This window comes from Mustela erminea, chromosome X (genome assembly GCF_009829155.1).
Source record: "Mustela erminea isolate mMusErm1 chromosome X, mMusErm1.Pri, whole genome shotgun sequence".
Classification (NCBI taxonomy): domain Eukaryota; kingdom Metazoa; phylum Chordata; class Mammalia; order Carnivora; family Mustelidae; genus Mustela; species Mustela erminea.
In genome coordinates, this window is record NC_045635.1 from 100,531,671 (window position 1) to 100,603,759 (window position 72,089).

General features: G+C 42.4%; 1 long non-coding RNA gene across 1 annotated transcript; it reads left to right on the forward strand.

Moving 5' to 3' along the window:
* The first annotated feature begins 780 nt into the window (after positions 1-780).
* Positions 781-14,580, forward strand: LOC116582557. The gene is made up of 4 exons (XR_004282459.1): positions 781-1,640; positions 1,919-2,012; positions 7,610-7,747; positions 14,152-14,580. It is a non-coding gene; the product is annotated as an uncharacterized LOC116582557 (long non-coding RNA).
* Positions 14,581-72,089: the final 57,509 nt, after the last annotated feature.

Below are 72,089 nucleotides of genomic sequence, written 5' to 3' on the forward strand. Positions count from 1 at the left end.
TACCTGGAAATAAAGATTTCCAGGAATTGAAGCAGACGACAGCTGAAGGAGACAGCTTTCCCAAGATGATTGGACCAGACCTGTATACCTTTTTCTCGATGTTGCTTCTTACCTTATTTCCTCCCTTTCTTTCTAATCTATTGCAAAAAGGGAGCCTTTCTGGCTGTTGGATCTGACACCAGAAACTTCGATTTGTTCTTCCCTATTTATTATTTGTTTCCCTGCATCCGAGGGAAATACAAATAAGATAACTCCTCTTTGCAAGGCTTTTTTAAAAAAAATTTTTGTTTATTTGAGTGAGAGAGCGCAAAAGTGAGTGAGCAGGGAGAGGCAAAGGGGGAAGCAAAAAGAATCTAAAGCAGAATCTGCACTGAATATGGAGCCCTACTCGGGGCTGGATCCCATAACTGCAAGATCATGACCTGAGCCAAAACCAAGAGTCTGATGCTCAACCAACTGAGCCATGTAGGTGCCCCTGCAAGGCTTTTGGAAAAGACCCCTTTAGCCTTGCAGAAGTTCTGCTCATCTTGTTCTGTATAATCTTTTTTTTTAAGATTTTATTTATTTATTTGACAGAGATCACAAGTAGGCAGAGAGGCAGGTAGAGAAAGAGGAGGAAGCAGGCTCCCTGCTGAGCAGAGAGCCCGATGATGCGAGGCTTGATCCCAGGACTCTGGGATCATGACCTGAGCTGAAGGCAGAGGCTTTAACCCACTGAGCCACCCAGGTGCCCCTGTATAATCGTTTTTTAAAAGATTTTATTTTTAAATAATCTCTACACCCAGTGTGGCGTTCAAACTTACAACCCTGAGATCAAGAGTCAGACTCTCAACTGACAAAGCCACCCAGGCACACCTTTATAATCAGTTTTAAGCCTTATAGCTATTGCCTCTCAAACCTTCGTAGAAATAACGTGCCCAGTAGGGTGATGCTAGCTCAGCACTTTGAGATGATCTTCAACATTTATCTCAGACGGGAAATGCCTGACAGTTCTCCCTCCTCCTCTTCCCTGTTACTCAAATGTGACTTCACCGGTTTTCGTTCTACACACTTTCCCTCTCATGGGGGACATGACCACCAGGAAAGATCCTTTCTGACACCAAGGGGATGAAAACACTAAATATGAAAAAAAAAAAACCAAAAAACAAAACCACCACAACACAACCCTGACTTTTGATTAGCAGTGCTTTTGAGAAAGACCTTGATCAAAAGGGGGAGATGTGAAAATAAAGGAAACTTTATTTAAAATGGAGTCAGGAAGCCCTGAAGGGGGAGCTCTCATGCATTACCTCTTGGTGGAAGAAGCATTATCCCACAATTCCCAGCAGGAAGCAGCTTGCTTTTGGTATCCCAGCCTGAGGAAGGATGACTTTCTCCTTGCCCAGCAACAGCCCAGTCAGTGAGAGGTCAATGAAACAGTCCCTCCTCTTTTCCCCTGGGAAAGCAAGCCCCTCTCCTCTGTTCTCTGGGTTTGCCTATGGATTGCCACAGTTTGCTTGTTCTGAATTACAATTCCTCTGCTCTTCCTCAATAAACTCATTTTGCTGGTAAAATAACGGCTCTTTTGTTTTTTAAGGTCAATGGAAGCTGAAAGCACCTGAGGTTTCTGGGAACAGACTGACGGGGTCTGAAAAACTGAGGTTTGCCGGGAAGGGAGGTGGTGTCTGGAGCATTAAGTGTAGTTATTGTGGGGGTTGGGAGAGAGCAAAACTCTCGCCAGTGACCCTCTTCCCACTACCCCACCCCTTTAAGCACTCAGGATGTTAATTGGCCTGGTGGCCTTTACGTAAAAATTAGTTTGCAAACTTCTGCCAGCAGAAATCTGGGCATAATTATACTGAGTTGTCCTTTTATTTTTTATTGTGGGGGGGGAGGTACGAATTTCATCTAAGTTTCCTCTTTTCTGTCCTCCATGCAGTATTACTCATCAGGTGGGACCAGGGGCCAGAGGTCTGCGTTTCCGCTTCCCCTCATTGCTGCTCCATCCATCCTGTGCCTGAAATACAAGTAGGGTGGGTAACCACATAGGCCCCAGTCCTCTCTAGGAGGAGCCCATTATGGTTTTAGAAAAGAACAGGCCATGGCTGCTTCGATTTAATTACCAGATATGATTAAATAATAAAAATACGTGAGCACTCAAATTCTACCAGACTTTTCTTGGATGACTTTGTGTCATCTCATTTAATCTTTCTAACAACCTGCTAAGATAGATCCTTATTATCCCCATTTTACAGTTGAGGACATAAACTTAATTAACTTACCTGGATCACCCAGCTTGTATGTTGCAGATCTAGGATTTGAAATCTCATCCATCTAATTCCAGACAGCTGCTCCTAACCGCTGCCTGATATGAAGTACACACAGCCATGTGCTCTTCCTGAGTCCATTTCCTGCATTGCACATCTTATTTTCTTAGATTCTACCATTTGAGATTCAGTCCTTTGACCATGAAGACTTTTCCTACCCCAAGATCCCTTTTTTCAAGGTATCTATCCAAAGGAGCAGCAATGGCTTAATAAGCACATTAGATAACATTTGAGTGGAGGAAAATTGGTTATTAGCTAAGTTCCCCAAACGAAGGACATGGACAGTTGTTTCCTTGAGGTAATCAGTTTTGGCAAATCAGGGACATGATGGTACAAAGAACAGACAAGGTCAAATATGAATGTTAGATCAGTATCCTCAGACTTTTGCTACTACTTAGGAAGCCAACCCTTTGGGGCCTAACCCATTGTTTTTTGCATTCCAGATGATTTACCAGCACATAAGGTAAATAGTACATTTGAATTCTCAGAGACCTCCAACTTTACCTTCTGTAGCCTTCCTTGCCTCTTTCAAAGTTCCCTTTATTTCTCAAGATTACAGGAAGATTCCATCAGGTTCATATATCCTGAGGGAGATTTCCCCCCAGCAGGCGGAGATAGCATGCTGTCATAGATCCTTTGGTATTCTGTTTTTACTGTACATTTTATTTTTTATTTATTTTTTAAGATTTTATTTATTTATTTGACACAGAGAGATCACAAGTAGGCAGAGAGGCAACAGAGAGAGGGGGAAGCAGGCTCCCTCAATCCCAGGACCCTGAGATCATGACCTGAGCTGAAGCCAGAGGCTTAACCCACTGAGCCACCCAGGTGCCCCTTGCTGTACATTTTAATAGGTACTTGTTCAGATTAATCAACAATCTTTATGAGGTAACAGTATGTTATTGAGGCATGTTATATTCCAGACTCTGTACTAAGCACTTTCCATGCATGATCTCATGAAAGCCTCATGAGTCTGAAAACAAACTCTATCCCAGAAAGGCCAACTTGTTCGAAGTCACAAAGATAGTAGCAGAATGGGGGTTTAGGCCAAGTCTGACTTCAGAGCCTCATAACCATGCTGGGTTGTAGCTATAGTTAGAATATAATAATTGAGCTAAATATAGAAATAGGGGCTCTGATAAAAGGTGGCAGGGTATTCACTGACCAGCAACATGGTCTGTGCTAATATTTTGCTGGTTCCTATGGATAACAATGAAATGGCACATTTATAACAATAAAATAATAAATAGCAATCTGTTTTGTTTTGTTGAGATAAAGAACACAAGCAGGGGGAGTGGGAGAGGGAGAAGCAGGCTTCCCTCCGAGCAGAGAGCCTGATGTGGGACTTGATCCCAGAACCCTGTGATCAGGACCTGAGCCAAAAGCAGACGCCGAACAACTGAGCCACCCAGGTGCCCCTAAATAACAATTATTGTTAGTATTTTATTATTTGTAGCAGTAGCTAACACCTCCCTCATTCAATGAACAAGTGTTCATGGAGTCCTTCCTATATTGTCAAAGATTGGGCAAGGTTCTGGGGATCCAAAAGTAAGCAAAAAATGTGTGTTTCTTACTTTCTCAGGCTTATAGTTTAGTGGCAGAAACAGACATTAAACAATCGCTCTGAGGACTGTGTAATTACAGAGATAAGAGATCAGAAGAGAAATAACATGTTCCCAGTGGGCAAATAAGAAAAGAATGTGAAATAGGTGGCGGCTTGGGATCAGGAAAGGCTTGCCTGAAGAAGAGAAGTAAAAATGTAAGGGCGAGTTGGAATGAAGTAGGTGAGGAGTGAGGTGAGAGTTGAGCTAAAATGCGCATCTCAGGGAGGGGAACTGCATTAGCATATGACTTAAGGATTTGGTCTCTATGCTAAGAGCACTGCGAAGTCCCTGGAAGGTTTTAAGCGAAGGCCTACTGTGAGCCAGTTTCAATTTTAGTAAGATCACTGGAGTTGCTGCAGGAATAATGGGTAGGAGGGGAGCAAAGGTTTAAGTCCGGACTAGTTCGCAATTGTCCAGGCTAGAGATGACGACTTAGGCCAGGGTCATGGTTGTGGAGATGGAAACGTATTTGGGAGGTGACGGATTTCTTGGAGGTGGTGCTGATAGGACTTGGTGATAGATTCAATAAGGAGGTGTGGGATGAGGGAGGGCAGTGAGGCCCTTTCGTCGAAACAGCTACCTTGTGAGCGAGGTGTGCTATCCCTTCTTTTATGAAGAAGGAAACAGACTTCTCACGGCTTTAGTGTAAAGACCACAGGCTTCCTAGGCCCGTCGGGACATTCTCTTCATCAGGCTCTATTGGCTTACATATCCTGGTCTCTGCCATTATCCTCCTAGTTCTCTGTGCTCTAGCTACAGCTGCCATTTAGTTATTTGCTCAGCCAAGCTCCTCCTAGTTTTTCTTTTAAAAGTCTTATTTATTTATTTGACAGAGATCACAAGTAGGCAGAGAACCAAGCGGAGTTGGGGAGGGGGGAGTAGGCTCCCCACTGAGCAGAGAGCCCGATGCAGGGCTCGATCCCAGGACTCTGAGATCATGACCTGAGCCGAAGGCAGACGCTTAACCCACTGAGCCGCCCAGGCACCCTGCTCCTCCTAGTTTTAAAGCCTTTTCATATACTGTTCACTTGTCCTGAAATGCTTTTTTCCTTTTCTTTGCCTGGCTCATCTTTCCTTGGGGAAACCTCTGATCTGTCAGACTGGATTAGGCCTTTAGGTTATCTACTCTCCTAACACTCTGTACTTTGGCACTGATTACACTTGCATCTAGTTTTTTGTGTGATTATTTTTGGACGGTCCCTCCTACAAAACTGTAAGCTCCGGAGAAGAGATCTTGCCTGTCTTGTTTATCTCCCTATTACCAATGACTAGCATAGGGCTTAACGTGGAGGAAGGTGTTACATGTATGTTTGTTGAGTGAATGACTGAAGCTTATAGAGTCTAAGCTAACTTGCCTACTGGTAAACAGTAAGTGACTGATTCAAGACTTGGACTTAAGTCTACCCAACAGGAGAGCCCAAGCCCCAACCACTATGTAAGACTGTCCCTGTTCAGCAACTGAAATGTCAAAGCCATACAGCAATTGCTAAAGAACTTATAATCCATTTTCTTTTTCCTCCCCTGCCCTCCCTTCTTCTTCCTTCATACCTTCCCACCTCCCTCCCTCCCTGTCTGCCTGCCTGCTTGCCTCCCAGTGTTTTTCTTTTATAAGATTTGGAAAGACTGTAAGAAGTCATCTTGTCTAACCTGTGCATTTTACAAACAATGAAACTGAAGCTAGAAAATTGCCTGCCTGAAGGCCATAGTTATTGGCAGGCTCAATAGATACCTTTATCTTTTATGGTGGGCATCATTCTAGCAAAATCAATGGAGATCTAATTTATCTAATCTATTTCAATCTTGTTTACCCAATATCCGTTTGTTATAACCAGGTTAGTCACATCACTGACCTGGGCACAGGTTTTGCTCATTTTTACTTCAGTTGCATGATCCACACTGGTCCTTTTGCTTGGGATTAAGTTTTTCTTTCTAAACTACCTATTGATCCTTCAAGCCCCAGCTCTATTCTTCTCCCCTCAAGGCAGACTTTCCGGCTCACTGTAGTCATACGGCAGTGTGTGTCACTTACTTGGCGTCTAATCACACAGTAATGTGTATTTTCTTTTAAATGTTCTTAGGTGTGTTTTTTCTTCTTCGCAGACTGCCCTTACCCCAAGCTTCTGAAGGGCAGGAACCATATCACATCGTTCACCTCTTTTACAATCCTTTTGATCCCTAGAAAGCACTCTACACGTTGTAGACACTCAAAGAATAATTCTTGAATGAATGAGTGAATAAATGATGTAAGCAAGAAAAAATGAAATGGTAAACTCTGCCATCTTGTGGCTATCAGTCTTTAGTGTTGCCATTTCCACGGTGGTTTTCGTGTTGAAATTGGAACGGTACATGGTAATAAACAGGGGTGATGGTGGTGAAGCGGGAAAGGTTTCTTTTCCTTTTGCTCAGTGTGCCACCAGCATGGTTACTGAAATATAACAGAAAATGGAGAAAACTAAAAACCAAACTAACCATGTACATAAGGACTGAGGAGTATTGATTGGATTTCCTCAGGTACAAATCCTACTTTGAAAGGGACAAGTAAAAGAAATTGTTCCAACATGTCCAACAGAGCTCTGATCAGATGACTAACCTACTCATTGAGGGGGATCAATTTTTTAAAAAGATTTTATTTATTTATTTGACACAGAGATCACAAGTAGGCAGAGAGGCAGGCAGAGAGAGAGAGAGAGTGGGGAGGAAACAGGCTCCCCGCTGAGCAGAGAGCCCGATGCGGGGCTCGATCCCAGGACCCCGAGATCATGACCTGAGCCGAAGGCAGAGGCTTTAACCCACTGAGCCACCCAGGCGCCCCAAGGGGGATCTATTAATAGATCTTTTGTGAGTGTTATCTGGTGAAGAGAATCTCTGCCTTTGAGTTATTGGTCCTAAGATCCAGTCTTCGTTTTGCTGAACAACCTTGTGCGATCAATGTCTCTTGTCTCAGTTTTCTTACCAGTGAATTTACTGCCCAGTTTACTTCTAGGGCTTTTGTAAGACTCTGTGAAACCACAGACACAAAGATTCTTAGAAACATTTTTTAAAAAGTGACATACATGTTTAGCATTTTCATAAAAGAAAAAGAATGTTTCCACTTTCCATTTGTACAGCACCTAGATGTTTATAAAGGGCCTGTAAGGCCGTTAACCATTTTTAGTCTCACAGCAACTCTAGGAGATAGGCAGACAGGCAGGTATTATTAGCCTCAATTTACAGATGAAGCTTGGAGATTCATATTCAGAGTTAATGAACCTACACTGAGGACCTGTTAGGTGTCAGGCAGACTGATAGGTATGTTCACGTTAGGGAAGTTAAGTTAGTTGCCCAAGATCACCTGGCTGCTGAGTGGTAGCGTCTGTAATCTGACCCAGGTCATTTGACTTTGGAAGCCAGTGCTCAAAGGCCGCTATCTTTAGGTCAGTCGAATTCCTCTTCTGGGGCCATTGCATTTCTCTCTCTTTCGTAGAATGAAATATTTTGTTACCTGTTAGAAATACTTAAGGTCTGAAGAGCAGACCTGGGTGTAGGTTACAAGCCTGTACTCTGCTTAAGGTGATGGTTCTTAGCCCTGGTTGTACATTAACATCACTTGGGGAGTTAAAAAAAAAAAAAACTACCCATGTCCTGGCTCCAAAACAGAGTAATTAAATAAGTCTCTGGGGTGGAGCCCAGGAAAAAAGGTTTTTTTTTTCCTTTTTAAAGCTAATTCCAAGGTGTAGCCGGAGTTGAGAACCACATTGCTCTCGTCCCACTGTTCATGTCTGTCATCTAGTCAATGTCATTCTGCGGGACTAGGGACATGGAGAGCTGACACCATGATGATCTAGCTTTGCTGCCTATGTAAGTAATAAGCTGTCTGTAGTCATTTGGATTCATGGTCTTCTTGATGGCCGAATCTGTGCCGGTGTAGTGAGCCAGCCGAGCAGCTGCCCACACGCTGCTGTTTCAGGACTGCCTGACGGCTTAAGAGTACTTCCAGACTGTATAACTGGATTGGAAAAGCTTAGCAATTGGCAGAATCTTCGTGTTGGTTGTTTGGCCAGTAGCGTAAGAGCTGTTGTAATAGTAAAGGCCAACTAGAAGCCTCAGAAACTCCTCACCACCACCTACCAACATAATAAGAAAATAAAAGTTAAAAACCCTATTGTATCCCGGGGAGAATTGCAGAATTTAGTGCTCTCAGAGACTTGTACAATGCATTCCGCCATCAGATACCTATTAAATTCACTAGTGTGGCCCCCCAAAAACAGATGTATCATGGCAGGTGACAATAGGAGGTACCACAGATTTTACTGAGCAGTGCCAGTGGCTCTGTCGGATGTGGTATCTTTGCTAGAGCAGATCAACACAGCCTTTTGTATGTGGCTGTTGATCTACTGAATGTGTTATTTTCTTTTTTCTTTTTTTAAGATTTTATGTATTTATTTGACAGAGAGAGAGCACAAGTAGGCAGAGAGGCAGGCAGAGAGAGAAGATGAAGCAGGCTCCCTGCCGAGCAGAGATTCCGATGTGGGGCTCAATCCCAGGACCCTTGGATCATGACCCGAGCCGAAGGCAGAGGCTTTAACCCACTGAGCCACTCAGGCGCCCCCTGAATATGTTATTTTCCATACCCATCAGAAGGCAGATCAGAAAGTTTATGTTCACAGAGTATGGCCATCAGTGCACATGGTGAATGCTGTAATGTGCCACCCAGGTTGCCTTTTAGCAGTGTGGACATGATTCCTCCAGCTGCTGGGAGCACATCTAGATGGCCTTCAGGTATCAGCCCTCTTTATGGGATGCCTCAGCTAAAGAAAACTGCTCCACCTAAGATCATGCCTCCTTCCAAGGGAAACCCACATCCAATGACTAATAAGTTCACGGGTCTAAAGGCCTAGCCCTTTTAACCCAGTTCGGGTCAACCAGATATTCTAGTTCTACAGCCTACCGTGGAGCTGGCTGAGGCCTTCGTTGGAACTGTATCATAGCTTCACTCCTCCCTCTGTCCAGTGCTTTCCCTCCACCTCTTTTCCACAAGTGTTGATCCCAAAGACATTCCCTAACAAACATCCTGTGCACCAGTTTCCTTCTTGAGGTCTGTTTCCTGGGGAAGCCAGACCCTGTGACAATCGGTGCCAGGAGCAGGTGTGATGATGGGATTTTCTTTTATTTATTTATTTATTTATTTATTTCCAGCATAACAGTATTCATTATTTTTGCACCACACCCCGTGCTCCATGCAATCCGTGCCCTCTATAATACCCACCACCTGGTACCCCAACCTCCCACCCCCCCGTCACTTCAAAACCCTCAGATTGTTTTTCAGAGTCCATAGTCTCTCATGGTTCACCTCCCCTTCCAATTTCCCCCAACTCCCTTCTCCACTCTAAGTCCCCATGTCCTCCATGCTATTTGTTATGCTCCACAAATAAGTGAAACCATATGATAATTGACTCTCTCTGCTTGACTTATTTCACTCAGCATAATCTCTTCCAGTCCCGTCCATGTTGCTACAAAAGTTGGGTATTCATCCTTTCTGATGGAGGCATAATGATGATGGGATTTTCAATCGGGGCCACTCATTGCCTGGCTGGCATTGGGGACCCCACACTGGTGGTAGGTGGAGCATGGATAGTCCCTGACACAAGGCAGCGGTGCAGTTAAACTTCCTTTGGTCGGAGGGACTAAATCAGCTTTTGGGATATATCAGACATTTGACAAATATGGAGAAAGTAGCAATCTCTAAGAGAATGGGATTTGATGGCTATTCCTAAGTTTGATGGGCACTCTGGAAAAAGATCACAAAAAATCAAAGTGATTAGTTGGCAATTTAAAGTTTAGTGGGAAAGTCACAGAACCTCCTTGATGGCATATACAGAGGCACACCTCCTGCAGCAGGATGATAAAGAAAGTGGATGACTGGGCCCAGGACTTGAACCATAAAAGCAGTCGGTCTCTAAGGATGGTTAAAATCCCAACTAAGGCAGGTTTGCTATGCCAAGGTCAGGACTCTGGCTGGGAAAGAATGGGACTCTGACATATGAGAGAGGGACTTCTAGGCCTTGAAAACCTTGACTTCCCCTGTGGGAAGTGGCCCACTCCTCCCTATTAAGAGCTAGCACACCCTGTTTGTTTGAACACAGTACACAGGCCTTTCCCTTGTCCTACTCCTCCCAGACCTGAGGCCAATAACTAGGGTTAAATCACAGTGTCCTCTGACAAGGGATGTGCTCGGCCTGCTAAGAGAGGAAAGGGACAATACCCTGATGAACTCGCAGCATCTAGTCAAAATGTCACAGTAGGAGCTGAGACAGTAGGTATGGGCAAGAGTTTTGCTGAATCAAGGGAAGTGGAACACAAATTTGGATACAAGGTCGTTTGTAAATATAGGAGTAGTCTCCCAGGATACAGGATCTAACAGCCGGGCAGAGACCCTGAAAGATGGTACAGACACAGTGCTAGTGCTAAGTTGGGTGGAAATGGCCTAAATCGTCATGACAGGCAGTGGATTAGAAGGCTCAGGTTGCAGCCTGCTGAGTGGATCTGGTATGTGAGGCCAGAAGATGTCCTGGGGGATCGTGTTGCAGAGAGGCGCTCAGGGAACACACCGTTCACCAAGGCCATGAGGTGTGTGCTGGTCGGAGAGGCACCAGCATGACTAAGAAGTACACGTGCAGGCCACATGCAGGCCAGAGTAGACGGTAGGTGAAGCAACAATCACAGAACTGAGCTCATCACTAGCAGTGGGGATGACAGGGAAACCGAAGGAACAGGGGCCAGGAGGTGATGGTCAACTGTGGACGCGAGGGGGAGTGAGAATTCATCATCAGGAATCAGAGCGCAGCCAAGGGGCCCTGACCTAGAGGGAGTTATGGAGGTTAAGAGACTATAGCATCCCTAGGGGTGAAACAGATGGACAGATGACAGGGACCCTGCTCAATCTGCAAAATAAAAAGCCAAATGTGAACAGGAGGCTGAAAGTAGTTGCTCCAGTACCAAGTCATGACCTCTTGCAGAGTTGCCTGACATAAGCCAGTTTCCAGACCCAGAACCCATGGACTAAATGGGTTCAAGTCCCTCCTGGGAGGGGGGACCCTGCAGTAGCACTGCACGTATGTGTGGTCATGAGTTCATCCGTCCTTCCTCAGAAGGACTCATGGCCACTTACTTGGGTAACTGTGCTCTGGAGAAAGGAACTCCAACATTTGGAGAACCATTTGACTGATGGACATGGGGGTACAAAAGGTTATTTCCTCAAGTTGGTTGTGTGGAGGGGAATACTCTGTAGCGCAGTTTATACTCCAGATGATGTTAATGGGATCAGACTGAGACTAGTCTCCAACTAAGACCAAATCCTTGCCTACCTTTTCCCCCTGGTGCTATCCCGCTTGGCTTACTGCCTTTTCCTGAGAGCACTTCCCCAAGTAAATCCTGTGCACAAGAATCCTTGTCTCAGGCTCCATTCCAGCAAACCCAACCTGAGACAGGTTGTGTCCGTTCGTACATGAAACATTCATAACAATGCACAGTATGGTTGTGCTCTGGTACATTTAACCATTCTCTAAGTGATGTGTTGACATTTGGGATTTATCTAGTCTTTTTCTGTTACAAACAATGCCTCAGTGACTGTCCTTGCATCTGACTCTTTATGTCCCATATGTCCTGGGACCTCTTTATATAACTTGCCATCAGAAAAATACACAAGGGGACTATAAATATTAGTTTTGTGGGCTGTGGCTATATCCAAGGAAACCAATTGCCTGAGGTAAATCATAAAAGAGTCCATGACTTCTGGGGCTACACAGAGGTATTTGTGAAAGGGTCACAAATTAGGAAAATGGAAAGGATGAAGGATGGTTGTAGAAATAAGTTGAGATAGAATAGTCCAGATAAGCTTTAAAGTAGCATTTAGGAGTCTTTTCACTAGAGGGAAATTCGAATTTGAGGTGAGGTAGGATTAGTGGCAAACACAGGTTAGAATGTTCTGGTTAATTAAGAGACAGACGAGATAAGGTGAGGGACTAAAGTGGGGATCTGAAAGTACGGTACTGGAAATTACGGTCAAAATGGCTAAAGTCAACGGGCGCACCTAGGAATGAGCTAGGAGTGAATCAGTGCTTAAGAATCATTTTTCTGGAACTCATTTCCTGTAGTGCTTTTCTGAAAGAACACCTTGCTCCTTTCCAAGCTTATTTTATTTGTTTTGATCATTATTCCTCCCTCACTTTCTGTCTTTGTTGCCAAGATCCAGGAGGCAAAGATAAGTAAGAGAGCAAGTCATGGACTATAACTGGACAAGCTGTGTGTCTCCAGAGGCCAAACGAAGGTTGGGGCATGGCGATCCTGCTTTGGCTTTGTGCCTATACAAACTGGGGCACCTGGCCTATTTTTTTGGTTATATGTATTCATTAATATGACAGTGTGCGTTTTGTGATTGTTCCATTCCAGGTGTTCCAATGGCATCCTGCTTTAAAATTTTTTTATTATGTTCAGTTAGCCAACATAGAGTACATCATTAGGTTTTGATGTAGTGCTCAACGATTCATTAGTTGCGTATGACATCCAGCGATCATCACCATCCATTATACCACTGTTTTCATTCTGACTTGTGTTATAGTTAAGTTGTTTACTATTCTGAGTTCACAGAGTGGTGGCTTATGGGACACCTCTGGCTCATACATATGCTTCATTAAGCTAACACAGTTCACATTTAAAAAAAATAGTTGCCAGTATTTCAAAAATAGGAGGGTCCATATAAAAATATGGATTCCTGACTTCTGAAGAAACAATATGGCATGCAGGGCCTCCATTTCCTCATGACAATGGGAACCGAGCAGTGGCTACTCCTGTTACTAACTTGACATTGAATCTGAAAGTCCGCTGCTATTTTTCATGGACCAGGCATTGTTCTTACAGTGACATGCAGAAGAAAGTGAAACTTTTTTCTATATCCAGTATATATAAAATCTGGGAAAACAGGGCACTTGGGTGGCTCAGTCTGTTAAGCGTTTGCTTTTGACTCAGGTCAGGATCCCAAGATCCAGAGATCCAGCGTTGAGTAAGACTCTCTGCTCAGCAGGGAGCCTGCTTCCCCCCTCTCTCTCTCTGACTGCCTCTCTGCCTACTTGTGATCTCTGTCTGTCAAATAAATAAATAAAATCTTTTAAAAAAAGAATTAAAGGATGGAGGTGGGGTGAAGACTGTTGGGCTAGCTTGGACAAAACCGCTGAGATGACAGAGGGAGAAGGTAGAGGAGCTGGCTCAGGCACTTCTCTTACCAGCCTTTTCAATGAGGTAAACCGCACCTAGGACATATTAGACTGTTTCTCTGCCTTCCACCGCAATTTTCATCGTGTGCACTTCGCCAGGCGGTGGGGATATGGAGGTGAGCATGGGAGACGTAGCCCTTGCTCCCACAGAGCTCACAGTGGAGCAGGGCAGCCAGACAGACACTAATAAATACTATGAGGGAAGATGAGAGGACAGGAGGGCAACAAACACTGGGGAAATGCTTTTCTAATCTAGGGGGTCAGAGCAGGCTTCCCTGGGGAAGTGACCCCTAAACTAGAGCCTGACAAGTAAATGGGAGTTTGTCAGGCAAAGAGGCGGGGCTAGAGCTTTAGGGACTGAGGGCGGAGCATGCGCAAATACCACAAGACAGGCAGGGGTCTGGCACCCCTGAAGACCAGACAGAAGGTCAGGTGGCTGCAGTTAGATGGGAGGGTGGCTGCGAATGAGGCTGGCTCTTCTCTTCCGAGTGGCAAGAGTGACCAACAGGTTTTGAGCAAAATGCACCATGATGGGAATTTTAATTCTCACTTTGCTACTCAGTAGTGAATGGATGAGAGAGGGACTTTGTTACTCCTTTAAAGGCCCTATTTCTAAATACAGTCACGATTCTCAGGTATCGGGAGTTTGGGCTTCAATATATGAACGGGGGGCATAATTCAGCCCATAGCAATGATCCGTGTGCATTAGATGCATCTCTGGTCTGTAAAGAATGTTAAAAATCTTGGGGCACCTGGGTGGCTCAGTGGGTTAGGGCCTCTGCCTTCAGCTCAGGTCATGATCCCAGGATCCCAGGGTCAAGCCCCACATCAGACTCTTTGCTCAGCGTGGAGCCTGGTTCACTCTCTCTCCCTGTCTGCTTCCCTGCCTACTTAATGATCTCTCTCTCTCTCTTTCTCTCTGTCAAATAAATAAATAAAATCTTTTTAAAAAGAAAAAAAAAAGAATGTTAAGAATCTTGTGCTTCATCCCAGATCCACTGATCCTGGATCCACCTGTCATGAGTCTGAAGACCTATGGGTTGTTCAACTCCAGAAGCCCTCGAGTTGGCAGGACTTCACACTCTCCTCCTCAACAGAAGTACATACGTCTGAGGGGAAATCATGTGTCCCCCTTTGTTCCTATCACTTCTAGGAGGGAAGAACTCTACTCCTTTGTTGTGCTCCTCTTAACCTCTTGGCATAGGTTAGGGCCTGGGATGCGCATTACCTCTGCCTTGTAATCCTGGACAGAAACCCCTGCCCAACTTCTGCAAGATCAGAAGACGTATTACTATCTGTTCTGTTTCAGTTGCTTTAAATAGACCTCACATTTTTACATATGTAGGAGTGTCAATAATAATAATAATGATAATAGGAATTTGTCCAACGTATACTGAATAATATTATGTTTTAGGAATTACATTAAATAAACATTTTAAATTATCTCATTTAATCTTTACAACAAAGCTATAGAGTTATAGTCATTTACATTTTTTTAAAGATTTTTAAAATTTATTTATTTGAAAGACAGAGACCACAAGCAGGCAGAAAGGCAGGCAGAGAGGAAGGGAAGCAGGCTCCCCGCTGAGCAGAGAGCTGGATGCGGGGCTCGATCCCAGGACCCCGGGATCATGACCTGAGCTGAAGGCAGAGGCCTTAACCCACCGAGCCACCCAGGTGCCCCAATAGTCATTTACATTTTACAAAAGAGAAGCAGGATCAGAGAGGTTATTACTTAATGAAAGTGGCACAGCTAATAGATGGCAGACTCTGGTCTCTAAACTAGGTCTGTATAGATATACTAGGTTACTAGGTCTGTAACCTAGTACATGTTTTTCCACCGTGATGAACATCTTGCCCCTAGGTTCACGAGAAATGCTTGTCTGTAATTTTCTTAAATTATTATTTTTTTAAAAGATTTTATTTGTTTATTTGACAGACAGAGATCACAAGTAGACAGAGAGGCAGGCAGAGAAAGAGAGAGGGATGCAGCTCCCTGCCGAGCAGAGAGCCCGACGCGGGACTCGATCGCAGGACCCTGAGATCACGACCTGAGCCGAAGGCAGGGGCCCAACCCACTGAGCCACCCAGGCACCCTCTTTTCTTAAATTATTTTAATGCTGGCCTCACGAAACAAAGTTTGCTCCTCTACTGTTTTCTGATAGAGATTGTGTAGAATTGATGTTATTTCTTCTTTAGATGTTCTAGTGGTGAAACAGTCTGGGCCTAGATATTTCTTTTTTGGAAGGTTTGTAAAATATGGTTTCAGTGTCTTTAATAGTTACAGGAATATTTAGGTTCTCTATTTCATCTTGGATGAGTTTTCATAGTTTGTGGTTTTCAAGGGATTTGTCCTTTACATGGAAGTTTTCAAATTTCGAATAGAGTTGTTTGTAGTCTTCCCTTATTTGCCTTTCCATGTCCGAGGCATTTCTGCTGATAGTCTCTCTTTCATTTCTGGTATTGGCAATTTGTATTGTCTTCCTTCTTTTATCAGTCTTTGTCAGGTTTATTAATTTGATTGATTTTTTTCAAATCATTAGTTTTTGTTTTCATTTATCTTCTCTATTGTTTTCTGTTTTCAATTTTATAAGTTCTTCCTCTATGATTTCCTTTCTACTGCTTGTTTTGGGTTTATTTCATTCTTTACTAGTTTCTTGAGGTGGGAGCTAGATTATTGACTTGAGAATTTCCCACTTTTCTAATATAAACATTTAATGCTATAAAATTCCCTCTAAGGATTGTTTTCACTGCTTCCCACAATTTTGATGTTTTACTTTCATTTTCATTCAGTTTTAGGATCTAATAACCCTTATTAATTTCTCCATCATTTTTCTCTCTGTATATAATTTTGAATAAAATTTATTGCTATTTCTTCAAATATACTAATTTTTCTTCTGTGATTATTTGCCTCTAATCCATCAAGTGTACTTTTCAAATGTAATTTTTCACCTCTAGAAGCTCCATTTGAGTCTTTTTTATATCTTCCATTTCTTCATCTCATCATGCTCATGTTTTTCTCTGCCTTTTTGAATATATGAAGCATATTTACAATAGCTTTTTTTTAATGTTCCTGTCTGCTGTTTTCATCATTTTGGTCATATATTACTCTCTTCTTATTGACTTTTTTCCTTATTAGGAGTCATATTTTTCTGCTTCTTTGTGTGCCTACTAACTTTATATGGAATGTCAAACATTGTGAGGTTTTTGTTATTGGTTCCTGGATTTTATTTTATTCCTTTAAATAGAGTTGGATTTATTTTTTCTTTTTATTTGCTTACTTATTTTAAATTTAAATTCAAGTTAGTTAACATATAGTATAGTTTTGGTTTCAGGAGTAGAATTTAGTGATTCATCGCTTACATACAACACCCAATGCTCATCCCAACAAGTGTCCTCCTTAATGCCCCATCACCCATTTAGCACATCCCCCCACTCCCCTCCAGCAACCCTCAGTTTATTCTCTATAGTTAAGAGTGTCTTATGGTTTGCCTCCCTCTCAGTTTTTATTTTATTTTCCTTTCTTTCCCTCTATGTTCCTCTGTTTTGTTTCTTAAATTCCACATATGAGTGTAATCATATATTTGTCTTTCTCTGATTGACTTATTTTGCTCAGCATAATACACTCTAACTCCATCCACGTTGTTGCAAATGGCAAGATTTCATTCTTTTTGATGGCCAAGGAATATTCTGTCGTATATCTATACCAAAATTTCTTTATCCATTCATCGGTCGGTGGACATTTGTGCTCTTTCTATAATTCGGGTATTGTTGATAGTGCTGCTATAAACATTGGGGTGTATGTGTCCCTTTAATCATCACTTTTATATCCTTTAGATAAATACCTAGTAGTGCAATTGCTGGGTTGTAGGGTAATTTTATTTTTAATATCTGAGGAACTGTCATACTATTTTCCAGAGTGGCTGACCAGTTTGCATCCCGCCAACAGTGCAAGAGGGTTCCCCTTTGTCTACATCCTCACCAATACCTGTTGTTTCTTGTGTTGTTAATTTTAGCCATCCTTAGAAGTGTGAGGTGGTATCTCATTGTGGCTTTAATTTGTATTTCCCAGGATGATGAGTGATGTTGAACATTTTGTCATGTGTCTATTACCCATTTGTATATCTTCTTTGGAGAAATGTCTGTTCATGTCTTCTGCCCATTTATTAAATGGATCATTTATTTTTGGCATATTGATTTTGATGAGTTCTTTATAGATTCTGGATACTAGCCCTTTATCCAATATGTCATTTGCGAATATCTTCTCCCATTCCAATGTTTGCCTTTTAGTTTTGTTAATTCCTTTTCCTTTGCTGTGCAGAATCTTTTTATCTTGCTGAAGTCCCAGTTGCCTCCCGAGATGTATCTAAGTAGGAAGTTGCTGGGGCCAAGGTCAAAGAGGTTGCTGCCTGTGTTCTCTTCTAGGATTTTGATGGTTTCCTCTCATATTTAGGTCTTCCATCCATTTTGAATTTACTTTTGTGTATGGTGTAAGAAAGTGGTCTAACTTCATTCTTTTACATGTGGCTGTCCAGTTTTCCCACTACTATTTGTTGAAGAGACTGTCTTTTTCCCATTGGATAATCTTTCCTGCTTTGTCAAAGATTAGTTGACCATAGACTTGTGGGTCCGTTTCTGGGTTCTCTGTTCTTTCCCATTGATCTATGTCTATTTCTGTGCCAGTACCATACTGTCTTGATGATTACAGCTTTGTCATACAGCTTGGTCTGGGTTCATGATGCCTCTCACTTTGCCTTTCTTTTTCAACCTTACTTTGGCTATTCGGGGTATTTTCTGCTTCCATACAAATTTTAGAATTGTTTGTTCTAGTTCTGTGAAAAATGCTGGTGTTATTTTGACCAGGATCGCATTGACTCTGTAGGTTGCTTTGGTTAGTATAGACATTTTAACAATATGTTTTCTTCCAATCCATGAGTATGGAATGTTTTCCTGTTTCTTTCTATCTTCTTCAGTTTCTTTCATAAGTGTTCTATAGTTTTCAATATATAGCTCTTTTACCTCTTTGGTTAGGTTTATACCTAGGTATCTTATGATTCTGGTGCAATTTTAGATGGGATCAGTTCCTTGATTTCTCTTTCTACTGCTTTATTATTGGTATATAGAAATGCAGAAGATTTTTGTACATTGATTTTATATCCTTTGACTTTGCTGAATTCCTGTGTCAGCAATTTTTTTAGTGGAGTCTTTTGGGTTTTCTACATAGAGTATCATGTTGTCTGCAAAGAGTGAAAGTTTGACTTCGTCCTTGCTGATTTGGATAACTTTTATTTCTTTTTTTTGTCTGATTGCTGACGTTAGGACTTCCAGTATTATGTTGAACAACAGTGGTGAGAGTGGACATCCCTGTCATGTTCCTGATGTTAGGGCAAAAGCTCTCAGTTTTTCGCCATTGAGGATATTAGCTGTGAGTCTTTCATATGGCCTTTATGATGTTGAGGTATGTTCCTTCTGTCCCTACTTTCTTGAGGGTTTTTATCAAGAAAGGATGTTACCTTTTGTCAAATGCTTTTTTGTGTGTCTATTGAGAAGATCATATGGTTCTTATCCTTTCTTTTATTAATGTGGTATATCACACTGATTTGTGTGTGGATGCTGAAACTGTCTAAGTGCCTCAGGAATAAATCCCACCTGGTCATGGCAAATAATCCTTTCAATGTATTGTTGTATTCAATTAGCTAGTATCTTGTTGAGAATTTTTGCATCCGGGTTCATCAGGGATATTGGTCTGTAATTCTTCTTTTTAGTGGGGTCTTTGGTTTTGACATCAAGGTAATGCTGGCCTCCCAGAACGAGTTTGGAGGTTTCCCTTCCATTTCTATTTTTCGGAACAGCTTTAGATGAATAGGAATTAATTCTTTAAATGTTTGGTAGAATTCCCCTGGAAAGCCATCTGGCCCTGGACTCTTGTTTGTTAGGAGATTTTTGATGACTGCTTCAATTTCTTTGCTGGTTATAGGTCTGTTCAAATTCTCTGTTTCTTCCTGTTTCAGTTTTGGTAGTTCATATGTTTCTTGGAATTTATCCATTTCTTCCAGATTGCCCAATTTGTTGGCGTATAATTGCTCATAATATGTTCTTATAATTGTTTGTATTTCTGTGGTGTTGGTTGTGATCTCTCCTCTTTCATTCATAATTTTATTTATTTGGGTCCTTTCTCTTTTCTTTTTGATAAGTCTAGCTAGAGGTTTATCAATTTTGTTAATTTCAAAGAACCAGCTCCTAGTTTAGTTTACCTGTTCCGTTTTTAAAAAAATTTCTATATCACTTATTTCTGCTCTAATCCTAATTATTTCCCTTCTGCTGGTTTTAAGCTTCATTTGCTGTTCTTTTTCCATCTCCTTTAGGCCTAAGTCTAGGTTGTGTATTTGAGAATTTTCTTGCTTCTTGAGAAAGGCCTGTATTGCTCTGGTCCTCTTAGGACCACCTTTGCTGTGTCTCAAAAGTTTTAGACTATTGTGTTTTCATTTTCATTTGCTTCCTTGTATTTTTGAAAATTTTTTCTTTAATTTCCTAGTTAACCCATTCATTCTTTAGTAGGCTGCTCTTTAACCACCATGCATTTGTGGTCTTTCCAAATTTTGTCTTGTGGTTGACTTCAAGTTTCACAGCATTGTGGTCTGAAAATATGCATGGTATGATCTCAGTCTTTTTGTACTGCTTGAGGCCTGATTTGTGACCCAGTATGTGATCTATTCTGGAGAATGTTCCATGTGCACTAGAGAAGAATATGTGTTCTTCTGTTTTAGGATGGAATGCTTTGAATGTATCTGTTAAGTCTATCTGATCTAGTATATCATTCAAAACCATTGTTTCCTTGTTGATCTTCTGCTTAGATGATCTGTCCATTGCTGTGAGTGGGGTGTTAAGGTCCCTGCTATTATTGTATTGTTATCAATGAGTTTCTTTAAGTTTGATATTAATTGATTTCTATATTTGGGTGCTTCCAAGTTGGAGGCATAAATATTTAAAATTGTTAGATCCTCTTGTTGGATAGACACTTTTATTACGATACAGTGCCCTTCTTCATCTCTTATTACATTCTTTGGATTAAAATCTAGTTTGTCTGATATAAGTATGGTTACTCCAGCTTTCTTTTGATATCCATTGGCATGATAGATGGTTTTCTACCCCCTCACTTTCAAACTGAAGGTGACTTTGGGTCTAAAATGAGCCTCTTGGGGTACGTGGGTGGCTCAGTTGGTTAAGCATCCAAATCCTGATTTTGGTTCAAGTCATGATCTCAGGGTTGTGAGATTAAGCCCCATGTTAGGCTCTGTGTCAGTGGGGAGTTTGTTTGAGATTCTCTCCCTCTGCCCCTCCCCATGCTCACTCTCTCTCTTTCTAAAATAAATAAATAAATCTTGAAATGAGTCTCTTCTAAGCAGCATATAGATGGGTCTTGGTTTTTTTTTTTTAAATCTATTCTAATACCATGTGTCTTTTGATTGGAGCATTGAGTCCATTTACATTCAGAGTAATTATTGATAGATATGAATTTAGTGCAATTCTGTTACCTGTAAAGTTGTTGTTCTTTGCAGATTGCCTCTGTTCCTTCCCAGTCTTTGTTGCTTTTGCTCTCTTTTCCCCCTCAGAGGGCCCTAATATTTCTTGCAGAGCTGGTTTAGTGTTCACAAACTCCTTTAGTTTTTGCTTGTCTTGGAAACTCCATCTCTCCTTCTATTCTGAATTGCAGCCTTGCTGGATAAAGTATTCTTGGCTGCATATTTTTCCCATTTAGCGTGTTGAATATATCATGCCACTACTTTCTGGCCTGCCAAGTTTCTGTGGAGAGGTCTGCTGCTAACCTTAAATGTCTACCCTTGAAGTTAGGAGTTTAGGACTTTTTTCCCCATCTGCTTTCAGAATTTTCTTTTTATCTTTGTATTTTGCAGGTTTCACTATGATATACCTTGGTGTTGACCTGTTTTTGTTGATTTTGAGAGGAGTTCTCTGTGCCTCTTAGACTTGAATGCCTGTTTCCTTCCCCAATTAGGGAAGTGCCCAGCTTTAATTTGTTTAAATAAACCTTCTGCCCCCCTTTTCCCCACTCTTCTTCTTCTGGGACTCCCATGATACAAATATTATTGTGCTTTGTGGAATCGCTGTGTTCTCTAAGTATATATTTGTCCATCTAGTAGTTTTCTTTCCCTCTTTAGCTTCATTATTTTCCATAATTGTATTTTTTATATCACCTATTCAATCCTCTGTTTCTTCCATCCTTGTGATTACATCCAGTTAGTTTTGCATCTCAGTTATCACATTTTTTTATTTCAGCCTGACTAATTTTTTTAAGATTATTTATTTATTTATTTGACAGACAGAGATCACAAGTAGGCAGAGAGAGAGGAAGGGAAGCGGGCTCCCTGCTGAGCAGAGAGCCCAATGCGGGGCTCGATCCCAGGACACTGGGATCGTGACCTGAGCCGAAGGCAGAGGCTTCAACCACTGAGCCACCCAGGCGCCCCCTGACTAATGTTTAGGTCTTTTATCTCTGCAGCCAGGGTTTCTCTGGTATCTTCTATGCTTCTTTCAAGCCCATTGAGTATTCTCATGACTGTTCTAAATTCTTATTCAGATATATTGCTTATATCTGTTTTGAGCAAATCCCTGACTGTGATTTTTTTTTCTTGATCTTCTTTTGGGGAGGATTCCTCCATCTTGTCATTATGTCTAAGCTTCTGTCTTTTGTGTTTTATGAAAGGTTGTTATGTTTTCTACTCCTGAGAGTAATACTGTATTAAGAAGGGGTCTTACACTGTGCATGACCTGGTGCTTCAGGAAGTGTTTCTGGTGTATACTGTGTGCACTCTGCTATTGTGTTTTGGCTGCTCTCTCTCACAGATCAGTCCTCTACAAAGTTCCCCTTTGCTTGCTGTGGGGAGTGTTTGGACCCTCAGCTAGATGTGCTTTGATTTGTTTGTTAAGATAAGCCTGTTTTTGAAAAAAAAAAAAAAAGTGTGATCCAAGAAAAGAGAAAAAGGAAAGGAATAAAAAAGCAAACAGGACACAAACAAAAAAACAATAAGCCTGATTCCAAAGGAAAAGGAAGAAATAAGAAAAAAGAAAAGAAAAAGAAAAAAAAGGAAGCCTGATCCAAAAAACAAGAAAAGGAAACAGACAAGCCAACAAATGAACAAAAAACTATAAGCCTGATGACAAAGAAAAAGGGAAAAGAAAGAACATTTTAAAAATTAAAAATTAAAAAAATTAAAGATAAATAAATAATTGGGGCACATGGGTGGCTCAGTTGGTTGGGCATCTGCCTCTTGAATTTGGCGTGGGTCATGGTCTCAGGGTTGTGGGATTGAGCCACACGTTGCAGGTCTGGGCTCAGTGGGGAGTCTGCTTGCAATTCTCTTTCTTCCCCTCCCTCTAACCTCTCCCTGCCCCCAACTCTGTCTCTCTAAAATGAATAAATAAATCTTTTTAAAAAATTAGATAAAAAGAAAGCCTGCTCTTTACACCAGAACTGGAAGTGACGCTTTGGAGCATTCTATAATCAGTAGCTATGGTCTGGTCTGTGCGGGGAGCTTGTGTTCATCTTCTGAGAGGTCTGCTTTGCTGGCTCGCAGTCTGACCTGCCTTTGCAAAAATGCCCCTGCTGGGTGCAGGGAGGGGTGGGATTTGATATAAGCAACTCCAGCCTCCACTGGAGACTGTTTCTTTCTGCAGTCTGACAAGTGCTGTTGGGCAGGTATGGAAGACGGCATCACACTGCCCTCTCATCCCCGGGGGCGGGGGGAGGGGAGATCGCATGGCACCCACTGCCCAGAGGCCCTCCCAGTAAAGTGAACAATCTCCCTCCTGTGTCCCAGGCTTTTGGCAGATCCTTGCCCTCAACCTGTCTGTGCCTGGGCTGTTGGCACATCTGGTGCCCCAACTCTCTTGTGCTTCATGGCTGGGATTCAAAACTCCAAATCTTAAAGGACCCATCAAGCATGGACTTGTTTCTCTCCCCTCAGAGGAGAGCCTTGCAGTGCACCTGGCACTGTTCTGTCCCAGAAATTCAGTCACACAACGTGTACACAGTGGCTGGAGTCAATGGTGAAGCACTGACCAGATTATCTGTCCTCTATGCAAGCCTCTGTCCTGTGCTGTTGAATGGTTGTTTGGCTCCTGGCAGGCCTTTTGTCCTTGGGGAAGCAAAATACCCTCTTCCAAATGTAATCCAGGAAGGGGAGCATTCTTTCCAGTGTGACCTAGGGGATCCCCACCCTACTGCACCCTGTGCGAACCCTACCTGCTGCTGTCTCTCCTGCTCTCTCTCACTCTCCTTGACTTCCACGAAAAGGGCTCACTCCCATTTGCAGCACTGTGGCTTTTCTCTCCCCCAGGTCAAACCTCCAAATCTTGCATCTGTCATGTTCTCTCCCTCCAGGTGTGCAGATTGTTTCTTAATCCTCAGATTGATTTCCTAGTTGTTTGAAATGATTTGATGTTGATCTAGCTGTGTTTGGGGGATGAGGCAAGCTCAGGGTCTCCCTACTACTCTGCCATCTTAAGTCCTCCCTTGGATTTATTTTTCAGATATGCAGTTAAGTTACCTAGACTTAGTTTGACCCTTTGAAGGCTCTTAAACTTTGTCAGGACAAGTTCAGAGCAGCCTTTATTCTAGGGTTAATTTTGCTCCCCTATATCTTCTGAGGATTCCACTGAATGGTCTATGTGTTGGGATATTTTTCTACTGTGGCTGGTGAGGACATGAAGTATTACCAGCCTTATGTGAACTCCCAAGTATTATTCTAGTTTCTTTTCCTTTTCTTTCCTTCTTTTTTTTTTTTTTTTTTGAGGTTTTTTTTTTTCTCTCCTGGCTCTGGGTGTTTTCCTCTCACATCTGTGCATATCAGTGCTTAGCCAAAGACTTAAGAGGACACTTCTGCATACCTCTGGCACTCTTTCTTTGTGTAACTCCCTCCTCTCTGATTGTCTGGCCCACAAATCATAACTGCCTTGACCTCCCTGAACACCAGTCTCTGTCCCCTCGACTCAATGAGTGCTCTTTTTGGATTCCTTTTCCTTGAGCTGCATCCTGGAAACTGCCTCAAGGCAGTAACCTGGTGCAATTTTAGGGCTCGCTTTGTTTACATACATTTGAAGTTATAGACCTTCCCTGCCCAATGTGTGAAAAATATTCCTTCATAAGTTTTGTACAGTTCTATAGTTTTTTAAGGTAGAAAGATAAATCCAGTCCCTGTTCCTCCATCCCGGCTGGAAGCAGAAGTTCAATTAACAGAATTTTAACATATAAATTTTAGCTTTGTTTTTCTTTCTATGCCTAGTTTTTGGTAGAAGGGGGCAAACAATACAAAACTAAGGCTGTATCAGGAATTTATTTTTAAAAATCAATTTGTAGAGCATGTCCCAGGCTCAATCCACACTCTGCCAATCTGACAACTGTATGCCCTCGATATCTAATTTTTCATAATGGTTAATAATGACCCTTAGACTCTTAACCAGTAGAAAAATACTGTCTCACTTAGAGTCTGCTCACTAAGAAAGGATGAACTCAAAATTTATAAAATCACTTTCCAAGGGCAGTGTGTGGTTGTGGGGAGTAATCCAAAGGGGTTTCTGCTTAACACTTAACTGGCTAGAACTTTCTATTGCCTGAAAGAATTGCTCCAAACTTTCCAGGTAGTGTGGGTTTTTCCTGTACTTGGTATTTATACCTAGTTTATCATATCTACAGATAGTTGCTTCTTTTTTAAAAAAAAATTTTAATTTATTTATTTGAGAGAGAGAGAGATCACAAGTAGGCAGAGAGGCAGGCAGAGAGAGAGAGAGAGAGAGAGAGAGAAGGCAGAGTCTTAACCCACCGAGCCACCCATATCCGAGCCCCGGATAGTTGCTTCTTACCCTCTTCTGTTCTTCCTCACCATCCGTGCTGCTTCCCCATAGATGCCATTTTCTTCCTGGCTCCAGCATGTTGGAAGCTGAGCTATGTCCCCACTCCTATGAGGCTTAAATCTCGATATAACTCTAGCCATACTCTCCACTGCACTCTGCCATGGTCCCTCTACAGGCTGGTTTCCTCGCTGACTTTCGACTATGTTGTACTCATTTGGAACTGGAAGTTCATGCTCATGCTGTTGCCACTGCCTGCTGTGTCCCTTGCCACCACAAATCTTGGGCATCCTTCAAGGGTCAACACAAGTTGCATACAGGGGCAAATGCTCAGAGTCCGAGAGTGCAAACAGATACTCCACTTCTGGCTCAGGGGTTTAGTGGGCAGGGTAACCAAAACTTATGGGGCAAGGAAGTAAGAAAGGGAATCAGAAATTGACCTGTGCCAGTGGAGAGCCAGGGAAGGAGGTGAGGACACGGGAAGGAGCATTTTACATCACGAGACTCACTTGGGAAACCGCAAGAGACCATTTTCAACTGCCTTTGAGGAAGGAAGGCCAGACGGCTAATGGGAAATTCTTCAGGAAGAAGAAGAGGTGAACCTGGCTAGGAGGGAAGAACAGCCAGTTCCTTTTTTAATAGAGGGAGAAAGAACACCAGGTTTTGCCAGTGACCCTACAGCGACAGATTGGCTTTCTACAGCTCAGAAATCACCAACCCTTCTTCCTTCTGCTCTTGACTCTTGGTGTGAGTGCCAATCTCTGGCCGGAGAAGATAGACAGGGCTATGGCCTGGAGCCCTGGCCATTCTTTTGTGCCTCTGGCATGGCTGGCAGAGGTAGCCTCTGCCTGGGACTCCTGGCTCTTGGGAGTGGGTGGGGGACCTTTTCTTCCTGGTAGGCTGCTCAGTACTACCAGCCTGACCTCATTCTCCTACTCCCCTTGGTGAGTGAGGCTAGAGACACAACATCTTCAACCTCTTTCTGGTTTTTCTTGAAGGAGAAACCCCTACTTAAAGGGTTCCAATAAGGGAATTATTTCTCTTCTTTCTTCTCCTCCTCTTTTCCCACCTCTCTTTCCTTCTCCTTCCCCTCCTTCTTCTCTTTCTTCTCCACTCTTCTTCTAACCCGCTTAGGGACTCTTTCGTGGACTCAAGAATGAAAGATTCTGGCTCAATGGTACCCCTGGTGGCCTGAGCTGTCTCATCTGTGCTATTCAGGATGAGGAGACACCCCCCCCCCCCCCCCCCCGCCTTTGCCTATGGATGTTAACTCTTTACAGCTTTTCAAGTGGCCGTTCTTCTGTCCTTTGTCATTGGTGGTGGGGTGGAGGAAGTGTTTACCTTGCCCTTGCCCTAGGGTGCCCAAGAGCTCTGGATCCTCACACTGAGGGTTTGTTAGAGGATACTCAGGGTCTCCCCAGACCCATACCCCTGGAGGGAGTCTGGTGCTAGTGGAGTAGATTACTGAAGGAGTAGAGTGTCAGGGAGGAGCTGTTCCAGAATTTCTCATTTAATTCTTACAACAACGCTATGAGATAGATAGCTACTGTTATCCCTCACGGGAGGTTCATAAAACCAAGTCTCAGAAGAGTTAGTAACTTGTCCAAGGTCACACAGCTAGTAAGTGACTTAAATTAAAACCTGTGTGTGTTAGCTAACACCTCTATCACATCACATAATTACCATTTTTTTGTGATGAGAATATTTAATATCGAATCTCTTAGCAACTTTGACATTTTTATAATAGAGCTATAATCACCATATTGCACATTAGAGCCCCCAAACTTATTTATTTTATAACTGGAAGTTTATACCTTTTTTTTTTTTTACAACATGGTAGTAGTTACTTGTCAATATGTAAATGTATCAACACATTGTACTCCTTGAAGTTACACAATGTAATATGTCATTTGTATTTCCATATAATTGGAAAAAATTATCAGGAGCAAATAAAAAAGAAAAAAAATATATATATATAAATAAAACCCATGTGTGTTTCTAGAGCCTGTGTTCTTAACTAGGATAGGTAGGCTACTTTGATGGCAAATCAAGAAACTATGTGAGTGCTGGTACTGACAAGTATGACTTTTCTTGCTGTTGACTGTGGATGTTGAGATGTGTTCTCGTCCCCTCTGAGCTATGTGTGCCTTTGTGGACGGAGACTGGCCCACCTACAGTTCAGATGTTCGGCAGATGTGTCTAGGACCTCTGAAGGGAACTGGAGTAGCTATCAATTAGAAGACCACGTTCAAGTCACTACGTCTTGGTCCCTGGAGCCATGGGAAGTGCTAAAGGAGACACAATGATTAGTTGTGCTCATGGAGGAGAAATACGCCTTGAAGTAGAATTCTCCTCACTTGCCAGGTTTCTTACCAAAGGGTATCCCGATGAAACTCATTTGGACTTTGCGTCTTTTCTTGAGTGAGTTAGGTGGTTAGAATGCGGGCATCCAGCTGCCCGCAGGGCCCTGCAGCCCCTATTGGAAGGTGCCAGCTAGAGCGCTCCTGTGAGCGCAGTTAATTACTGAGCCATTAATGAAATGGGCTTTGGAAGAAAACTTGTTTAACGGTTTTATATCCTGGGAGTTTTTACTCCTCCAATGTTATTAAAACCCAGTTGCTGTTTTCTTGGTTAGGGAAATGTTAGAGGAAATGAAATACAGAGATGAATTTCTTCTCTCTGACGTTTGATTTGCATTAGTTCCAAGTTATACTGTGTTCCTTTTTTTTTTAAGATTTTATTTATTTATTTGACAGACAGAGATCACAAGTAGACAGAGAGGCAGGCAGAGAGAGAGAGAGGAGGAAGCAGGCTCTCCGCGGAGCAGACATCCCAATGCGGGGCTCGATCCCAGGACCCTGGGATCATGACCTGAGCTGAAGGCAGAGGCTTTAACCCACTGAGCCACCCAGGCACCCCTACTGTGTTCCTTTTAAAAGCTCTGTTCTAGGGCACATGGGTGGCTCAGTGGGTTAAGCCTCTGTCTTCCACTCAGGTCATGATCCAGGGTCCTGGGATCGAACCCCAAATCGGGCTCTCTGCTCAGCAGGGAGCCTGCTTGCCCCTCTCTCTCTGCCTGCCTCTCTGCCTACTTGTGATCTCTCTCTCTCTGTTAAATAAATAAATAAAAAATCTTAAAAAAAATAAAAAATAAAAACTCTGTTCTATAGATTTAATGTATGTAGTTTTTTCTTTTGAGATTGACAACGGACTTTAAAACTCATGTTTCTAAAAAAAAAAAAAAAGAGCTTTGATGTGACCTGTCTTTCTTTGGTTTATCCAAGTGGTGTACTCTTGACTGTGTCTCTTTGGGCAGAAAATAGCCACCAAGGAGCTCCCTCCACTCAGAGCTAGGCATAGCGTGAAGGAAGATACAGAAGCTTCCATAGGGGCTCCCCACTGTCTCGTCCATCTTTCTCCACCATCCTCTTCTGCCTCCAGCAGGCTTGCACCAGGCACTGCTCACTGTGCCCTCGAACCCATTGTAGTGTGCGCCCCCCTTCTCCCTCTCTGTTTCAAGAACTTCACTCCCATCAAAATGGCCTCCCCCAGGACCTGTACTCTGCCCCCAGCTTTGTCTTACAATCCATTCTCTTTTCTTCTGAGACTGGGAACTGACTCCTCCTTACTTTCTCTCCTAATCTGACCCCTACATGACTCTGTTTTCGGCCTTGGTATACCCTACACTGTGCCAGAGGCAACAATAGGTATTTGTTGAATGAATGAATAGGTAGAATGAATTTAAGTAATTCTGATCATTTTCTAAAGATTTTATTTATTTGAGAGAGAGAGAGGGCGTGAAGAGGGGGAGGGGCAGAGGGAGAGGGAGAAGCAGGCTCCCTGCTGAGCGGGGAGCCTGACACAGGGCTCCATCCCAGGACCCTGAGATTATGACCTGAGCCGAAGGCAGACGCTTAACCCACTGAACCACCCAGACTCCCCAGTAATTCTGATAATGAAACAGCATGTCAGATCCTTTACTTATTATTTCTAAATTGCTTAGTATGAGCGATTTCAAATATACAGAAAAGTAAAGGAGCAGTGTGAAGAACACCGACTTCTCTAAGTTATTAACATGTAGCCACTCTGTTTTCATTTTCACCCCATCTTCCTTCTGTCAGGCCCTTTACCTGAGTGCCTGAGTTATGGCGAGCAAGTGCATGATGGGAACACTGAAAAGGCCACTATAGTATCTGTCCTTAATCATACGAATTCATTTAGATCTGCTTGGCCTTCTGTTACTCTTTGTTTGGAATGTTCCTGGATTCTTATTTTGGCTTCTACTTTTCACTTCTACCAGGGATTCTTAATTCAGGCAGGTAGATTCCCACAGATCCGTGGATAAAACCATCAGTTATATATCAAGGGGCCAGGGCACCTGGGTGGCTCAGTCAGTTGAATGTCCAACTCTTGATTTAGGCTCAAGTCATAATCTGGGGTCCTGGGGTCAAGCTGTGCATTGGGCCCTCCATTCAGCAGGGAGTTTGCTTCACTGCTTCTCTCTCCCTCTGTCCCTCTCCCTCCACACCACATTGTGCACGTGCACTCTCTATATAAAATGAATTAATAAAGCTTAAAAAAATTCAAGAGGTCAGCAAATTTGGGAAAAAACACAGCTTTGTTTTCACTAGCCTCTAACTGAAATTTAACATTTTCTTCTATCATGAGTGTAAGCAACTGAACCACAGTAGTGTTCACAGTGACCTCAACTTTGAAGCTAGAAGGATTTTTTTTTAATCAAATGACAGAAGTTGTAGCAATTTCAGAATACCTCGTATGCTCAACACTGCTTTGAAATTATTCTAACTGTTATACCCACTACTAGGTCTTATTATTTAGTGTGTAAATAAAAAACACGTATATGACTATATCCTATAAAATGTTATATAATTGTATAGCATTATATTTAGCTTCCTTTTGAATTCATTGTGTTTTATTTTGTGCATGTGAAAATATTACTCTCAAAAGAAATCCATGGATTCACTGAACTGTTAGAGGGGTCTGTGTCTCAAAAATGATCAGGAACCCTGGGTCTAGACACTTTGATTGATAACGTATTCGAACTCCCTGTTCTAACTTCCTCCCCACTACCTTTACCCCCAACCCTCCACCGTACTGTTTATTGTTTGTTTTCTGCCTGATACACAGGAAGGAAGCACCTCTCTTTTAAATCCTGCCTGCAGGGCTGATTGCACAGGGCCTGCTCCTTTTACTTTCTGCCAAAAGAAAAGCCCGAGCAGCCTTGGCTGGCAACCCCAGAAAATGGATTCAGCCAATTATCATTTACTAGCAATAGGAGGGTCTGATGGATGACTTTAATATATTTTAGTTTTCTACTGCTCAAGTAATTCTCATAATTCAGCCGGTTTCACATTATAATCTATTTTAGACCCTGACTGTTGGGTAAATATTTAATTTCTGACTCTTCCATGGTTTTGGCAAGCACCCCAGGCCTTAGGATTGTAAAAGAAGAAATAGGTTGGGTTGTATGCCGCTCAACACTTCCTTTTATCAACGCTTCTCCCACCTTTTCTGTTCCTTCTTAGCCTCCTTCCTCTTCACACTCCAAGACAGTTTCATTTCTTCTGGACCCAGATCTCTTCTAGGTGGGCCACAGTCAAATCTAGGGGCCTCACAGTCTGATGGCCTCTGCACTGAATTTATAGGCCTGAGCTGCAGGAGCACAGCTCAGGTTGAAAAGGGTGGCCGCCCAGCCTCTCCGCGTGGAGGCTTTGTCTCATTCTTTGCCTCTGCTCCACCCAGCTGTCCCCATTTTCTCTGCCTGCTAACACTCTTAGCCTTTAGAACAGTGACCAGACCTGGACAGCTGCCACATGGGCTTGGTCACTCTGGAGGCGGGGCTTCCAAAGCAGATAGTAACGTCTATTTCCTGTAATGTTCAATGTCCAGTATCCACTCTCCAGTTGTCAGGTAATAGATAATTCCACTTCTGAAGTCCCTGTGCCTACAAGAAAATGTCCTCTAAGTTCTTTTTATTATGTCTGAGAGATGCTGCTATTTCTATAGATCATTTGCAGAGGAGAAAAGATTGACATGCCCTGATTCTTCCCTTCTTCTGCTAACAGCTCCTGTCAGTTTCCCAGGTAACTTTTCTCTTTAAAAGGGAATGTTCTTAAAAGAACCTAATAACTGTGGTTTATAATGTCAAAACACCTTAAACTTAGTGTTCTTTTCAGACCTTTAAGTGCAAGATCAGGCATGAGGATCTTACAAAAATTGGAGGCAAGCAGCTCCATATTAATTCAGGCCCATCCGAATTCCCTTCCTGTCTTAGCTTCCCCGCATCTCTCCACTTTTTACTTTCATACATTGGTTTTACATTTCTGCTAACCCCCTCAGACTTGGGGAATCTATGTTTTGGGCTCTATACCAACTTGCATCTTGGCGTCCTCAGGACTCTGCATTTGGAATGTGCTCCTTGGCTCCATCCATTGTAACCCTGGGCAACAGACACATTGGCTCCACCCACGGTCCTTGGAACATCCTCTCCTGCCTAACACAAATGCTGAGCTCATTCACTTTCCAGGGCCCCCAGAGATCTCTTGTATAGAGTCATGGATCACGCATCCCACCTTGCAGCTCAGCAAAACGGCATCTGATGAGAATGATGCAAAAGTTGGACCAGCACGTGGACCTACCACCATCCTTGTGCAGAAACAAGGAAGGTGTTGCTGGCACCGTTCTCTCGGGCCTCCTGTTAAGATGCTCTTGAGCTGCTTCTGCTTCTGGTATGGCTTCTCACTTGGAATATGAGCATTAACACAAAGCCATTGCTTTTTTCTATTGTGCTAAAATATATGTGGTGCAAGCATTGCCCTTTTGACTACGTTAAGCGTATGAATCACTGACATCAGGCATGCTCATTGCGTGCTGCAACCATCACCGCCCGCCCTCCATTTCTGGAATTTACGGCACCCCAGACTGAAATTCTGTACCCATGAAGCAATAGCTCTCCATTCTTCCCTCCTTCCTGTCCCCAGTTCCCTGGTAACCTCCAGTGTCCTTTCTGTCTCTCTGAATTTGCCTATTCAGGCTGATTTGTGTAAGTGGAATCCTATAATGTTTGTTCTTTGTGGCCAGCTTATTTCACTCAGCATCATATTCTCCAGGCCGTGCTGCTGTAGCATCTGTCAGTATTTAATTCCTTTTTGAGTCAGAATAATATTCTCTTGTGTGGACGTACCACATATTTTGATCCGTTCATCTGTTGCTGGACACTTGAGCTGTTTCTACCTTTTGGCTGTTGTGAATACTGCTGCTGTGCACATTGGTGTGCAAATACTGGTTGGAACCCTTCCTTTCAGTTCTTTTGCATATAGACCCAGAAGTAGAATTGCTGGATCACATACTAACCCTATTTTTAACCTTTTGGGGGACTGCCAGGCTGTTTTTCACAGCAACATCCCCATCGGCGATGCATGAGCGAGCTGGGAGAGCGGAGACCTCTCTCCACGTTAGTCACATGACCCAAGCTCTGCTGCACGCTAATCCTCGATGGTAGAAGGCTATCCGGGCTCTTTAAAGGGTGAAGGTGTTGCTCAGAAGATAAGGCAAACGTGCCAGGCCGTTTCGGGGAGTCACCTTGGACAGGAGGGAAGCACTTCTTTGTGCTGCTATGCGTTGGCCACAGCACGTGGCTGGCTCTTGACTGTGACAACACGGAAGACCAAGGCTGTCCAGAGGGAGTAAAGAATTTGCATCTGATGTGAGAGGAGGTGACCCTGGAATGAAAACCTTGCTGTGTCCCCACTTGTGCTGTAGATGACAGCATCTCTCTCAGTTCCTCCACTGCCTAGGGCTGTGGCATCTGCCAAGGAAAGCTGGGAATCTCTTCTTCCTTCTCTTCTTGCGCAATTCAGTGAAATTTCACAGAGCAGTCTCCTCTGGGCCAGGTCCCACACTGGACTGGGAATTGATTGAAGGGTGGAAAAGACTTGATTCTTATTCTTGGGAGGATTTTCCCCCATAGTCTTTTGTCCTTGCCGCCTTGCCCTTTTACTGGGGGCAGTATTTGAAGGCCCCTACTCCAGATTTTATGCTCAGGTTTCCATACAGGAAATGAGCTTTGAGGGTGTACGTAAGAAAGGCGTAGATTTAACTGAGGCAAATACGGCATGCTCCCATAAGAATATATTCCCTCTACGTGCTCCCTTAAGAATATCTTCCCTCCGCCAACCACTATATAGTTGTACCTTCTTAGACTGATGGGCTTTGATAATGTATTAATAAATAATAAAAATAGTAATGATAATGATAAAAACAGTTAACAGTGGGCATTTACTTTTGGCAGGCACTGTACTTAGCATTTTACATGTATGAATTCATTAAATCTTTGCCTCAGTCCTATGAAGTGCATGCTTTTATCATCCCCATTTTACAGATGAGGAAACAGAGGCACAGAGCGATATGCTGGTTTTGCTATCTGTAGGTTTATGTAAATAAAGCAGCAGCCTTGGAAAGGGATGTTTCTTTCCCTTTTGGGCAGTGCCAGTGTAGTCAAGCTCTGTGTGAACTGAGGTTACCCTTATTGCCCAAGATGGATGGTGTCTTCAGGACAGCCTTCAGGGCTGCCTGAATCCTCTTAGGAAACCGTGCTTCTTCTGCCTTTACCGGGAACCGCTCTGCTTCAGGGTCAATGTGACCGACTGGTGAGGCTAATGTCAAGTCTTGGGAGAACCACTTGTTATAACTGACCTAACTTCATTTGAGAGATCCATGACATTACGATTTTAAAGCCATGGGTACTAACTCTGTAAACCCTGATTAACCAAGCAAATTTCCCCCTAATTGTGCTTGGCAACTTTTTACCTGTCTGATTTCTCTGGCTAGCGAATCTGTTAACTGTTAATGTTGAGTTGTTTTTTATGTAAGCATTGACCAAAGGATATCTTTGAAAGCTTTTTTTTTTTTTTTTTTTGGTTGGAGGGGGCTGAGTAACAAATCAAAACATTCCTGAAATAAACCATTCCCTCTCTATTTTCCTCCTTTCTATTCTCTCTCTCCTCTTTTCTTTCATACAAAAGCCCTCGGTTCCATGCTGTCACCAAAACACACAATCCGCCTTTTAAAGGGATAGAAAGAAACTGTTTAGATAGCCCCCAGCCCCTCTTCACTTGCGATGAACAGTGAGATGAATGGTGATCTAGTTTTGCAAATTGTGCTAATTATATATTTAAAAAATCAGGTAAACTACTTTTAAAGCGGAACAGAAAAAATAATTTTATCAAATCCCTGGTGCAAGAAATATAGTAATGGTCGGCAAGTATGTATATTTCTCTCATATGCAGAGCTGTCAGTGAAATGCTATCTTGTAGGCGATAAAAGAAGAACAAGACAGAGTTTCTGCCTCCCACCAGAGGCTTAACCTCAGTCTCCCCTGTTCATCACAAAAAACTCTTGAATTGCCTGTTCTGCTTCTTTCTCATTGCCAAGGTGGTAGTGTGGGCTGCTGTGCCACCAGAGCTGCTTTGCCGCCAACAGTCTCCCAGCCCACTTCCATCTCGTTTAAGCCTCTCTTGTACACCATTGCCAGATTCATCTTCCTAAAGTCGTGTTTCCCAGATTGTGCTTTGGGGAACGTTAGCCCTGATACATGTTCCCTTTTAAAGAGAGGATTTTGTGCCAATGCAAGTTGAGGAACCAGGGCACATTCAGATCCCTCCTAAAGATTCACAGGGTACCTGGTTAGCATGTTAAAGGATCTGAGAAGTCCTGCTGTAAAGAAACATCTTTTTAAATTTCTTTAAGCCAACTTAATTGACCACAGGACTTCTTTGTCGTGTAACATCAATTAATATTACATACAACACTTCTGTCAAAAACACTGCCTAAAGCATCATTTCAATCATGTCACTTTCCCAGTTTTAAAATCTCCAGTGTTTCCCCACTTTCCCATGGGAGAGGGCTATCCACCTTGTCAGTCTTATGTCAAGGACCTTTGCCACCTGATCTTAGCTTAATCCAACTCAGTTTTATCTCCTGCTGCTTTCCTACTTGGACCATTTTTTCCCCCAGTTAGACATCTCTGCTCATCATCCTGCGCTGGTCAAACTGTTACGGTCCAGATGAAGACATAACCAAGAATGATTGGGGACAGAGATCTGATGCTTTCAGCCGCAGTCATTTGTGAGTAGGTTATACTTGGAAGGCCTGGCAACAGGAAGCTGGGAATGGGGCAACCTACGTAAGACAAAGGGGAGGTAGAGTCCAGGATGAGTAGGTGTGGGAATCCCGTAGCCAAAAATGGCTTATAACTTAAGATATAATCAAGAGCATGCAGTGCAAGGGCGGATAGCCAGAGCCACGGACATTAGGACAGGGCAGATTTCAAAAGTAAGTGCCAAAAAAATGAAAAGAAGCAGTGGTAGGATCAAGTCAACTCTTTCATGTGTAGAAACAGCTATGGTGCCTGCCAGGCTGGGATCAAAAATGAAAGCTTCCCGGGCGCCTGAGTGTGCACATATGCACAGAATTTTGCATAAAATTTTAGGGATGGACTCTGAAATCCATGGGCCTAAGTTTAAGAAAACTATTTTATTTAATGTCTAAGGGAGAGAGAAGGTGAGAGAGTGAGAGGGTGACAGAGAAAGCGAGGAAGGGAGAGGAAACTTCCTGAACAGAGACGCTACTGGGCCAGTCTCTTAGGTATATTTTTTACATTCTGTCTCCAGAGCAGCCCCAATTATAAATGCTAGCAGCATGACATTAGCTGAATTGTACTTCATTTCTGCTTATTGATTTACTCAGCTACCCCTTTTAGAATTGATTCCGTGACCTGTTCTCTGTTATGCTTTTCCATGTCCCAGGGAAATCCATACTCTGTAACCATTCGATCTGTGAAACACACACGTACACACTCATATACACTTTCACAGTCGCACAGAGTTGCTTAGATACCTCCATGTCCACTTAGCATCCTGGAGAGAAGGAAGCACATGAAAGAGAACAAGAAATCAGATCCCCAGGCGACATTAAGGAGAGGGAGTGTTCCATGTGGATAAGGACAGGGGGGGGGTGTGAACGAGGTTGCCGTGCTGGGTGAGTGATTAAGGTGGTGAAATGTGCTTCATGGAACAAATGGACTTAAGTGGTACTCACATTAAAGTGCGAGGCTTGAATTTCTTATCACTATTCTCCAGAAGCAATGGTTGTCAACCCTGGGTATGTATTAGAATCATTGAAAAGCTTTAAAAATATGCCCATGTCCAGGCCCAAATCCCACGGATTCTAATATAATTGGTCTGAGGTGTAGTCTGAGTATAATTATATTTTATAAGCTGTGAAACATTTAACTTAAAAATGCTATTCTAGGGGCACCTGGGTGGCTCAGTAGGTTAAAGCCTCTGCCTTCGGCTCAGGTCATGATCCCAGGGTCCTGGGATCGAGCCCCGCATTGGGTTCTCTGCTCAGCAGGGAGCCTACTTTCCCCTCTATCTCTCTGCCTGCCTCTCTGCCTACTTGTGATCTCTGTCTGTCAAATAAATAAATAAAATATTTAAAAAATGCTATTCTACATATATTAAAACTAGATCTTATAAATACATATGATGTATTCCTTAGCTACAGGTTTCCTTTGCTTGAAAATATTTTATCTATCTATCTATCTATCTATCTATCTATCTATCATCTATCTATCTAATCATCCAAGGAAACCATAAGACTCACCTGTGGAAAAGCCTGAATTCTATCACAAACGTGTACGGCTGGATTCCTCAGACTTCCCCCCCACCCCCATTTTGGAGATATATTTTAAATTTTGCATTATGTATAAAAGTAAACAGAACAGTATAAAGAACGCTATGTTCCCATCACTCAACTTAAATAATTATGAACCCCTGGCCAATCTTGTTATGTCTGTATCCTCACTATTCCCTGTGTACTTGTGTCTTAGTCTGTTTGGGCTGCTATAAAAAAAATACCATAGAGTGGGGGCCTTAAACAACAAACATTGGGTATTTACAATTCTGAAGGCTGGGGAAGTCTGAGATCAGGGTGCTGGTAGGTTCTGTGTCTGGTGAGAGCCGCCTCCTGGTTCATAGGTGGCTGTCTTCTTACTGTGGCCTCGTGTGAGAGAAGGGGCAAGGGAACTCTCTGTGGTCTCTCTTGTAAGAGAGGGCTCCACCTTCATGACCTCATTACCCCCAGAGGCCCTACCTCCATGTACCATCATGCTGGAGATTTCAAGATATGAATTATGAATTTTGGGGGGTACACATTCAATTGATAGCAACTTATGTGTGTGTGTGTGTGTGTGTGTGTGTGTACATATTCCTTCAGTTCTATTCTTTTTTTAAAAGATTTATTTCCATCTCAGAGAGAAAGGGAGAGAGAGAGGAAGAGAGATAGGAGGCACAAAGGGAGAGGGAAAGAATCCTCAAGCAGACTCCCCACTGAACGTGGAGCCTGACGTGGAACTTGATCCCAGGACCCTGAGATCATGACCTGAGCTGAAATCATGAGTTGGACGCTTAACTGAATGAGCCACCCAGGTACCCCTCAGTTCTATTCTTTTTAAAATAGGTTTATTGAGGTATAATTTACCTTCTTTTACTCTAAGCATCTATTAAGTTTTGAAAAGCTAATACAGTTGTATAACCATCACTATGATCAAGATATAGAACATTTGCATCACCCCAAAATGTTCCCTTATGCCCCTTTTTAGTAAGCAGTCACATGGTATAGATGTACCAGTTTGTCCATTCATCCATTGAAGGACTTCGGGGTTATTATGAAATTTGACTATTATGAATAAAGCTGATATGAACATTTGTGTATAGGTTTTTGTGGGAATATAAATTTTAATTTCTTTTGGGTAAATATATAGAAGTGACCCCTAGCTGGTTCAGTTGGTAGAGCATGTGACTCTTGACTTCGGGGTTGTGAGTTCATGCCCCACATTGGGCATAGAGGTTACTTAAAAAAAGTGTCTAAAAGTGGAATTTCTGGGTCACATGGAGGGTACTTAACTTTATAAGATATTGTTGTCCTTACAAGTACTTGATATTGTCAAGTATTGATAAACTTGATACTGTGTTTATTATTATCTTTATTATAGCCATTCTAATAGGCATGTGTTTTTAATTTGCATTTCTTTAATAACTAATTATGTTGAGTATCTTTTAAAAAAAGATTTATTTATTTACTTGTCAGAGAGAATGAGAGCAGAAGCAGGAGGAGTGGCAGGCAGGGGGAAGCAGCCTCCCCCCTGAGCAGAGTCTGATATGGACTCGATCCCAGGACCTAAGCTGAGGGTAGACACTTAACCAACTGAGCCACACAGGCATTTCTGTTGAACATCTTTGATGTGCTTATTTGCCATCTGTACTGGGCTGAATAGTGTCTCCTCTGAATTCTTGTTCACTGGGAACCTGTGAATGTGACCTTACTTGGAAATAGGGTCTTTGCAGATGTAATCAAGTTAGGATAAGGTCATACTGGATTAGGGTGGGCCCTTATCTAATGACTGATATCTTTATAAGAAGAGAAAAATTTGGACACATACAGTGGTCTGCCCTTATCTGTGCAGGATATGTTCTAAGAGCCCCAGGGATGCCTGAAACCATGGACAGTAAAAAAATCCTCATATATTCTATATTTTTTCCTATACATACATACCTATGATAAAGTTTAATTTATAAATTAGGCACAGTAAGGGGTTAACAACAATAGTAATAAAATAGAGCAATTATAACAGTATACTGTAAAAAAAAGTTATATGAATATATTCTCTTTCTCTCTCAAAATATCCTACTGTCCTGTAATCCCCCTTCTTCTTGTGAAGATGTGAGATGATAAAATGTCTACGTGATGACATGAAGTGAGGGGAATGATGTAGGCTTGTGACATAGTGTTAGGCTACTACTGACTTTTTGATACTATGTCAGAAGGGGGATCATCTGCTTCTGGATTGTGGTTGACCAGGGGTAACCGAAACCGTGGAAAGCAAAACCATGGATAAGGGGAGACTACTTGTACATACACAGAGGGAAGACAGTCATGTAAAGATGGAGGCGGAGATTGGAGTTACACTGCCACAAGCCAAGGTGAACCAAGGATTGCTGGCAACCACCAGAAGCTGGGAAGAGACAAGGAAGAATCCTTCCCTCGAGCCTTCTGAGAGAGCAGAGACTGGCAGACATCTTGAATTTTGGACTCCTATCCTCAAAAATTATGAGAGAATAAATTTCTGTCATTTGATCCACCAAGTTTGTATTGCTTTGTTATGGTGGCTCTGAAAAAGTCATAAACCATCTGTATATTCTCTGGCGAAATGTCTGTCCATGTCATTTGGCCATTTAAAACTTAGATTGTTGGTTTTCTTATTGGTCATAGTTTTGTTCAACACTCTACTTTTGGGTGGGAGGGAAACCTGTACATCTAAATTAGTCTTTAATATAATCAAATATTCATTCATGTATAAATTTCCAGTTGTCTCATAAATGTCATAATTTTTTCTGTTTGCTTGTTTGAATGCAAATAAGGTCCATATGTCATTATTTGTTGATAGGTCTCTTGTATTCTTTTTAATTTATAGGTTCCTCTCATATCTTTTTTTCTAAAGATTTTATTTATTTGTCAGGAGAGAGAGAGAGATTATTCCTTGCAGTTTATCTGTTGGAGAAATGGGGTTCTTTTTCTTTTTTTTTTATGATTTATTTATTTATTTATTTGACAGAGAGAGATCACAAGCAGGCAGAGAGGCAGGCAGAGAGAGAGAGAAGGAAGCAGGCTCCCGGCTGAGCAGAGAGCCCGATGTGGGGCTCGATTCCAGGACCCTGGGATCATGACCTGAGCCAAAGGCAGCGGCTTAACCCACTGAGCCACCCAGGTGCCCCAGAAATGGGGTTCTTTGTCCAATAGTGTTTTCCACAGCCAGATTCTGCTGAAAGTTTTCCCATGATATCTTTTAACATGCTCCTTGGTCTTCTGTATTTCCTGAAATTCGCAGTTGGATCTAGATGTTTTTTAACTCAGGTGCAGGTTCATTTTTTTAAAGCAACCTCAATTATGAAATACTCATATCAAGCCTTAAGCAATATGATTGCAAAAGGGCCCTCTATACATTTCATCAGTTCAAGTATTGTAATTACAACCCAACAACTCATGAATGTATGGAAACAGGCATCACAAGGAGCAAGAACCATCAATCATTCATTTTGTAGGTGAGCCATGTGCAACTCTTGAACGACAGTGCTCACTTCACTACATCTGCACACTTTTCACTCATTTTGAGTGAATGACGGGGTGACTTAAGCTCAGGTACAGCATATAAACATTTTCTTGCCCCAAAAGCACAAGTTGAAAACAAAATATTTGCATCATTTAACACCATCAAACACCATCAAAACTTGCCTTAACACAGCTCTTTCTCACTATAATGAGCAGCCTAATAGGACATCTTAGAGCATGGTAGAGACTCTCTTATCACAGATGACTCACAGGTTAAAATATTTAAATAAAACCACCATGTATGCTTCACCAACTTTCTGAAGTAGACTGTGGCTGCACTCAGGAAGCTCAAATCTATTTTGAAATCCTGGGTAATTTCCCTTACCAGCTTCTGGAAAGAAAACTTTTGGATTGGAAGCTCTATTGATTTCCAGCCTATGACAAGACTTTTTAAGTCTCTGTCTGCCTTAGTGACCAGTTACTTTCATGGGGGCTTTCTAATCAGTGGATTTGTGAGCACAATGCTTTGAGTTACCCGTTTCCTTTAACCTAATACCAAAGTCTTGGGTTGCTTCTGTGTCTGTCTCTGATACTATACCATTCATGTGCTCTAGTAACCAAGCTAAGAAGAAAAAACATTATTCTTCATTCCCACCAACAGTGTAAGAGGTTTCCCCTTTCTCCATAACTTCTCCAACATTTGTTGTTTCTTGCCTTGTCGATTTTTGCCATTCTAACTGGTGTAAAGTGGTATCTCAGTGTGGTTTTGATTTGAATTTTCCTGATGGCTAATGATGACAAACACTTTTTCGTGTGTCTTTTAGCCATTTGTATGTCTTCTTTGGGGAAGTGTCTGTTCATGTCTTCTGCCCATTTTTTGACATGATTATCTGTTTTGGGGGTGTTGAATTTGAGAAGTTCTTTATAAATCTTGGATATCAGCCCTTTGTAGTGTCATTTGCAAATATCTTCTCCCATTCCATGGGTTGCATCTTAGCTTTGTTGACTATTTGCTGTGCAAAAGCTTTTTATCTTGGTGAAGTCCCAGAAGTTCATTTTTGCTTTTGTTTTCCTTGCCTTTAGAGATATGTCTTGAAAGAAATTGCTGTGGCCTATGTTGAAGAGGTTACTGCCTATGTTCTCCTCTAGGGTTTTGATAGATTCCTATTTCACATTGAGGTCTTTCATCCATTTTGAGTTTATCTTTGTGTTTGTGTAGCCACTTTGGAAAACAGTGTGGAGGTTCCTAAAAAATTAAAAATAGAACTACCCTATAACCCCACAATTGTACTACTGGGTATTTACACCAAGATACAGATGTAGTGAAAAGAAGGGCCATATGTACCCCAATATTCATAGCAGCAATGTACACAATAGCCAAACTGTTGAAAGAGCCAAGATACCCTTCAAAAGATGAATGGATAAAGAAGATGTTGTCCATATACACAATGGAATATTACTCAGCCATCAGAAAGGATGAATACCCAACTTTTGCATCAACATGGACAAGACTGGAGGAGATTATGCTGAGTGAAATAAGTCAAGCAGAGAAAGTCAATTATCATGTGGTTTCACTTACTTGTGGAATATAAGGAATAACATGGAGGACATTAGGAGAAGGAATGGAAAAATGAAGGGGGAGAAATCGGAGTGGGAGATGAACCATGAGAGACTGTGGACTCCAGGAAACAAACTGAGGGTTTTAGAAGACAGGAACTGATGAGGCACTGTATGGTGAGTAACATAACATTTAAAAAAAAAAAAAGTTGCTCTTCAACCAATACCTAACATTTCCACTCTTAGAATCAATGTCTTTTTAAAGATTTTATTTATTTATTTATTTGTCGAGATTGAGAGAGAGAGAGCACAAGCAGGCAGAGTGGCAGGCAGAGGCAGAGAGAGAAGCAGGCTCCCCACCAAGCAAGGAGCCCGATGCAGGACTCGATCCCAGGACCCTGGGATCATGACCTGAGCTAAAGGCAGCAGCTTAACTGACTGAGCAACCCAGGCATCCCAGAATCAATATCTTTTTAAAAAGTTTTGTATGTATTTATATGGGTACACACACAAATAGTGTGTGTGTAAGCATGTGCATATGTATGCACACAGTTACATATGTAATTTAAATAACTTCAAAAACAAATAAGGACTTTTAAAATATAAGTACAATGACATTATCACTTCTAACAAAATGAGCAATAATGCATTAATATGAGCTAATACCCAGCCCATATTCAGATTTCCCTGGTTTTCTCAAAAAATGGTTATTTTGAGTCAAGTTCCAAACAAAAGCCACACAATTAATTTTATGGCCATGTTTCTTAAGTCTTTTTTTATTCTATAACAATTTCCACTATTTCTTTTCTTCCCATATACAATGGCCTGAATGTCTGTGTCCCACAACAAAATTCATATGTTGAAATCCTTGCCCCCCACCATGTGATGGTATGAGGAGGTAGGCCCTTTGGGAGGTGAGTAGGTCATGAGGTTGGAACCCTCATTAATGGGATTAATTCCCTTATAAAAGTGACCTCAAAGAGCTCTCTCACCCCTTCCACTATGTGAGGACACTGCAAGAAGATGGCTGTCTGCAACCAGGGGCAGGCCTTCACCAGGAACCCAACTATGCTGACACCTTGATCTTGGGCTTCCAACCACTAAAGCTGTGAGAAATATATTCCTGTTGTTTATAAGCCACCCATTCTATTATATACTCTTAGAGCAGCCTTAACTGAGTAAGACACCATGGTGTTGGAGAAATTGGGCCATTTGTTTCTCAAAGTGCCTTACTTTCTGCGATTGGCTGATTACTTCCTTCTGGTACCATTTAACTTGTTCCTCTATCTCTTTTATTTCCTGTGCTCGCTTCGGCAGCACATATACTGTATCTCCTTTATTTCCTATACTGGTGTTTAGATCTAGACTAGAAGATTTCTTTGTTTCAGGTTTACTGCTTTTGGCAAAAATGCTTTGTAAGTGGTGCTGTGTGCATTCCATTGCATCAATCAGAAGGCATCATATCTGAGACAACATTATATCTGGTTGTTTCGCTTTTAGTGATGAGATTTATTTTGTTGTGAGATGGGGTTGGCCTGTTCCTTGTTAAACATTTAGCTAATAGGTTTAGCATTCTTGGATGATTTTTGCCTAGATCCATTAGTTCATTAGGAGTTGCAAAGTGGTGATTTTATAATCCTCTCGTTCCTTTTGCATTGATTAGTGGAAGTCTCCATAACGAAGAACTTTTCTTATCAATCTTTTTAGTGACCCTGAAGTACTGTTTGACCAGAAAATGAAGAATCAGTGCTTAATTCTTTACCTTTATTAATTTTTAATGTAATGAGTTTTTGCTCTAGAAACTTCCAATGATGATCAATGAGGGTTTATTTTCTTGAGTGTCCTAATGAATTTATAGAATTTTATATATTTGATGTGTTTCAGTCAACCACACTCTTTTTTTTAAATGCTCAGTTTGATAACCTTTTGGCAGGAGAAGCCCCTTTAAGTCAGCTCCTGAGTCTTTTGATGTAGCCCCAGTAGTCTCTGATATTGTCCTTGCTTTTTGGTATGACAACATGTCTGAGGCTCATCTTGAACATTCCCTACCCTGCACCCTGGAATCAGCCATTTATCCAGGGAGCCATGGATCCTTTTAATGGGAAATGCAATGAGCATAAGTCATTTTGTTTGTTTTTGAAGTAGACTTTATTTGTTAGAGCAATTTGGGGTTTCCAGAAAAACGGAGTCAAAAGTATAGGCAATTGCCATATAGCTCTTTTTTCCCCTCTCCCACAGTTTCCCCTATTAACATCTTGCATTAGTTGAGTACATTTGTTACAACTGAGAAACCAATATTGATACATATTATTACTAAAGTCCATAGTTTACATTAGGGCTTACTCTGTGTTGTATAGCTCTATGCATTTTGAAAAATTTATATTTCATGTGTACACCAGTATAGTATCATACAGAATATTTTCACTGCCCTAAAAATGCCCTGTGCTCCACCTATCCATCCCTTACCCCCCTCCCTGAACTCCTGGTAAGCATTGATGTTTTCACTACTGCCATAGTTTTGTCCACAAATATTCTCAAAAAGTACTGTCAGATGAAGGAAGTTCCTAAAAGACCAAAAGTGAGGATGAAATGTTACCCAGAGGAGACGACTGAAAGACCCAAGTCCCTGCAAAGGCACGAGCAGATGGAGTTTAGAAGGGATTAGCTCTGATAGAAGCAGCTACAGCCAGGAAGAATGTGGATGAGAGTTAAGATCAGAGGATAACTGGGTGCCTGGGTGCTCAGTTGGTTAAGCGACTGCCTTCGGTTCAGGTCATGATCCCAGAGTCCTGGGATTGAGTTCTGCGTTGGCTCCCTGCTCAGCAGGGAGTCTGCTTATCTGTCTGACCTTGTCCCTCTCAAGCTTTCTCTCTCTCTCAAATAAATAAGTAAAAACTTAAAAAAAAAAAAAAAAAAAAAAAAAAAGATCAGAGGACAACAGAGTCTGGGGGGAAATACTACCCCAAGCAGAATTTCTACTACTACCTCCAGGTGTTGAATGGGGCACAGATCCCAGATACTCTCAGAACCTGCCTCTTGCACCATTGTATACCCAGGCTCAGGGGACCTTCTCTCTTTTTCCCTCAGAGTCCTCTCCTTTCCTCCACTCTTGGAGTCACCGACTCTTAGTCCAGTTCTAATACTTATCTCTAGGATAGCTGTGAAGCCCAAGTGAGATAATACATATAATGGGCCTCACACACAGCAGACAGTAATAATCAAGTGTCCTTGTTGTTGTTGTTACTGAATTAAGGCCCCAGAACCTTCAGATTTTGAGGTCCTTCACCCTTTCATCTGCTCTTGGGTTTATTTAGTACCAGGGATTGCAGGATTTTAATTAGCATCAATCTGAGTGATGAGGCCTCACCTAACTCCCTTACTTATATTTATCTCTTGTATGGTAGCCCATATTTGAGGACCCTTTTGCTTAGGGATCAGGACAAATGACCACTGCCTTCCTCCTACCCTCCAGGTTTTGCAAAGGACCATCAGAGTCCTGAATTCCTTGTCCATGGTGAGAGTGTAGGTGAAACTTTCTCATACAGGAAGCAGGCCAATGAAGCAGCCAGGCTGGCCATGTCAGCTATAAGGCATCCTCACAATTGGCTGAGTTGTATTTGAAAGACTGTCCTTTGCGTGTATGTATGGACAAAGTTATGAGTATTCTTGAACCCACTGGAACGTCTCCAGTCCAAATATGTACTCAATCCCTCAAGATCATCCAGCAGGCTAAAAATGAGGGAGTATGGTTACTTGTCCCTTCACCATCACTTATTTAGGCCTTGAGAAGTGGGGTAAAACTGGGGCAAAACTGGAATTTTCCAGGTTTTTTTTTTTTTTTGTCTCTGAGAAAGAGTAACTTGCTTTGAGGAGATCTAGGCCAATGGTACAATTTTAGCCCCTTGGGAAACAATGGTTGAACATGAAGTCTTGAGAGTTTACCCAATAGAGAAGACATGGAAATATCAGACATCGTGAGTCCAGGTAGGGTGGGCTGTGCTGTTGCTATTGCCACAGGCCACAGACTGTGTGGACAGAAGTCAGCCAGGATGAAACCTACTGCTCTTCAGAGCTCCAGGCCTGTACCTAGAACCAGACCGCCAGCAGGTACCAACATAGGAAATAAAGAATAGCTGTTCTGCCTGTTTCCCTACCTGGTGCTTTAGGTTTTCAAAGGCAAGGTCTAGGTCATCTGAGTCCCTGTTGGCAGTGCTGAGATGCTCCCATAGAAGTACTGTGTACAGACAATGCCTTTAGGGCTGTTTCTGGAAGGGTGGGGTTTTGTTTCTGGAAGGGTGGGGTTTTGTGTCTACAAGGCCAGTCTTTGCTAACCACTTAATAGGCTGATGCCATCAGCCAGAAGGTGGTAGCTTTCTCCCTGAGCTCCTATGATAACTAGGATTGGGAATGACAGAGTTGCTTGGAACTCCTTCAGGAGGAGCCACTAGCACAAGTAGCTCATGGAATGATGCCTAGGTCTGGCCAGTAAAAGCTTGGGTAAGCTGGGTAGAAGGGTCATTTTGGAGGTAAGCATCTGAGTAAAAGCATATTGAACTCCAGGTCAAGCTGGATGGGTGATGCCCAAAGTGTTAGTGAGATAGAGATCCGAAGTTACGACTCCATTACTGACCTCAGTGTGATGAGCTTCTAGGTCTGTAAGCTCTCCAGATTATAAACTTTGCATTGCTCCAAGCTAGAGAAGAGTTAGAGCTAAAGGCTGAGGTATGAGGCTACCAAGATTTAGAAATCTAGGGAAGGAGGCTAGATAGGCTTGAACCTAATCTCTTTGGGCACTCTTCCAAGAAGGATTTAAATGGCCCTTCTTCCAAGAAGCATTTAAATGACCCATGTGGCATCCTGAAATCTAGACCCCTAGTTATTTAATAATTAACAATGGGTAAATTGCTTCTGCACAGCCAAGAAAACAGTCAAGAAAACAAAGAGGCAACCCACGGAATGGGAGAAGATATTTGCAAATGACAGTACAGACAAAAGGTTGATATCCAGGATCTATAATGAACTCCTCAAACTCAACACACACAAAACAGACAATCATATCAAAAAATGGGCAGAAGATATGGACAGACACTTCTCCAATAAAGACATACAAATGGCTATCAGTCACATGAAAAAATGTTCATCATCACTAGCCGTCAGGGAGATTCAAATTAAAACTACATTGAGATACCACCTTATACCAGTTAGAATGGCCAAAATTAGCAAGCCAATTAACAACATGTGTTGGAGAGGATGTGGAGAAAGGGGAACCCTCTTACACTGTTGGTGGGAATGCTAGTTGGTGCAGCCTCTTTGGAGAACAGTGTGGAGATTCCTCAAGAAATTAAAAATAGAACTTCCTTATGACCCTGCCATTGCACTACTGGGTATTTACCCCAAAGATACAGATGTAGTGAAAAGAAGGGCCATCTGTACCCCAATGTTTATAGCAGCAATCGCCACGGTTGCCAAACTGTGGAAAGAACCAAGATGCCCTTCAACGGACGAATGGATAAGGAAGATGTGGTCCATATACACTATGGAGTATTATGCCTCCATCAGAAAGGATGAATACCCAACTTTTGTAACAACATGGACGGGACTGGAAGAGATTATGCTGAGTGAAATAAGTCAAGCAGAGAGAGTCAGTTATCATATGGTTTCACTTATTTGTGGAGCATAACAAATGGCATGGAGGACATGGGGAGTTAGAGAGGAGAAGGGAGTTGGGGAAAATTGGAAGGGGAGGTGAACCATGAGAGACTATGGACTCTGAAAAATAATCTGAGGGTTTTGAAGGGGCGGGAGGTGGGAGGTCAGGGTACCAGGTGGTGGGTATTATAGAGGGCACGGATTGCATGGAGCACTGGGTGTGGTGCAAAAATAATGAATACTGTTATGCTGAAAATAAAAAATAAATTAAAAAAAAACAATGGGTAAATTGCTTGGAAATGTATACTTGACTGAGCCAAGATTTTAAACTTGCTTCCAGGTAAATATCTTGGGAGAATCCGAAGCCTTCAAGGCATAGTTGTTTGCAAAATGGGAATTAGATGGAGAAGGGATCCATCTTGATGATGATGATGATTGTGATGTTGGTGATTTTAGTGATCTCAACCCCCAGTGTAGGGCTTGAACTCATGACCCCAAGATCAAGAGTGTCATGCTCCTCCAACTGAGCCGGCCAGGTGCCCCAGAATCCATCTTGATTAATCTCCAATTAGGTAGAGTTGTGGAGGGCTAAGAACATCATTGTTCGGTGTCTTCAGGAAGTCACTTACTTTAATCTCTCTTCAGTAGTTACCTATTAATTAAATGGAAATAAAGAGGAGAATAATTGGAGATGGATTTGCTCAGACTATCTTGTGCTTTGTAGAGTCAATATTCTTGGCTATTAATAAGATCTTGGATAAAAGGGAGTAGGTGCAAAGGGAGGCAACCGTGTAGAGGTACTGCCTGGCTAAGAGCAAGATGATGGGCTAGATGGACTCAGAGTATTTTGCCTCTTCTCCTAACTTGTCAGTAATCCTTTCCTCTGGGCTACAAGAGGAGTCCCAACCCTAGGGTTATTCCACTATAGACAGAACCCCATGATTTCAAATATAATTATTGAGAGTATGGGTTTGGTGTCAGATCTGAGATAGAATCCCAGCATGGTCATTCACCACCTGTGTGAACTTGAATAAGTTACATAATTACTGTGCTTCCTCAGCTGCAAAATGGTAGTAATAACAATACTTAACCCTTCATCATTCAGAGAATTATTGAATTTAATGCACACAAAGCACTTAGTGTAATGCCTAACAATTAAAAGTTACTCAACAATGAATATTTGTTTCTTTTCATGCTTTCTCATACCGGGAATCTACTGTGGTGGAAAATCCCAGTTGCTCTGATTTTTTAAAATACATATTTCTTCTGATAAGGCTGCTACCAGTGGAGGCTTGATGAAGCCCTGGGCCCTACTTAGAGCCGTGGCCTGGCAGCCCCTCTGTTTTTGACAAGCCCATCTCTACTTTTTCCAGTATGGTATAATAATTTTGAGAGTGGACTCTGGAGTTTGATCTGGCCTAGAATCCCAGCTCAACTATTTCTTGGCTGTATAACTTTGGGCAAATCACTTAACCCTTCTATGTCTCCATTTCCTCATCTATAAAATAGTAATAATATTAAGTTACTTCATAGAGATCGTTGGGAGGACTCAATGGGCTGTTGCATATAAAGCACTCTGAACAATGTCTGGCACTGGATGCCTGGGTGGCTCAGTCCATTAAGTGTCTGCCTTTGGCTCAGGTCATGAACCCAGGGTCCTAGGATCGAGCCCCTCATCGGACTCTCTGCTCAGTGGGAAGCCTGCTTCTCCCTTTGCCTGCCACTCTCCCTGCTTATGTTCTCTCTCTCTGACAAATAAGTAAACAAAGTATTTTAAAAAAAGGTCTGATACATGGTAAGTGCTCAAAAAGTGATAGCTGTATTGTTCTCTATATTATTTTTATCCTCACTCTCATTCTCTCAGTGACCTGAGGGGTGTCAAGAGTTCATCTGGCAAAATCATATAAGCAGACACTAAATGGTTTAAATGCTCCCTCTTCCACTACCATGAAATCAAAGGCACCATTATCTAGTGACAGGTTATGAGTTTTAAGATATGCCATTTTATTTTTATTTTATTTTTTAAAAGATTTTATTTTTATGATTTGAGAATGAGAGGAAGAGAGAGAGAGAGAGAGAGAGCATGAGAAGGGGGAGGGTCAGAGGGAGAAGCAGACTCCCCACTGAACAGGGAGCCCAATGCAGGACTCAATCCTGGGACTCCGGGATCATGACCTGAGCTGAAGGTAGTCACTTAAGCAACTAAGCCACCCACATGCCCCACTTTATTTATTTATTTTTAAAGATTTTATTTATTTGAGATAGAAAGTGTGAACAGGGGGAGCAGCAGAGGGAAAGGGAGACAAGCAGACTCCCTGCTGAGTGGCAAGCCCTGCATAGGGCTTGATCCCTTGACCCGAGCCAAAGGCAGACACTTAACCGACTGAACCACCAAGGTGCCCCTAAGCTGTGCCATTTTAAAACATGGCTCTCCGGCACCTGGGTGGCTCAGTGGGTTAAAGTCTCTGCCTTTGGCTCAGGTCATGATCCCAGGGTCCTGGGATCAAGTCCTGCATTGGGCTATCTGCTCAGCAGGAGGTCTGATTTCCTCTCTCTCTCTCTGCCTGCCTCTCTGCCTACTTGTGATCTCTGTCTGTCAAATAAATAAATAAAATCTTAAAAAAAACACATGGCTCTCACATTTTTGACACTTCTCCCATCGAGAGGTGATGTCTAGTCCCCTCCCTTTGAATCTGGGTTCTGTGAATGCTTGGCTAATAGAATATGGCAGAAGTGGCACTATGCCAGTTTCTGGGCCTGTGCCTTAAGAAACTGGCAGCTTTGTCTTCCTGTCTCTAGAGGTGTTTATTCTTGGAATCTAGTCACATGCTGTGAGGAAGGCCAGACAGTCCATGGAGAGGCTCCTGTGGAGAGGAACTGGGTCTCCTGGCCCTCAGCTCTGGCCAGTTGACTGCCAGCACCAAGTTACCAGTCAATGTGAGTGAGCCATCTTGGACATAGATCCTCCAGCTCCCAGTTGAGCTACCCTAGGTGATACCACATGAAGCAAAGATCAACCCACCTTGCCAAACCTTGTCCATTGTTGTGACCAGTAATGAATGTTGTATTAAGCCACCAAGGTTGGGGTGGTTTGTTACATAGCAAAAGTCGTCTGAACACAGATTATGGGCAGCTGGCCAATAGGTGGGAGAGATCTTTTGGGGCAGGCTCTTTCATGTATTGTGAGCTGTATGTTGCAAGAGGTAACTGGTCTTATCTATGTGTAGGACTAGCCTTTGGCTGAATTATGGAATGGAATTGTCATGGGATGTAGTTATTAAGTTTAATGCTTCAGTCTTAAAAAATAAACCACAAACACAAAATGTTTTTGACCAAAATCACTGGACAGAATTGCACTAGGTATTGACCTTCTCCCTGCCAAATCTATTCCTCCTCCATACCCCATATCTCAGAAATGATATCATGTCCCACCCAATTACTCAAGTAAAACATATAGGGGTCATCCGTGAATCCTCCCTTTCCCTGACCCCTCAATCCAGTTCATTAGAGAGTGCTGTTGGTTCTATTCTCAAAACGTATCCTAAATCTGTTCACCTTTCTCCATCCCCACCGTCACCACTCTAGGCCAAAGTGTCACTTTGTCTGACTTGGACTAACCTGTATAGGACACAAACTGGTGCACCTTCTCAGATTCTTTTCCAAGATCCTGCCACTTTCCAAAGCGTGCTGTTGACATTGCATGTTTTGGCCTCCCTCCTGAGCTTTCAGGGATACAGGGTAGTCTGCATTGCAGCCCTACACCTGCTTGACTCTTATGTCCTCTACCCTGAGCCCGTGAGTGCCAAGGTATCACTCCACTTCCACACTTGGGCCAAATGCCATACTATGGGTATGGGGTCAGGCTTCGTGAGAAGCTACCAAGGGACCAGATGATGAAACTCGGGAGGCGGAGTCAGCACCTTGCAGTATAAAACTTGACTAGGGGAAATGAGGACACACGAGGGTTCCTCGATTTTCTCCCTTTGTGTCCCAACATGTGTGCGCATTTTCTTTTCAACCTTTTGGAGCAAACATACCTGGCAAATGACCGGCAGTTTGTGGTTCAATGTCCGGGGAGGCGTGCATTGCATCACACTGTTGTACATCCTTCCTGGCCTTACTTACCCTTTGCCCTCATCCGTGTTGCTTTAGGCTTACACAACTCCCAGGTACTACTTGGATTCCTGGCTCAGGCTCTGTTTTAGAAACCTGACGGAGATATTTGGTGTTAAAAGTGGTTCTAGAAAACAGACTATCAGGATGGGGTTTTGGAGTTGGTTTGTTAGCCTATCTGAAAGCAATAGGAACCCTGTGGGTGGTGATAAGTGTATGAAAATAACCCCTGACGTGAAGTGCCATTGCAATTACTTGAGCCTTCACCTGTGGTATGTGGTATTTGATTGGTATAATGTGGAGGTGCAGGGCAAAATATGGGAGGTCAAGTGGCTGTGATGCTTAACTGATATACAAACAATGTTATTTACAAGGATCTGCTTTTGATGGCAGTAGAAACTCTGCCTCTATGGCAAATTTAATGGAGATCGTTATGTCCCACAGCTGCAGAACAGACTGGCCTAAAATTCAGGCTCAGGAACTGATAATAAGGGTGGGAGAGATGCAAAAGAGATGAAACAGACAACCTTGTTGGGTCTGTTTTTCCAAAATCACATGGAGATCTGGGATGGTTATTTGGGTGGGTGAATCCCAGTATTATGAGCACTTCCGTCTCCCCCTGGACTTCTCTTGGCGGCAGAAGCATCCCCTTTTCCTTTGCCAGAGGAGAATAACTTCCCTTTTCATGGAAATCATGTCATGATTTCACCTGAAGCAGTTGCCTTGTGAGATGACATTTTTTTCCAAGATGTGCCCGACCATCCTCCTTACCTCTAGGTCACTAACCAGAATCATGTCTCGGCACAGCTTGGATAGAGAAGTACACATCTCGCTCTGGACATCTGCTCAGTGTGGAGCCTGCTTAAGATTCTCCCTCTCTCCCACTGCTCCTGCCCCCTCCCTCTCTAAAAACAACAACAACAACAACTAAGGTCTCTATTTTTTGTATGTAAATTAAATGTCAATTAAAAAAATTAAACTGTTTACCCTTATACGGCAAGGACATGCTCACTGTCTTACCTTGGGCTATTTTAACTTTCTCATGCTTTCTTTTTTTTTTTTTAATGAATGGCTTACTTATTTATTTGTCAGAGAGAGAGAGCGCACAAACAGGGGGAGCAGCAGGCAGAGGGAGAAGCAAGCTCCCCGCTGAGCTAGGAGCCCAATGTGGGGCTTGAACTCACGACCCTGGGATCGTGACCTGAGCTGAAAGTAGACGCTTAACCAACTCAGCCACCCAGGCGTCCCAACTCTCGTGCTTTCTATAATAATATTGCATATAGGAAACTTAAACATCCTCACACTCTGCAGAATATTGCACTAACCCGCTTCATTGAAGAATATATTTGTATCATGAATTTCTATAGATTTGGGGGTCTGGGGCAGATTATCCTCTCTAAGGTAAAAGACAAAATACCGTACTTTGCACTCTCTACCACTAAAAAATGGCACAGCACTAGTAGATCTTTGGGGATTTTGGATATAACACATGGGAACACTGCTGTGACCTGTTTATCGGATAACCTAGAAGGCTGCCAGTTTCAAGTGAGGCCCAGGGCAAGAGAGGGCTCTGTAGCAGGTCTAGCCCACATTATAAACTGGTTTGCCTGCTGGGTGATGTGATTTCTCAGATCCAGCGGTGCTAGATTAATAAGTCTCTGGCCAACCCCTAGAAAAGTCACAGTGTAAATCTATTTGGTTCTAGAGCAAGGCCAAGCCCTTGGTGGCAGAGAACTGTTCTTTTAAAACCACCTCCCATCACCAGAGTACAAGCAATCAGGTTTACCCAGTTTCCCCATAAGCAGGTGATTAAGGAAACTTTCTCTGGAGAAACTGACCAGCTCAGTGATGTTAACACTTAAGGGAAATTACCAAAATATGCCAGAAGGCCACATGTCTCTTCTAACGTGCAGCCCACCATTTGGCAAACTCTGCCCACATAGAGATTCTATTCAGTGTTTAGAAGTTCAATTTATTTTTTAAAGTTTTTATGTAAGTTGCAGTTAGTTAACATACAGTGTAATATTAGCTTCAGGTATAAAATATGGTGATTCAATACTTCAATTTAAAATTAAAGAGTGGGGCACCGGAGTGGATCCCTGGCAGTTGTCAAGCCTTCGGCTCAGGTCATGATCCCAGGGTCCTGGGATCCAGGCCCGCATCGGGCTCTCTGCTCGGCGGGAAGTCTGCTTCTCCCTTCTCCCCCTGCTTGTGTTCCCTCTTTGTGTTCCCTCTCTAGCTGTGTCTCTGCATATAGGAAACTTAAACTCCCCCTGATTGTGTTCCCTCTCTCGCTGTGTCTCTCTCTGTCAAATAAATAAATAAATAAAATCTTAAAAAAAAAAAAAGAGTCCTTAAAAAAAATTAAATGAGCAACCAAGAAGCAAATAAAAAAAACAAGATAGTTCAAAAACTTCAGAAAACTTCCAGGAGAATCTAACACTCTTAGAGTGGTAAGATATTCTATCCACCAAACTCGAACAGAATGGTGTATAAAAGAAACAGAGAACAAGTGACTTTGGAACTCATTCTAGAGCAGTTTTGGTTTTTGTCTTCTAGTCATACACACTGTGGTGGAAAGTAAGAGTGCAAAGTTGTGAACTTGAATACCATACCAAAAAGAGGGGGATGTAAGTGGCCAAAATGTGGACTGAATATTATATGAAAATACATTCGTACATTTTCTCACATTAAAAACAATCCATGCTGTTTCAAAGAAAGAGTATAAATTGTATAGAGTATAGAGTTTAGGGCCTTCTCAGCTGTCTTTCTGAACATGAGTGTGGCCTAGATTCCCAGGAGTATGTGGAAGGTTTTCAAAGCCCTTATTCTCCAAAGTGTCTCATGGCCCAGTCTTTCCTGGATTGGTCTATTGTTTGCCCCAACTGTTATCCCTTGACCCAGGTGGTAGCAAATAATTTATTTGTTCAGATGTTTTTGAGAATCACCCCCTGAGTCATCTTAGTCTCAGGCCCAGGAGAGTTCTGAGTTAGGCTAAATAAAGGCAAACTTTCCAGGGCAGGGAGTCAGCAGGCAAGTCCAACAAGCAGACACAATTCTTTGAGAATAGGTCTGTTCTGCTCCCTCCAGGACTGGGTATTGGCTACTGATACCAGGAATGTGGGCTGTTGTCTTCAAGGTCCCTGCTGAGCTGGGGGTGGGGGTTGGTGCAGGGAATGGGGGTCCTGGGTAGGTTAAAATGCCACAGAGCCCTCTTACCAAGATCTAATGGCTTTGTCTTGATTGAGCATACCCATTTCTGCAAGCTTTTGATTAGTATCCAGAATTCTGAAAAAAATGAATTCTTTTTTAAAAAAGATTTTATTTTTAAGTAATCTCTACATTCAACATGTGGCTCAAACCCACAACTCCAAAATCAAGAGTTGCTCAACCTACCAACTGAGTCAGTCTGGTGCCCCTGAAAAAGTGAATTCTGATTTTTTTTTTTTTTGCCAGTTTATTTGTTCCTTTTGGGGCCGGGAGGGACCTTTACAGTTCCCTACTCTACCCTTTGCACAGAAGTCACCTGGAATATTTCCTTGTCTTTGATGGCCTTCACAGTTTTGGGGAATACTGGTGAGGTGTTTTTTAGAATGCTTGTTCTCTCATAATTATACTGGGGCTATGGGATTTGGAAGGAACTCCATAGGAGTAAAGTGCCATTCTCACCACGATATATCACGGGTACATACTCTCAACATGACTTCTTACCATTAAGAAGAAGAGAATTAAAGTGGAGTGGTTTAGGGGTTTGGGCTCTCAAGTGAAACACAATAGAATTCAAATCCTGGCTCCTCCAGTTGCTTTGAATAAGTGATGGGACTTTTCTAAGCCTCAGTTTTCTCATATGTGAAATATGAATAATAATAGTAGTTACTGCATAAGGTTGCTGTGGAGAATCAAATGTAATTAACACAATGTCTGGCACGTAGTAAGTGCTCAACATACGTGAGCTAGTGGGATAAGAAGATGTGTGTACGTATGGGTATACACAAGAAAAAAAAACTAAAGATAATTTCAAGAGAATCTGAAGTGATTTTTAGGATATAAAATAGTGCCACGATTTCTCAGAAAGATTTGATGGGGAACCCAGAGTTCTGTGGAATTAGGTATGTTTGGATAAAATGGGAAATTTCATACGTGGGGCATTATTCCTGAGGGCAGGCCAGATGGCTACCTTGGCTGGAGCTCCTGGGTAGCCAGAAGCTATTGTAAAGCCTGGCAGTTGTGGTCAGGGAGGGACACTAGAAAGAAAGGAAGGGGTGAACACTATGTAGTAGTTAAAAACACCTCTATTGGAATCAGACAATCCAGGGATCAGATCCTGACATTCCTTTCATGGGCTCTGTGACCTTGGGTAAAATGACTTAATTTCTTTCAGCTGAAGTTTCCTCATCTGTAAAATGGGGATGATAAATTGAGGATTAAAAGAAATAACCCATGTTGGGGTGTCTGGGTGGCTCAGTGTGTTAAAGCCTCTGCCTTCAGCTCAGGTCATGATCCCGGGGTCCTGGGATCGAGCCCCGCGTCGGGTTCTCTGCTCAGTGGGGAGCCTGTTTCCTCCTCTCTCTCTCTGCCTGCCTCTCTGCCTACTTGCGATCTCTGTCTGTCAAATAAATAAATAAAACCGTTTTAAAAAAGAAAAAGAAAAAAAGAAATAATCCGTGTAAATGGCCAAGAACACTCCCCATCACATAGTTCATGTTCAGTCTTAGCTGGTCTTTACTACCTAACAATGGTGACTTGGTCAGGTCAGGAGACACACCATACTAGTCATAAGTCTTTAAGTCAAAGAGGGCATTTTGTGCCAAGAGGTGGCTTTAGGAATCTTCGCCTTTCAATATGGAGGACATTTTGGTTTCCTTGCCTTTCTAATGGTCTCAGTCCCTTGCTCAGGCCTGTTGCAAGGTGCCCTAGGGGGCAGGGTGCTTTTGTGATATTTGTGGTGGCTCAAAATCTTAACAAAACAAAAGACTACCCATGTACAGACAGAAAGAAAATGGAAACCACATGGAAAAAAGTTAGGCCATTCCAATGTGTTCTTAGTCTCCTATTCTACATCCTGCTAGGCCCTCTTCTACAGATGATGGCTGAGAATATCCTCTTTAGAGTAATAAATCACAGGAACATTAAATGCATCCTTGCAGCTGCACCATGGCTAGTTAGAGGCCTATTCAAGAAAAGGGCGTATGTAGAGGGGTTTTTTCCCCCTCCTCCTTTTAAAAAGCCACCTGTACCATTTTTGTCTTGGTTTTTTAAGTGGAAATGATTTTAAGATGTAATTTTCTTCCTCTACTTGTGTTTATGATGTACAAATAGTTCTTTGTTAATAGGAGAAGGAAAAAAAACCCAAATCCAAATGCCAAACCTAATTAAGGCTCTTTAGAGAAAGTGTGCCTCTTTAACTTTCCAACTTCCTTTCTGAGTTAGTAATTTAGGGGCTGGACAAGATGCAGGTGGAAGGAATTGCTTCCTTGACAGCTGGCCCTGAATCTTTCAAATTCCTGGAAGTGTACCAGTTCAGGGGTACAGAGCTATCTGGGAGAACTAGGGCTAGTCTGGAAAGAGCACATACTGTAATCTAAATCCTTTTCCTGTTGATTGGCAAATTCCCAAAAGTTCTTTGAGGCTAGGAGAGATAGCTTTGAGGAGAAAATTGGGACCAGATAATCTAATCCAGATGTCAAAAACCAGGCCTTGAGGAGGAAAAAACCTTTTTATTATAAACTAGGCCTTGAGGGGAAAAAAAAATCTCTTCTTTATAAACTAGACCTTGAGGAGGGAAAATCCTTTCATTATAATCATATCAATTCTAGTTAGATTCACATAACGAGGTTAGCCGTGCAATTTGGTGAAGATGATGATCAGCCATGTAGAATGATTTAAAGAGTTCCAGAAGGGCTCCTTCTGCACAATATAATCATCCCAACTCAGGTTCACAGTGCCTGATATTTCTTCATCAGTGGTTCTTAACCCTTTTTTGGTCAAGGACCTGCTTTAGAATCTGGTGAGAGCTACTGACCTTTCCCCCAGAAAAATGCTCGTGTGTATTCACACACCAGTATACATTTTTATAGGGTTCACACACTCCTGTGAACTGCCCTGGGGAGTTTTTGGATGGCCAGTGTTTTTCATAGTTGATTTTTAAGAGCTACGTAATAGGCACCCTTCCCACACAGAGACCCTCTCATCAAGGTAGACTGAAAAGAAGCTCCACCACACTTTTATCACCATTACATTAAAATATTTTGAAATAATATATTTAATAATAACTTCGTATCAGGGAGAAGGATGGAGTTTAGGAGCAGTAGTTCACCAACGTATATGTCTACCTTGATGATGCACAGCTTAATCACAGATCAGCTTCCATTTTGACCTGGTTTCTTTCCTATTTCTAGTAACTTAAAAAAAATATTCAAACTTTAAAATACTCTGGGATAGGAGGGCCTGGCTGGTTCAGTCAGTAGAGCATGTAACTCTTGATCTTGGGGTCATGAGTTCAAGCCCTACATTGGGCATAGGGCTTACATAACTAACTAATTAATTAACTAACTAACTCCAGGCTAGATGAAATAAGAACGACAAAACTTGATAACTATTTGTCTTATATTCCCCCCCCCAGCAACATCTGAAGCAAGGACTTGGGTGTAGATATATTTGGGGTGATACCCCAAGAAGCAGAAGTGAGGTAATAGAGAGAAGTAGAAAAAGAGGAAAAATCAATGCAACGGTGCAGCATGAGGTTGCTGCATGGGGCATCAAAGGCTTGATTCTGGTCAAACTTCCTGAGAAGGATACAGAACATCTCCCAGAACTGTCCCGCCGATGGATGATAATAAGTCCATGGCTCCCACTGGTTGAAGCCTATCCCCAAAGGTATCCCACACTTCCAGGGGTAGAAGCAGAAAGAGCAGCTTGATCTCAAAGTAGGATGTTGTCAATGCAGTGTGAGTCTGAGCTTGCGTGGAACTGTCCATCAGAGCTCTGGCTGAAATCCGAGGTGGACTGTTGGCTGTGATATAGGGCACCAGAGGCATTTGCTACACTACTGAACCTGAGTAGTGGGTACATGGATGTTCATTATTGTGTCTACTCTACTTTCGTGTATGTTTGAAACATTTTCATAACAAAAAGTTAAAATTCCTGGGGCGCCTGGGTGGCTCAGTGGGTTAAGCCTCTACCTTCGGCTCAGGTCATGATCTCAGGGTCCTGGGATCGAGCCCCTCATCCGGCTCTCTGCTCAGCGGGAGCCTGCTTCTCCCTCTCTCTGACTTCTTCTCTGCCTACTTGTGATCTCTCTCTCTCTCTCTCTCTGTCAAATAAATAAATAAATAAATAAATAATCTTTTTTAAAAACTTAAAATTCCTAACTCAGAATTCTAAGTCCTTGGGAATTCTCTCAAGTACTTAGTGGCTTTATTATGTAGTTTTTGGTGTTTAGAGCAAATTACAATGAGGGTTCCCTGATAGTACTTTGAAGCACTCTAACAGATGCTGAAGTCCTTGAGCAAATCACACTCAAAGGCTGGAAGGTTGAATAGTTTAACTTGGGAAGTAGATGGTTGTGGATTCCTAATCGCCTCTTTGATTGCATTCAATTCTAGAAAGCATGGTGGCACTTTCTACTGAAAGACTTGGATGGGATGTTTAAACATATTCAATAATATGTAGTCTACTTCTTTTTGTGAGAAGTGAAGAAATCTCCATATGTTGAGAAAGAATAAAAAAAGTTAAAAAAATTAAAAACCTTTCCTCTTATGGAGAGAAACTGGATCACTCCTATCTTGCTGGTGGATATGTAGAATGGCACAGCCATTCCGGAAAATAGCTGGACTTTTTAAAAAACAGATTTATTTATTTATTTGAGAGGGAGAGGGAGAGACAGTCTTTTTTTAAAAAAGATTTATTTATTTATTTATTTATTTGTTTGTTTGTTTGTTTATTTGACAGACAGAGATCACAAGTAGGCAGAGAGGCAGGCAGAGAGAGAGGGGAGGAAGCAGGCTCCCCGCGGAGCAGAGAGCCTGACACGGGACTCAATCCCAGGACCTTGAAGGCAGAGGCTTTAACCCACTGAGCCACCTAGGTGCCCCGGGAGAGACAGTCTTAAGCAGACTCCACACTGAGTGCAGAGCCTGATGCGGGGTTTGATCCAATGGCCAGGACCTGAGCCGAAACCAAGAGTCAGGCAGCCAACCAACTGTGCCATCCAGGCACCCCAATAGTTGGACTTTTAAAAAATTGAAGTACAGTTGACATACGATATTATATTACTTTTGGGTATACAACATAGTAACTTGACATTTAGGTACATTATGAAATGCTCACCACGATAAGTATAGTTATCTCTATCACCATATGAAGTTATTATATTAGTGACTACATTCCCTATACTGTACGCTATATCCCTGTGACTTACTTATTTTATAACTAGAGGTTTGTGCCTCCTGATCTCCTTCACCTGTTTTGCCCATCCCCACCCACTCCCCTCTGGCAACCACCAGTTTTCTTCTCTGTATCTGTTTGTTTTGTTTGTACATTTGTTTTATTTTTTAAATTCCACATATAAATGAAATCATACACTATTTGTCTTTGTCTAATTTATTTACTTGGTATAATATCCTCTAGGTCCGTCCATGATGTTGCAAATGGCAAGATCTAATTCTTTTTTATGGCTATGTATATTCGTGTGTGTGTGTGTGTGTGTGTGTGTGTGTGTACACACAAACCACATTTTCCTTATCCATTTGTCTACTGATGAATGCTCTGGTTGTTTCCATATCTTGGCTGTTGTAAATAATGCTGCGGTAAACATAAGAGTGCATATGTCTTCGGATTAGTGTTTTTGTTTTCTTCAGATAAGTACCCAGAAGGGAATTACTAGACTGTATGGTAGTTCTACTTTCAATTTTTTGAAGAACTGCCATAGAATTGGGAAGTTTCTTTTTTTTTAACATTGTAATTTTATTTTATTTTTTTCAGTGTTCCAAGATTCATTGTTTATGCACCACACCCAGTACTCCATGCACTATGTGCCTTCCTTAATACCCACCACCAGGCTTACCCAATCCCGCACCTCCCTCCCCTCCAAAACCCTTAGTTTGTTTCAAAGTCCACGGTCTCTCCTGGTTCATCTCCACCTCCAATTTCCCCCAATTCACTCTTCCTTTCCTTCTCCTAATGTCCCCATGTTATTCCTTATGCTCCACAAGTAAGTGAAACCAGATGATAATTGACTTTAGAGTTGGGGAGTTTCTTCTAAAACTAAACATGCAACTACTATACAGCCCATCAGCTGCAGTCATGGGCATTTATCCCATTGAAATGGAAACTTATGGTTACACAAAAACCTCTACACAAATGTTCCCAGCTGCTTTATTCATGATAGCCTTAAACTGGAAACAATTCAGATGTCCTTCAACAGGTGAATGGTTCAAAAAATTGTGGTGCATACATATCATGGAATACTGCTCATCAATATAAAGGAACAAGTTATTGATACACAGAACATCTTAGGTAAATCTATAAAGAATTATACTGGGTGAAAAAAAATAATGCCGAAGGCTTCATACTATATGACTCCAAAAATATAACATTCTTGAAATGACAAAATTATGGAAATGGAGAACAGATTAGTGGGTGTCAGAAATAAGGAGGGGCTGGAAGTAAGGGTAGTAGGGGTGGCTATAGAAGGACATCATGAGGGATTATTTTAAAATTCAGTTTCAAGTTAGTTAGCATACAGTGCAGGACTGGTTTCAAGAGCAGAATCCTGTCGCCCTCGGCCCGCAAGGACGACAATGAGCCTGGTATGGTGTTAATGCTTCATTTCCTTTTATTTAATCAACTTCCTTAGCTTATATACAGCAGGGTGACCAATAAGGGGTCAAGCAATGGGGAGAGCCATTATTATACTATATACTATATACTATACTATATACTATATACTATATACTATATACTATATACTATGTTGTATACCCAAAAGTAATATAATATCGTATGTCAACTGTACTTCAATTTTTTAAAAGTCCAACTATTGGAGAGTCCTGTTACTATGCTGATTAAATTTGATACAGCCAATAACTATGTCCTCCTTTAGGCGGGCTTCACCGGAAAGTTCATTGTATACTTGCAGCGTACTTTGCTAGCAGTGAGCCAAGCACCTTCTTGTAATGGCGGGGACTTCCCCGGCCGGAGGCAGTCCCCGACAGAATCCAGTGATTCATCAGTTGCATACAATACCCAGGCTCATTACATCAAGTGCCCTTCTTATGCCCATCACCCAGATAGCCCATCCCCCCCACCTCCCCTCCAGCAACCCTCAGTTTGTTCTCTATAGTTAAGAATCTCTTATGGTTTGCCTCCTTCTCTGTTTTTATCTTATTTTTCCTTCCCTTCCCCTATGTTCATCTATTTTGTTTCTTAAATTTCACATATGAGTGAAACCGTATGATATTTATTTTTCTCCGACTGACTTATTTCACATAGCATAATATACTCTAGTTCCACGCATGTTTTTGCGGATGGCAAGATTTCATTCTTTTTGATGGCTGAGTAATATTTCATTGCATATATGCATACCACATCTTCTTTTAATTTTTTTTAAGATTTTATTTTATTTATTTGACAGACAGAGGTCACAAGTAGGCAGAGAGGCAGGCAGAGAGAGAGAGAGGAGGAAGCAGGCTCCCTGCTGAGCAGAGAGCCGATGCGGGGCTTGATCCCAAGACCCTGGGATCATGACCTGAACCAAAGGCAGAGGCTTTAACACACTGAGCCACCCAGGTGCCCCCCACATCTTCTTTATCCATTCATCAGTCGATGGACATATGGGCTCTTTCTATAATTTGGCTATTGCTGATAGTGCTACTATAAACATTGGGGTGCAAGGACAACATGAGGGATTCTTGTGGTGATGGAAATGTTTTGCATCTTGTCTGGATCAATGTTAATATCCAGGTTGTGATATTGTACTATACTTTCACAAGACACTATGATTGGGGAAACTGGGCAAATGGCACATGGTTTCTGTCTGTATTATTTCTTTTTGTTTGTTTCTGTCTGAATTATTTATTTTTGTTTGTTTTATTTCTTACAACTGCATTTAACTCTACAATTATCTCAAAAATTACAAGTTTAATTAAAAAAACCCTTTCCTTGGGGCACCTATGTGGCTTAGTCAGTTAAGCGTCCCACTCACGATCAGGTCTCAATCTCACAGTTGTGAGTTCCATCCGTTCATCGGGCTCCACACTGGGTGTGGAGCCTACTTTAACAAACACCCCTTTCCTCTTATGGAATGGGATTTCAGGGTCAAAGATGCAAAAAAGCTGTCAAGCACTTCTCCCTTATGTATATAACACTCTTGTGCCAAGATTCTGCATAGCCGTGGTTCTTTCTGACTCTAAAATAAAATATCCACTAGTGTCCACATGTGTTAGTAATTGTCCTTCTGCACTGTGTGCTGTAGATATTATGGATGACCAATGATGTTGTTTGTTACAGGAATTCTGCCAATATCTTGTTCTGCTTTTTCTAAGTCATTTGTCATTAGTGTTGTGCTTGGTTTTACAAGCTTCCTGGCAATAAAATGGCGTGCACCTATTTTGCCAAGAGGTCTAAAACTTTGAAGGCTTACCCCTATAGCTTTGGTATCTTTTCTCAGAATATTCATCAATTTCATGCAGCAAAGAATTACTTTATGCTTGTTCTTGAAAAATTCCGCTGGTTTACCACAGAGTTCACTGTACTTTGTTTAATAATTATGTTAAAGCTTTGATGACTTCATGCTATAATTTTCAATATGTCTTATTACAGATAGCATGCTGGAGACTTGTGGCAAATGAATGGAAGATTTAATAGAGTCATATTTTCAGATATTTATCTTCTTACTTCATGTTTGCATTTTTGGCTGCTTGTGTGATTTGTCACATGCACAGATTTATTTATCCCAGCACATACAGGTTCACATTCTGTATTAATATTAGAGTCCTGTTCACTATTTATGTTCATGATGTTTACTGAGTTGTAGCATTTAATTTACTATTTTTACTACTATTTTAATATTCAGTGAACCATTTTTGAGTGGTTGATTTGGTTGGGGGATATAATACAATAACACAATAGTCATAACACAAGATGCAAATTTATTTTTAACTTTTTTTTTTGCAAATTTAATAAGCATAAGGAATAACATGGACAGGCACAAATTTATGTTAACAGAGAGGAATTGTGCCCTGATATGTGGGTGTTGATGGAGACAAATACAGTTCTTGTTCATTCCCAACCTTTAAGAACCTAAGGATTGTTAAGGAGGTAATGTGAAGGGTTCCCTAGTGGATCAGTGGGTTGAAGCCTCTGCCTTCAGCTCAGCTCATGATCCCAGGGTCCTGGGATCGACCCCCACAATGGGCTCTCTCCTCCACAGGGAGCCTGCTTCCTCCTCTCTCTCTCTACCTGCCTCTCTGCCTACTTGTGATTTCTGTCTGTCAAATAAATAAATAAAATCTTTAAAAAAAAATGAAGGTAATGTGATTGCTGTGGAAAACAGTAACTGGCCCATTTCAAATAGGTGGAAAGCATATGAAAAAATAATCTCATTGCTTTTTCCTCTGCCTCTTGCTAGGTTTCTAGGGGACAGTTGGTGGCCTGGGACCTCCCAGAGTCCATGCATCACACTTTGAGAAACAATGCCTATGAGAAAGGTCTATGCTACACATTAAACATATTCATTCATACTTAAGTTTTGATTCTCTTTAGGTTTGTTGAACTTGATTGAATTTGATGGTCTGGTTTCCACTCTGGGTAGGACACTGGGACAGAACAAATACTTTTTCCTGATAGGAAAGAGGTATGGCATCTTTCAAAATAATAGAATTGTAGCTGGGATAAGGCTGTCCTCCTGGGTACTACATTTCCCAGCCCCCTTTGTGGTCAGGTGTTGCTCCGTGAGCAACGGCATGTGAGTGGAAGTGATGTGTGCTCATTCTAGGCCCAGGCCTTTAAACTTTGCATGTGTGCTCCTCTATGCTTTCATCCTCTTTCTGCGAGCAGAAACACTGATGGTCCTGAAACAACAGCTTTAGTTGGGCCGATGAGACTGGAGAAACCTGGAGAAACATGATGGGATGGAATGAACCCAAGCCCACTAATGATTGAATGGAGACAAAATGCTGTCAGGTGGACACTTTGTTGTTCCTGACCCATTATTTTGTTATTTGTTATTCTTGACCCATATTGGGCCTTTGTATTACGGCAGCTTAACCCTTTCATTCTGATAAAGAAGGGGGGAATCCTGGAGGTCTGTAAGCCCTGGTTGGTAGGTTGTTGGAAGAGTGGCTCTTGGTAGCACAAGGCAGGTGGGAAGGAAAAGGGAATTAGGGCTTGGCACAAGATTACCCACCGTGGTAGGTGAGTATGGCAGATGAGTGCCCACTTGATTTCTAATGCTGATTCTGATAGTACAGCCAGGTGGGGGAGACAAGAAACAAGGGATAGGCTTAGTTGTGAGTCATTCAGAAATGTAGTGGAAAAGAATCACTGACTTACGGAACTAGTGACACTCAGAGTCACCCTGTTTAGTTGAGAAGGAAATAACACCAAGGGAGGCACATCAGGCCAGGTCCTTCCCTGGGCCATCTGTTGCTAGATCCAGGAGACTGACAGTTCTAAGTTCCCTGAAGGGTGGCTGGGAATTTTGATTTACTTCAGCCATGATTAGTTTAAGAACTGCTGTGGAACTGGGTCTACAGATTGTGGTTTCATGGGTGGCTTCAGGTATAAAGATTTGGGGCCAGGAGAAACCAGAGAAAAATCTCTTCTACCTTTCTATTTGATCAACAGCTGACCTAATGCCTCAGGCACTGCAAAGACACCTTCAAGTCAACTGGAAATAGTGCCCCTCTTTTCTGGGCACATGGCCTAGGCAACACACAAGGAAATTAGGAAAACAATTAGGAAAAGAAAGCATGGCTTGCTGAGTGCAAAGCATTTTGGATTTTACATTTTGATTTTGCGTCTGCCATGACTGAGCATCTTTGTGCAGTAAACGACATGCACAACTGTACATGGTGGACTTGCAGGCCCCCAGAAGTACAGTGAGAGTGAAGAGTGAAATTGGAGAGTAAAGGACAAATCCAAATGTGACTGTCTTAACAGGAAAGGTAAAAGGAAAATGTTTTGGAGATACAAAAGGTGAAGGGCGATTTTATTTTTTGTAAATTAATTAACTTATCTTAATTATTTATTTTAATTAACATATAATGTATTATTTGCCCCAGGGGTACACGTTTGTGAGGCCTACACACTTCACAGTACTCACCATATCACATACCTTCCCCAAAGTCCATAACCCAACCACTCTCTCCACCCCAGAAACCCTGAGTTTGTTTTGTGAGATTAAGAGTCTCTTATGTTTTGTCTCCCTCCTGATCCCATCTTGTTTCATTTTTTTCCTTTCCTACCCCCAAGCCCCCCACTCTGCCTCTCAAATTCCTCATATCAGGGAGATCATATGATACTTGTCTTTCTCTGATTGACTTATTTTGCTCAACATATAATACCCTCTAATTCCATCTACCTCGTTGCAAATGACAAGATTTCATTTCTTTTGATGGCTGCATAGTATTCCATTGTATATATATACCACATCTTCTTTATCCATTCATCTGTTGATGGACATCTAGGTTCTTTCCATAGTTTGGCTATTGTGGACATTGCTGCTATAAACATTCAGGTGCACATGCTCCTTTGGATCACTACATTTGTATCTTTAGGGTAAATAGCCAGTGGTGCGATTGCTGGGTCATAGGGTAGGTCTATTTTCTACTTTTTGAGGAACTTCCATGCGATTTTCCAGAGTGGCTGCAGCAGCTTGCATTCCCACCAACAGTGTAGGAGAGTTCCCCTTTCTCCGCATCCTTGCCAGCATCTGTCGTTTCCTGACTTGTTAATTTTAGCCATTCTGACTGGTGTGAGGTGGTATCTCACTGTGGTTTTGATTGGTATCTCCCTGATGCTGAGTGATGTGGAGCACTTTTTCATGTGTCTGCTGGCCATCTGGATGTCTTCTTTGCAGAAATACCTGTCCTCTGCCCATTTCTTGATTGGATTATTTGCTCTTTGGGTGTTGAGTTTGACAAGTTCTTTATAGATTTTGGATACTAGCTCTTTATCTGATATATCATTTGCCAATATCTTCTCCCATTCTGTCAGTTGTCTTTTGATTTTGTTGACTGTTTTCTTTGCTGTGCAAAAGCTTTTGATCTCAATGAAGTCCCAATAGTTCATTTTTGCCCTTGCTTCCCTTGCCTTTGGCGATGTTTCTAGGAAGAAGTTGCTGCGGCTGAGGTCAAAGAGGTTGCTGCCTGTGTTCTCCTCAAGGATTTTGATGGATTCCTGTCCCACATTGAGGTCTTTCATCCATTTTGAGTCTACTTTTGTGTGTTGTGTAAGGAAATGGTCCAATTTCATTTTTCTGCATGTGGCTGTCCAATTTTCCCAACACCATTTATTGAAGAGGCTGTCTTTTTTCCATTGGACGTTCTTTCCTGCTTTGTCAAAGATTAGTTGACCATAAAGTTGAGGGTCTATTTCTGGGCTCTCTATTCTGTTCCATTGATCTTTGTGTCTGTTTTTGTGCCAGTACCATACTGTCTTGATGATGATAGCTTTGTAATAGAGTTTGAAGTCTGGAATTGTGATGCCACCAACTTTGGCTTTCTTTTTCAGCATTTCTCTGGCTATTCAGGGTCTTTTCTGGTTCCATGTAAGTTTTAGGATTATTTGTTCCATTTCTTTGAAAAAAATTGATGGTATTTTGATAAGGATTGCATTAAATGTATAGATTGCTTTGGGTAGCATAGACATTTTCACAATATTTTCTTCCAAACCATGAGCATGGAATGCTTTTCCATTTATGTCTTCCTCAGTTTCTTTCATGAGTACTTTATAGTTTTCTGAGTACAGATTCTTTGCCTCTTTGGTTAGGTTTACTCCTAGGTATCTTATGGTTTTGGGTGCAATTGTAAATGGGATCGACTCCTTAATTTCTCTTTCTTCTGTCTTGCTGTTGGTGTATAGAAATGCAACTGATTTCTGTGCATTGATTTTATATCCTGACACTTTACTGAATTCCTGTACAAGTTCTAGCAGTTTTAGAGTGGAGTCTTTTGGGTTTTCCACATAAAGTATCATATCATTTGCAAAGAGGGAGAGTTTCACTTCTTTAAAGGGTGATTTTAGAAGTTTTAAACTGCTTTGCAAAAGAATGTCTGCAGATACCCAAAGTATTTTCTTGTATTGATACCTTTGCTCCTGCTGTTTTCCATCTGAAACATCCTCTCTGGTCATGAAATCCTTACACATGCTTCAAGGCTCAGCTTTAGACCTATTTGTTTGCATGTCCATCTCTCCTTACTGGATCCTAAGCTCTCTAAGTACAGGGACTGTAGTTTATTATCTCTATCCCCACCTAGGATAGGGCTCTACAAATGTTTGCTCAGTCAACAAATGGGTAATCTGTGCTCCAAAGGATGTCTATTTGTTTGAGTGACTGAGTCTGGAAGATTTCTTCTTTGGTCCCAAACGATGTTTATTTCTACTTGGGGGACCTCCAGCGAGCTCCCCACCACAAGGCATGGGGACCACTTGTGACCAGTCAACTTAAAATCCTTGCCCGCTTCAGACACTACTTTACCAAATTCTTGTAGGGGCAAGGGCTCTGGGCTCATCACCTGGTTCGAGGCCAGTATTGCTATAAACTAGCCAGGGGGCTTTGAGCAAGTCGAATCAGCTCACTGGTCAGCCTTGGTTCCCTACCTTGTAAAATGAAGAAATAGCTTTAATAGTCTGCCATGTTGTAAAGCAACACAATAAACAATGGGGTAACTGAGCTGAACTGTGAAGACGTATTAATATCTATGGTAATACCTAACTTCTAGCTCAGCCTAAAGCAGTTTTTCTTTGATGGTAAAAGGTCACAAGATTTTTATATGTCCGATGATGAACAAACAGCTGTAGGAAACGTCAGGAAAATATAACTCTCTCTCTTGGCCTGTGTAATTTTACTTGTTGTAGTTATAATGGGTTACCACCACTGCCTCTCTCTCCTGCGGGAAATTAATTTGTTCGTTCATCCATTCTACTTAGGGTTGACAAATTGGTCAAATAAAAATACAAGATTCTCTCCCTTTTTTATTTTTTTCTTTGTTTTAATAATTTTATTTATTTACTTGAGAGAGAGAGAGCACAGAGGGAGAGGGAGAAGCAGGCTTCCCGCTGAGCAAGGAGCCCAGTGCGGGGCTTGATCCCAGGACCCCGGGATCATGACCTGAGCCGAAAGCAGATGCTTAACCGACTGAGCCACCCAGGTGCCCCCACAAGATTTTTTCATATTTGTTCTGAAGGGCAGCACAATGGACTAGAATGCGCTAAGGCAGGAATAGCCTTGCTCTCTGAAGTGTGTCCCTCCAACTGGCAGCTTCAGGATTACCCGGGAGCTTGTTAGAAATGCCAACTCTGGGCCCCACCCTAAATTTATAGAATGAGACTTGCATTTTAACAAGGTCCCTAGGCGATAGATAAATCCTATGTTACATTTAGCTCAGGGAGCCCTGGGCTAGTTGCTAATCTCGTCCACCATCTGCTCAACGGCTGTGCCCAAACTCTGGAGTGGGGGAAAAGGGAGAAGGTTTGCCTAAAATACAGATCCTTCAGTTGGCCTCTGCATTACAGAGGCTGTGGCAAATTCAGTGGTTTTGTAGGGCAGTGCCTACTGAAGAGTAGGTAATGTTGAGGTTTCTGTCTGGGCCACGTGCTTAAAATGAAGTCAGAAACCACATCCCCAGGGAGATGAGAGTGTGGTGTCTGGGCAGGGCTGGACCTGGCTCAAGTCGTGGTCTGCCTAGCTTGCTCGTCTATGCCTGTGGGTACTCTGGAGCTCCCCCTTTGGGCTCCATCTTGTCATCTAAAAGTCCCTCTCCTTTTTCCTCTCAGTCCCTCCCCCAACCAAAGTGATCACTGGGGAGGGGGGTGCTCTGGTGTAAAATTAAGCACATGTTTCTCCTCCCCAGGGCTCATTACATTCTCAGTTGGCTTCTTCTTTGCAAAACCCCTTTAAAAGGGACTTCAGTCCTCAGCTAATATTGGAATAGGATATCTGGGGAGAGGTGGGTCATACACTCCTGAGAATAAGGACATCTCTCCTAGGCTCTCAGCGCCAGCCCTGCCCGTATTACAGAATCTCTCCGTTTGACTGGCCTCTCATGCAGTTGCCCCTCCTGCCTTCACAAGTCTCTCCCTCCTCCTGTACCCTCCCAGTCTGGGCGTTGGTGTCCTGTGTTTGAGGCTACAGTGAGGATGGCGAGGCCCTAGAGACCAGTCAGGGACACAGAGACATTAAAGCAACTTGGGGATGCCCAGGAAACTGGAGTGTTTCGGTGCAAGAAGTGCAGTGAATTAGGCATCGCGTGGTACCCATGGGTCTTAAAAGAAGGAACTAGGGATTGGGATTCAGAGGCAAGAAAGGCTCCAGATTTCAAGATGGCCTCAGATCAAGGAACCTGGTGTACTGACTAGGGATCCAGACAGAATCATGACTGAGCAACCAGTGATTAGCAAGAAACCAGGGAGTGGACAGAAGTTCTGAGATCACAGACGAGCCAGGGATGGGGATGGATTTGGACCTATACGTGGGGTTGGTGTCTTGAGTCCTATGCCGAAGGCTTGAGTCCTATGCCAAAGCCTCACCATTAGCTTTATTTGTTTGAGCGATGGACCTGGGCATTACGGAGCCGGGATTAAGAAGATGGGCTCTGGTTGCCGTCCTCTGAGGGCTTCTGTGAGATCATAGCAAACCCCTAGCACAGCACTGGCCCACAGTACCTCCGGGATATTGCGTTATTATGATTAACTCTCAAATTTCATGCTGCCACCCTCTGCCCCTCAGGCTCACCTATGGTGACTGGAACATGTTCCGTCTGCTTGGATGCCCTTTTCCATCAGTTCCTTTTCAACCTTCAGACCTCAGTTCAGACATAATTTTCTGTGGGGCTCTCAGGAGGAAAAATGCACTGTTGTCCTCTATTCTGGCACATACAGTACCTCAGACATCAGATGTGTGGGGTTTCTACCCCCAAGCAATTCTCCGACATCCGCTGGGTGTCTTATAATTCAGTTCAATTCTAACGCTAATCAGAGTTACCACAGACCCCACAGGTTAAGGGCTCAGCCCCACAGGGCAAGCGCGTCTACCCACTTCAGGCCCCTGTCAAAAGTACAGTTTGTCATCTGTGCTTCTCACCAGCCAGCTGTAAATAGGAGTTTCCCAGGACCCCCTCCTCGGGTTCAGTCATTTGCTGAAATAGCTCACAGAACTCAGGGCAACGCTTTACTTGTTGATTATTATAATAGAGGATATAATAAAGGATACAGATGAATAGTCAGATGAAGACACGTAGAGGGTGAGGTCCGGGAGGGACCTGAGCAGAGGAGTTTCTGTCTCCGTGGAGCTGAGGTAAGCCATCCATCTGGCATGCTGATGTGTTCACCAACCTAAAAGCCCCCCAGACCACATTCTTTCAGGTCTTCTATGGAGGTTTCACCCCGTAGGCATGATTGATCATTCCTCAGTCTCCATCCCCTCTCTCCCCTCTCCAGAGGATGGGGGCGGGGTGGGCTGAAAGTTCCGAACTTCTAAGCCCGACTTGGTCGTTCTGGTGACCAGACCCCATCGGGAAGCTATCCAGGAGTCCACCAAGACTAACCTCATTAGAACAAAAGATCCTCCTATCACCCAGGAAACCCCAAGGGATTTAGGAGTTCTCTGTCAGGAACCAGGGTCAAAGGTCAATGTTGGAACAAAAGATGTTCCTAGTGCTCTTATCACTTAGGAAATTACAAGGGTTATAAGACCACTGTGACAGGAACCCGAGCAGGGACAAGTATGTATAGGTTTTCTGTTATCTCGGAGGGTCTCTTCCCAGACCCTTTTGGAAAGGGTGAGGTGCTCTCCTCACGCTCGGACAGCACTTGCCCTTCCAACATCATGTGTTGTGAACGCTCATTTCCTTGTTGCATCTCCCAGGGGATCCTCAGCTCCGTGAGTTTTTGGATTACATCAGTTTTTCCATTGCTGTATCAGCAGTGCTGACACACAGTAGAGATTCATTAAATGTTTGTTGATTAAATGAAAAAAATGGGGAGAGATGCCAGGCTTAGATCCTTCGGGGAGCCATAACCAGGCAGGATTTCTCTGTTAAAGCTTATTCTCAGGTCAGCTAACGATTGTAGAGCCGGAACCCCAAGGCCTAAAGTCCCTTTCAGACAAAGTCCCTTTGAGAAGGTGGCAGTGAAACCCACCTGGCTACCGCCTTACCTGTCCTGCCCCCTGTGTGCTGTGTGGGCCACAGTACTGTCAGGCAGAAGAACTTTCCATTCACAAGTGCCCTACACGTCCTCCAAGCTGCAATGGCAGCCACCATCTTTCCCAGTCGCGTTTGTGTAATGGCGCCTGAAGGCCAGCTAACAGAGAATAGTCCAGTACATTCAAAGCATTC